The sequence below is a fragment of the Hyperolius riggenbachi genome, chromosome 4, assembly GCF_040937935.1.
Source record: "Hyperolius riggenbachi isolate aHypRig1 chromosome 4, aHypRig1.pri, whole genome shotgun sequence".
Taxonomy (NCBI): Eukaryota; Metazoa; Chordata; class Amphibia; order Anura; family Hyperoliidae; genus Hyperolius; species Hyperolius riggenbachi.
This window is the reverse complement of record NC_090649.1, coordinates 437,959,351-438,031,439: the sequence shown is the minus strand read 5'-3', so window position 1 is coordinate 438,031,439 and position 72,089 is coordinate 437,959,351. Positions and strand designations below refer to the sequence as shown.

Sequence of the window (72,089 nt, the reverse complement as noted above, 5' to 3'; positions counted from 1 at the left end):
GACCCACACTGAATTCACATGCCGCCCATAGCTATACAGCACTGTGATGCCTGCCAGCAAATAGTTGGCGGAGCTGCAGTATGTGCATAGATTTAGTCATAGTGAATGACTAATTAATAATAACATATTCATATTTTTTATATATGGTATATATTATTAACCTTTTCCTATGTCAGACTATGCCCTACTTCCACCACTGCTTTTTATTAGTGCCAGGCCCGGATCTACATCACAGGAGCCTGCAGGCACAGATGTCCTGGCACCCTAGACTTCACCCTCCATGAACCTACAAACCCCACCAAACTGCACTGCTCTGCGCTGGCCCAGTTGTCACTCCTCCCTTACTTCCCTTGCCCGTCATAGGTAGTTACAGATGCCCCTTAGTACTAATACTAAGTAGATAGAGGTGCCCCCGACTGAAGGATGATCTCGTCAGTTAAGTGCAGAGAGCTAGGTGAGTAACCTCTCATTTGGCATGGGGGGGGGGGGGGGGGTGCCATCAACCTGCCAACCAACTTTGCCTTATGGTAAATTTGGCCCTCATTAGTGCTATAGTGATAGTTTTGTGGTTAGTAATGGTAATCATTAACAAATTGTTCCTCCTCTGTGCTGTGTCTTTATTGTACTGTAACAGTCTACGGAAAGCAAGTTTTGACACTCCTTTTCATGTGACTGCAATATTATGCAAAATGTATTTTCCTATTATGATTATTATTATTGATTTATAAAGAGCAAACATATTCCGTGGTGCTGATTTTCCTATGTTATCTTCTATGCATGTTGTGTAATTCATAGCTCCCAACTTTGGATACTTCCGGCATGTCGTATTATGTGAACTGTGCAAGTCTTCATAGACTTGCATGATCCTTGCAGGAGGGAACCGGTGTGCTAGAGTAACACGGGGTGACGCAGTGCGCAAATGTGCAAGGGGCCTAACAATAAAATACCTTTTTAGCCTGTAGCAAGCAAAAAATTACTCAAGACAGGTTATCACTAACTTATTTCACTTTAATGTGGTGGCTGGATAGTGTACTGGTTCTGCCTTTGACATGGGAGATCAGGGTTTGAATCCTGACTAGGGTCAGTATTCATTCAATAAGAAGTCCTTGGGCAAGACTTCCTAACACAGCAGGGTGGCCTCTTGAGCGCGCCCTTAGTGGCTGCAGCTCTTGAGCGCTTTGAGTCCAACAGGAGAAAAGAGCTATACAAATATTAGGATTGATGTTATTATCATTTTTCTTAAAGGACACCCGAGCTGAAAATAAACAAATGAAATAAACAATTGTATCTATCCTCCTTCTCCTAAAAAAATGACTTTTTAAGATATTCCACAGTTTTATTTTATATTTAAATCTACTTTTTAAGTTTTTACTGTTTTTGTCAGAGCTAAAATCTAAGAACTATTTACCCTTTTTATCTCTTTCCTGCTCTCAGAAGCCATTCTCTGCTAGAAAAGTGTTTTATGGTTGTATTTTCTTATCAGTGAGGGTCACACTGTAGTCTGACTCAGTCCTGACTCAGACAGGAACTGCCACTTACATACCTGATGTTTAACTCTTTCAGGCAGAGAAAGAAAAAAGGGAACACAGCATAGTTATTTGTGTGCTAGGCACTGTACACACGTCTATCTCATTTCACATTCCACCTCTGGTATCCTTTAACTTCCTTTTAGTATTTTCTCATTTGCTAGATGCTAAAAAAATCTATTGAGTAGATAACAAAATGTCTCTTGTGGAAAAACATTAGTTGAATAAGGGTGTATACATGTGTGCAAGTGAGGAGAGCAATACATTCATTTGGGCAGCAACAGGGAAATAGTGATCTTCTACAGGAAATAAGCTTCAAATTTCCAGCATGGTACACTTTGTTCACGCCAAATATTCAATATGGTAATAATCCACAAGGCCGCGGTCTAACTGACTGTTCACTCACGATCACCACCTTTGTCTATATGCCAGCGCTGCATATTATGTTGGCGCTTTATAAATACAATAAATAAATAAAAATAAATAAAAAAAATGCTAATTGACCAATAATTGGGAATACAAAGATGTTAAAGTGGTATGTAACGTCTTTGCTCTAAAAGATTATTTACAACATAAAATCTACTACCACAAACATTTTTTTTGTAGCAGAACAACATTCAAACAGTTAAACACAACTCTTTCTTTTTCAATGGAAAGCTTGCGCCTCATCCAAAGAGGAGTTAACATTATCTTTTTGTTTACATTCTTTTGTCTGCTACAATTAGTATACATTCCTAGCAGTAAAATGACCTCTCACTGCAGTAGAAGCAGAGAGGTTTTGAGAAGTGATAACTAAATAGATTTCAATACATAAATATAGCTGCTATGCAATAAATTGCAATGGCAGCTTTCAGAGCAGACAAACTGTACTTTGGGGACTTGTAATTTGTAAACAAACAATATTATATATATTTAAATATGGTAACTATATGGGTAATAAAAAGAAGTAGGAAAACATATTTTTATAGAATGTTACTGTTGTATCCCACTTTAAAGTGCAATGAAATTCCACATTAACTGAAAAAAAAAATCAAATAAGAAATTACTTATTTAGCTTACCTAACCTGTTGTTTTTAGAGTTCACTGACAGATTTTGGAGAAATTATGAAAAAAAGGAAATTCAATTTCTGCTTGTTTCCATCTTTACGGTTTCTCTGTGATGCCAAAAATGACGTCACTTCTGCCTTTTCCTTTTTTTTTTTTAATTAAGTGTTAATTTTAATTAAGGCCTCTTTCACAGTGCAACGTTAAAGTCGCATGTTAAAACAACATTTTACGCAGAATAACTCACTGCAATGAAAAATCAATGCCCCATTCACAATGCACACGTTGCGTTGGTGATTAACGCTGCACGTTAAGTGAAAGTGCTGCATACAGTGCGTTATACATGTTATTAGCTGTGTTGGACTGTTGGCACATTCTTAGTAATGACTTGGAAACATACTTTTCATTGCCTGTATGCTCTACTGTATGCGACCGTGACGGGGCATTAAGTTGTGTTGCGACTTTTTGGGGGCATTGCGTTGTAATTTGCATTGCGACTTTAACGGAGCATCAAAACGCAACGTCCTACAGTGAATGAGGCCTAAGTGTTAATTTTCCCTCCCTACTGCCACTTCCTACACTCCCTCCCACAGTAATCATCAGTTAGACAACAGGCTTACTGTGTAAACTCTTGAAAGGGAGGGGGGTGCAATTACCTTCTGGTCATAGTGTTGTTGTCTTATCCAAAATAGGAAGCTTTCTGTTATGTGTATGCTAAGAAAAGCGTGTTACTGTAGCAATACTACTGGCATTGCACAGTTCCTGCAGTTAGGCAAAGTCACCCAGACCAGGTAAAAAAAACTGGCGGACATATAGGGACCTAGTTTAGAAACAAGGGGTTTAAATATATTTTTGGGGCACTAACTATTTTTGGGAAATTTTATATTTTTGGGTGTTACAACCACGTTTAAATATTGCACCCATCGCCTACTGGAGACAGTCAGTAGGGGGCAGTGCAACTCTCATTCTTAGCAAGGAAGGGAGAGGTCAGGCTGCCCTCCCCGCGGCTGCGGCTCCCCCCTCCATTACAGCGTCCCCCCCCCTCCCTCAGCTAAGCAAGGGGTCCCTCCAAATATACCAGGAAGAGGCAATCATGGCATTTGCCCTGATGTATATTTTGCTAACACTTATTTTGTAGGGAAAAAAAATCAATAGCGAAATCACACTTTTGGCTGGAAATTTGATTTCACGCAAAATTGCTTTTGCTGATTTTTTTACTGCTGCCTGGAGCAGGTGAATAATGAATGTGTGTTACTGGGTCAGAACACCGCTGAGCCGGAAACACACAGAAGAGAAATATAGATGATAGCAAAGCTCTGACTTGGGAAATAGAGCGACGTTCCAAGAAACATAACGATCCGGAGGAACCCTTACGAAGCACCAGTTCTTCTAAATAATATACATCAAGTGCGGCATTTCATTCCTTGTTCCATGACAACAACCTACCATTATATATAACACTGTAACATCTTATGCTCTGGCTTTTCACATCGTTTGGTCTACAATGAACTGGGGATTTGCAATCTAGTGGCCACTGTGCTCTCACTATATCAGTTTATCCATCACTGAGATCCTCCCCCCCCCCCCCCCCAAAAAAAAGACATTCTCAGATGTAGAGGCTCACAGGCAAATCCGGGTAATATAAAGCCGATGGCAAACACTGAAATTGTATATGGGGGAGGCACGGGGGCAGGCATGGCAACACAGCACAGTGGCAGGCATGGCGGAGCCGCACAGGGGCAGGCATGGCGGAGCAGCACTGGAGCAGGCATGGCGGCGCAGCACAGCGGCAGGCATGGCGGAGCAGCACTGGAGTAGGCATGGCGGCGCAGCACAGGGGCAGGCATGGTGGAGCAGCACTGGAGCAGGCATGGCGGCGCAGCACAGGGGCAGGCATGGCGGAGCAGCACAGGGGCAGGCATGGTGGAGCAGCACAGGGGCAGGCATGGCGGAGCAGCACAGGGGCAGGCATGGTAGAGCAGCACAGGGGCAGGCATGGCGGTGCAGCACAGGGGCAGGCATGGCGGAGCAGCACAGGGGCAGGCATGGTGGAGCAGCACAGGGGCAGGCATGGCGGAGCAGCACAGGGGCAGGCATGGCGGTGCAGCACAGGGGCAGGCATGGCGGAGCAGCACAGGGGCAGGCATGGCGGAGCAGCACAGGGGCAGGCATGGCGGAGCAGCACAGGGGCAAGCATGGCGGTGCAGCACAGGGGCAGGCATGGCGGAGCAGCACAGAGGCAGGCATGGCAGAGCAGCACAGGGGCAAGCATGGCGGTGCAGCACAGGGGCAGGCATGGCGGAGCAGCACAGGGGCAGGCATGGCGGAGCAGTACAGGGGCAGGCATGGCGGAGCAGCACAGGGGCAGGCATGGCGGCGCAGCACAGGGGCAGGCATGGCGGAGCAGCACAGGGGCAGGCATGGCAGAGCAGCACAGGGGCAGGCATGGTGGCGCGGCACAGGGGCAGGCATGGTGGAGCGGCACAGGGGCAGGCATGGCGGAGCAGCACAGGGGCAAGCATGGCGGTGCAGCACAGGGGCAGGCATGGCGAAGCTGCACAGGGGCAGGCATGGGCGTGCAGCACAGGGGCAGACATGGCGGCGTAGCACAGGGGCAGGCATGGCGGAGCAGCACAGGGGCAGGCATGGCGGAGCAGCACAGGGGCAAGCATGGCGGTGCAGCACAGGAGCAGGCATGGCGGTGCAGCACAGGGGCAGGCATGGCGGAGCAGCACAGGGACAGGCATGGCGGTGCAGCACAGGGGCAGGCATGGCGGAGCAGCACAGGGGCAGGCATGGCGGAGCAGCACAGGGGCAGGCATGGCGGAGCAGCACAGGGGCAGGCATGGTGGCGCAGCACAGGGGCAGGCATGGCGGAGCAGCACAGGGGCAGGCATGGCGGAGCAGCACAGGGGCAGGCATGGCGGAGCAGCACAGGGGCAGGCATGGTGGCGCAGCACAGGGGCAGGCATGGCAGAGCAGCACAGGGGCAGGCATGGTGGCGCGGCACAGGGGCAGGCATGGCGGAGCAGCACAGGGGCAGGCATGGCGGAGCAGCACAGGGGCAAGCATGGCGGTGCAGCACAGGGGCAGGCATGGCGGAGCAGCACAGGGGCAGGCATGGCGGAGCAGCACAGGGGCAGGCATGGTGGCGCGGCACAGGGGCAGGCATGGCGGAGCAGCACAGGGGCAGGCATGGCGGTGCAGCACAGGGGCAGGCATGGCGGAGCAGCACAGGGGCAGGCATGGCGGAGCAGCACAGGGACAGGCATGGCGGTGCAGCACAGGAGCAGGCATGGCGGAGCAGCACAGGGGCAGGCATGGCGGTGCAGCACAGGGGCAGGCATGGTGGTGCAGCACAGGGGCAGGCATGGCGGAGCAGCACAGGGGCAGGCATGGCGGTGCAGCACAGGGGCAGGCATGGCGGAGCAGCACAGGGGCAGGCATGGCGGTGCAGCACAGGGGCAGGCATGGCGGAGCAGCACAGGGGCAGGGCTCGCTACATGATAGCCGCTGAGCGACGGCATCCCCCCACCCACTCCGATCGCCTTCGGTGATCAGAGTATGCAGGAAATCCCGTTGAGAACGGGATTTCCTGCAGGGCTTCCCCGGTCGCCATGGCGACCGGGCGGGATGACGTCACCGACGTCATGGACGTCGTGACGTCAGAGGGAATCCTGATCCGCCCCTTAGCGCTGCCTGGCACTGATTAGCCAGGCTGCGCAGGGGTCTGGGGCGGCTCGGCGCGGTGGGTAGCGGCGAATCGGCGGCGATCGCGTACTACACGCAGCTAGCAAAGTGCTAGCTGCGTGTAGGAAAAAAAATTATGCAAATCGGCCCAGCGGTGCCTGAGAAATCCTCCTGCGCAGGTTACCCCGAACTGAGTTCGGGATAACCGGCAAGGAGGTTAATGGAAAGAGAGGAACATAAATTAAATTCACTCAAGTCAGTTGCAGTGCAAACTTCCCATACAGAAGTCCTGAGCTGCAGAGCATTATTTCTATATTGCATTAGAAATATTGCACCCTGCAGCCACCATTCATATCCGCTAAGCTCCACCCACTTCTCCAACCATTGGCTGAGCCTGCCATGAATGCGTTAGTAAGTGTTATTAGATTGGTGGGTTTAATGTTAACTTGAGCTTGCTTTGAAGCTAATGGGAATCTTTAAAAAAAGAAAAGAAAAAGAAACCATATACTTCCCTCTGGGTCCTAATGAGCCTTCCCTCTCCTCTCCTGATGCCCTTGTTGCAGCGCTGACTCCCGTTTAAATCCCCTGCCGTGGGGGACTTCTGAAGTTTTCGGGAGCCAAAGAGAGGGCGCTCGCGCATGCGCAGTATGGAGCGGCCCGTCTTCGGGAGCACTCAGCTCCCGAAGCATCCCATCAGAGGCGGAGTGAGCAGTATTTGACTAATTTAGTCAAATACTGCTATGGGGGAGCCAGCGCTGGAACGGGCACCGGCAGAGTAGAGGGAAGGCTCTATAGTAACCACAGCCTTCCCTCTCCCTAGGCAAGTATCTGGCTTTTTTTTTTTAAAGGTTCCCATTGACTTTCAAGAAGTACTGAACCCACAGAGCAACTGTAATAAAAATAACATAATGAATACATTTTATTTCCAATTTTCATTTACAATCTATTTAGTCAGTGTTTGCCCAGTGTAAAACCTTTCCTCTCCTTGATTTTTATTCTGAAATTTATTACAGGTTGCGACATCTTTAGTCCTGTCAGGTGCAGTTTTGTGGAATGTTTGTTTTGTGAGAGTTCCAAAGCCAGTGCAATGAATGCCTGGTCTTCCCGAAGAGGGGGGGGGGGGGATATCCATTTATTCTGAACCAGTGTGGAGAGGTGAACCACAGGAGGATAGAGCACTAGCAGGGCTGGGCCGAGGCAGAGGCGAGAGAGGCTCCAGCCTCAGGGCGCAGTGTAGGATGGGGCACACAACTCACTCAGCTATCATTCCCCTTTTGTGGTTGAAGCAAAGAGAAATAAGAAAAGGGGATACATGGCAGTGACTGCAAGCCAGATAACTAGAGATTAAGGTGTTGGGTGGTTGGGGGCCCTGGGGCGCCTCTTAGTCTAATAGAAATCAGTGTGTGATGGCTGGGGTGGCAGGGATGGAGGGGCGCACTTTGGTGTCTCAGTCTTGGGTGCTGAAGGATCTTGTCCCGGCTCTGAGCACTAACTATCTGAGCCTGATCAGGCTTAAAGACAAAGGTTACTCACGGCCAAAGGTAACGGAAGTACTTGGATCTCCGAAAAACTTCCTGTGACGAGCGGCTCGGTATTAGGTGTGCACTCGCATGTGTGCAGTATGAAGACACTGTCTGGGAGTACTCGGAGACCGGACTACTTCCAGAGAGGAACGGGAAGGCAAGGCATCCAAAGATGTAGCCTCTCTTAGGTGAGTGTCTAACTTCTTTGGTTTGGGAGCTTAGCTTTGTCCTTTAAGTGCTACAAATCGAAGTGTTCGAATTTTTAGTATCTAGTATTATGTAAACTTAGCCATTAGCAGCTACTAGAATGAGGTTGTCCATCTTATTTTTGGGCATTGTTTGTTATGTATAAAATTATATAACAGATCTTGCGAGAAATCATGTAGGGATACAGTTTATTGTCTTCTAAGCCTCCTGTCACTTTTCATGGATATTCACAACTGCTAATTAACTACTTTAGAAATAAAATATGCATTAAGGCCGTTGCTGACTGACGACAATGCTTTCAAACTGATTACTACAGTGAGCTATCAAAAGGAAAAAAAAAACACATTGTTAAAGGTTTTGTCATAGCCACATTAACACATGAAAACTGGAGAGCAATGTGTAAAATACTAAAAGCCACTCGATTCCCCAACGCCTCAGTAAGGTGTAAAGACTATCCATTTTTGCCTGAATACATTTCAGTGTGTGTATTACCAAGATCCTTATATCTGTAAGATGAGCTTCAACCATTTTACCATCTTAAATATCTCCATTTGTTGCTGTCTTTGGGTAAGCAGAGGATATCTGATCGACCATCCAGTTTAATCTGGTACCGCAATAGCTCCCAACTGCCCCTATTTTGGAGGGATAGTCCCTCTTTGGGAACCAAATCCCACTGTCCCTCTTTCTTCCTCATTTGTCCCTCTTTCAAGACTGATTTATAAATCTATATTAATATGTAACTGATCAAACTTTTTTCTCATCAATTAAATTGAGATATTTCTTATTTTCAAATGTTAAAAAACTAATGATGATCGAAATAACCAGTGTGGTTTAACTGATAAAACAACATCTTCTGATGTTTTTGTGATATGCAAGGTGAGGGGTGTGGTGTGGGTGTGGTTAGAGGTGTGGCAGAGGCGTGTCTTAAAGTGTCCCTCTTTCTTATCTCAAAAAGTTGGGAGATATGGGTACTGCTCATCTATTTTCTGGTTTCTTTCTGCTCTCTCATCTTCCCTCAATGTAGAACATTTGTTACAACCCAACAAGCAGTGTCCAACATTGGCCTAAGGTATCCTGATCAGTACCAGAATGCTCTGCAAGGAATTATGGGATGGAAATCCTAGCAGACAACAGATTCTTTATTGCCGAGGACTACTAGGTTGTGACCCTCAGGATCAACTCAATTATTAGTCAGTGGCAACAGAGGAACATCACTTTGAAAGGTAATGGACACATTGGGATAGTGGGTTAAAGGAAACCTGAACTGACCCCAACTTTTCTAACTGTCACACTGAGACAGGGCCGGGCCGAGGCATAGGCTGGAGAGGCTCAAGCCTCAGGGCGCAGTGTAGGAGGGGGCGCACAATTTATTCAGCTTTCACTCCTAATTGTGTTTAAAGCAGAAAGAAATTAGAAAAGGGGATACATAGCAGTGACTGCAGGCCAGAGAACTAGATATTAAGGTGTTGGGGAGGTTGTGGGCCCTGTGGCACCTCTTAGTCTAATAGTAATCAGTGTGTGATGGCTTGGGTGGCAGGGATGGAGGGGCGCACTTTGGTGTCTCAGCCTTGGGTGCTGGAGGACCTTGTACCAGCTCTGCACTGAGAGGAGTGTGTTATTTGGTTCTGATACTTACCTTGTTTGGTTTGCGTTGCGCAGCCCTGCTCCTGGTTCAAGCCTCTGACTGGAGTCAGTCGAACAGAAGCCAAAGGACTAGCACAATCCCTGGATATTTAAAGAGAACCCGAGGTGGGTTTTAAGAATGCTATTAGGACACAGAGGCTGGTTCTGCATACTATCACCAGCCTCTGTGTCTGTACTGTGCCCACCGCCCTCCCCCCCAGCGCTCTGCTGTCCCCCAGAATAAAAACCGGCATGTACCTTGTCGCTAGCAGGCTGTTTACCTTTGTGCTGCCTGTCACCACCACTTCCCTGCCTCCTCTATATCGCGGCTCCCCGCCTGCGTCCCTGCCTCAATAAACTGATTGGAAGGAAGGGATGCAGGCGGGGAGCGGTGCTATAGAGGAGGCGGGGGAGCAGGGGTGACAGGCAGCACAAAGGTAAACAGCATGCTGGTGATAGTATGCAGAACCAGCCTCTGTGTCCTAATAGCATTCTTAAAACCCACCCGGGTTCTCTTTAAAGAAAACCTAAACTGAAAATTAAAAGTCAAAATAAGCATACACAAGTCATACTTACCTCCTGTGTAGTCTACTCCTCAATCTCTTTTTCCTCTCCTGCGTCCTGTTTGTCCACTGTGATCAATGGAATTCTCTGTCCTCCATTTTGAAAATGGCCATTACACCATAACAGCTTTCTGGTCAGCACACAGTTAAACTGTAACATCGCCCACTTGAGCCATAGGGAAACATGGACACATCAGTTCTCCTCTCAGCTGTAACTGACAGCAACTGATATATAACCAACAGCAACTGATATATTTCAGTTCTGATAAAATGTTGTCAGAACTGGAAGGGATCGCTGTCAGCAGAAAATGGTGAGTTTCTGAGAGAAACTGATAGCAAGGTAACTATGTAATGTTCATTTGAAGTTACCTCATGTGTTTATTTTAAATAATTTTACTCAGTACAGGTTCTCTTTAAGGTCTTGTTTGGCTTCCATTGATGGAAGTGTTCTGGGTGTGCGAGATTCAGAAATACCGCTGAAGTCACGAACGCTGGCAGGGCCAATTCTCTCATGAAGCAAAGTGAAATATTTGCATCAGGCGCAGAGATTACAGGAGCAGCATGTTTGTATTCAGTTCACACTCACTGCAGGCAGGCAGAGTAGAAGGAGCAGCAAGAGGAGAGAGAGGTGAAAAGGTCATCATTGGGAAAAGCAGCTTGTTGTGCTGTGTGAAGAGTCTGACAGACAGTGAGTGAGGAGGGGGGAGGCAGGAGAGCAGCAGTGTTTCATTTGACTTGCACAGCAGAAGGGAGGAGGTGGCACTGCTGTCCTGACTGAGGAGGAATGGGGGACGGCCAACTGGCTGAGGGTGAGCAGTTTGTTTGTCGCAGGCTCGCAGCCAGCCAGTGTGTTATTGTGTTGAGCTGCAGCAAGTCTATCACAGGTTGTTGCATATGCTCCCTTGCTGACTGAGAACATTAAATGAAGCAAAATAAATTGTTGGGTGCTGTGTGATCATTCCAAATCGGGGGAGGGGTCCTCACAAGTTTACCTAAGGCAGCAAAAAGTCTAGAACCGTCCCTGACCGCTGGGCAGAGTGGCACAAAGGAGGGGAGCCTGAGCAAATGGCGGCACCTAGTAGCATATCATTCCAATCTGAAAAGGCATTTAGGAACACCTATTTCCTCTGTAAAACAGCCCACCCTGCAACTACGTATTGATGTAAGACATACCTATGCGATTTGAGTCCTATTGGAGAAAAGCGCTTTACAAATGCTATTGTATTTGTATCAGGACCACACAACACACACCTGTTAATGTATAGATTAGCAATGTTGGGGTCAGTCCAGGAAAATGGTACTTTAACCTCTCTGCCGGTAAGCCCGAGCTACACTCGGACTAGATGCCAGGACCTCAATTTTTACTCACCTACCGGGGGATCCAGACGTCAGTAGCTGTTCTCCTTCCTGTCCTCCGAGGCTCTGAATCAATCTGGTGATCTCACTACCTCAGTTACAGCGCCACCCAGAGGACAGAAGGAAAATTGCAGCGCTGTAGCTCAGGGAGGTAGGGACGCATAATATAACGATAGTAGAAGATCGGTAAATTTACTAATATTTTACTAATTAATTGATATAATGAAATATCTGTAATATTTCCTGATATTTCACTATGACGTAACCTCTCCCTACTCACACACGGACCCCCCCCCCCCCCCCCCGGTGGGCAACTATTAACCCCCCAGACAACTAATAACCACCTTCCCTGATGGCGCCTAACCTTAAACCCCCTACAGCAAAAATGGTTGCCTGAGCCGCCTGCTGTGCAAACTGCAGCTACTAATCGCTATTGGTAGCTGCAATTCACATAGCAGGCGACCCTGCACGTCCGCTATTTAGCGGGCGCCCATTTTTGTCGCACTCCATTTAGCTGCTTCGGAGGTGACACCTGCATGGAAAAAAACAAACACTTGCCAAGGTAGTGGGAAGTCTCTGGATCATGCAGAGGCTTCCAGTGTCCTCCAGGCCCCACTCCCTGCGAGTATGAGCACGGCCATTCTGCACCTGCGCAGGTACGGCTGCACCTGCGCCATAAGCTGGAGTCGCTTGTGCATGAGCCGCTCCGTACTACTGCGCAGGTGCGGCTGTACTCACATGGGCACAGCAGGGCTGTGCTCGAGCATAAAGAAGAGTGATGTCCAGATCTTCCAGGGGGTTCCGGCAGGGGCATAGCAATAGCCATAGCAGCCATAGCCGATGCTATAGGGCCCTGGAGAATAGGGGGCCCAGGAGATAGTTAATGTATTCACCATTAACTTTCTTGTGTTTCTTCACCCTGTGGCTTTGTCTCAGTGCCCATAAACTTTGTGCAGTGTTAATTGCATGAAAATGTAAATTGCCAAATTAACTCATATCCATAGGGTAGGGGCTGGTGGTATTGCTTAAGAGTGCCTAAATATGATGGCCCATGAAAGTTTTGCTATGGGGCCCCGTGATCTCTAGCTACACCACTGGGTTCCGGTCAGCGACGGTAGGGGCAAGCAGTACACAGGAAGCGGCCGGGTGGGTCCTGGGGTTCACTTTAACTTTTATTCAACTATAACAGTCTCCCAATATCTAATTTATTGAATTTGAGTCCTTGGAGAGACAAAAAGTTGACATTTTTTTTGTGCTTGCATGCTTTGTCATGACCAAATGCATTCAGCTTCTACTATTGTACGCTACCATTCTTCTGGTTCACTTTGGAAGAACCTTAAAACATTAGCACGGCATACCTCAATAGAATTTGAGAAATTTCATAAGTGGGCACCTATTTTCTTTGTTGACAATATGTGAATCAGGACAAGGTCACAAATTCAATCACAAAACACGTGAATTTCTTCAAAATGTAACAAGAAGAGACAGGAAGTAACAAAGATGGATTCTTTTTACCTCCATTAATAACAGAAGGTCCACAGAGATCAAGCTCTCCCCTCACAACACATTCCGCCTACTCTGATAAAAGATTGTACAGCTAGACTTTTATAGCTTTTACAGTGTCTTCTCAGGTAGAGATGTGATGCGTAATTCAGTAAGGCAGAATTTTTTTTTTTAACATAGTTTATTAAAGAAAAAGAGAAAAGTTCCATGAACAACAATTAACTCCAACTTAATAACAATACTCTCTCCCCCAATTTTACAAAATGTTTCCTTAATACAAAAGAAAATCAACTCAAAACCCCAAAAAAACATTTCCCTCCCTCCTTCTTCTCCCAATTCAAACACCATAATTCTCACCAAATCCAAGCCGTAACATAACATACAAAAGGACTCCCAACCTACTAAATACATGAAATAGATTCTTCCTCCTCAACAAGCGGATCCTCCCCTACATCGCCAACATGTCGCTATATTACACCGTATCCTGAAACTCAATCTACTTTTCCCGTTTAATATTATAGACCTCCAACTTATCTTGTTGTAAAGCAATCTGGTTCTCCATGTTCTTAACCATATTCACTCTTCCAATACATTCGAGAGTAGGAGAATTCTGGCATCTCCATTTAACTGGGATCAAACTTTTAGCAGCAATTAATAATTGAGGAGCAAGCAATCTCTTAAATCTACTAACACCTTCACGGGATCCCAGTCACCACCAGTGCTGCTCGGATACCCCTTTTCAAAATCCGAATTGAATTCGGATCCGGATACCCTGATATCCGGATCCGAATCCAAACTTTTTGGTATCCGAGTAAAATCGCATATCCGAACCCAATATCCTGGTTATCCGGTCGGATTTGGATATCCATATAGAAAAACGGAAGTGGCCTGAAAATGGCTTAAATTGCTTCCAAAACTCTCTCTCTCTCTCTCTCTCTCTCTATGCCACCAAATGGGATTTTTGCCTTTGAAGGCCTCTGCTTGGATATCCTAAATAACTATCCGCCCGGATTTCGGATTTCATATGGGAAATCCGAGTTTGCTCGGATAGTGCTATTCAGATTTACAAACATCTGGAATCCAATTCAAAGTTCGGATAGTGGAAAAAGTTCTGATTATCTAGTTAGTTCGGATACCCGAATATTGGATGAGCAGCACTGGTCACCACATTAGATTTTTTAAATTGCTATAAAGTGGCAGTGCACAGATGTTCTTATGCTCAGGATCACGTGGTTAATGCTCTCTTAGGAGGTAGCACAATTTTATACCAAATAATTCTCAGTTATTATTGTAGTAGCAGTGGAATATTGAACCTTGTTAGCTATCAGTAAACAAAAGAAGTTTTAAAACAGGATGATTATATATGATCAGCGCAGAGTCCAAAAACAGAAGACGAGTCTTCAACAAAGAATAAGAGCAGGCAAATCTCCACCACAATAAATATTGGGGTCACGGCACAGCTCTGTAATCATGGATACCCAGAAAAAGGAAAGAGGCTTACCAGCTGGTGACAACCCACATTATAAGGTTGTATCAAGGATTTGGTAGGACATCAGGAAGCAACAGTCTGTCCAGGATCCACCAATTCAGCAATGATTCATCTCACGAATGGATATCAGTAAACTTCATAAAAAACAAACGGCAACTCTAAGTGTAAACCTAGCAATAAGAGAACAGAGGCGCCAGCAGGATAAAATTAAATAAAAGTTTTAAAATAAATTGCTTGGAGGAAGCGGTGGACTTACCTCCATAAACCAGACACTAAGGACTGTCTAGGTGTAAACAAAACACATTTATTGATATTACCCCAATAGTGCAACACGTTTCGTAGGCACAGGCCCACTTCTTCAGGCAATAAGATGGGGAAAAAAGACACTGCAGGTAAAAGACAAAGGCATTGCTATAAATATTGCTAAAATATACTTCGCCAATAAGACATAATACAACCTTTATATAAAAGTAGTGAAAGAGCTTAGTACAGAGTATGTGGAATAGGTAAAAATAACGTGAAAAAATAGGGACTAACAATGATGCTACATATATTGGAAAGTACTGTAGTAGTATGGAATGGTGAGAAGCTAGAAATAAAAGGAATGGGGCAGTAAGCATGGCAGTGGGGATGATGGAAATGCTGGGTATGTCTCCCTAACTATCCACATACCCAGCGTTGCACTATTGGGGTAATATCAATAAATATGTTTTGTTTACACCTAGACAGTCCTGGTTTATGGAGGTAAGTCCACCACTTCCTCCAAGCAATTTATTTTAAAACTTTTATTTAATTTTATCCTACTGGCTTCTCTGTTCTATTATTGCTACACTGAGTCCACCCCAGCTGGAGGGGTGACTTACCCCCTTTTGTTTCGAACTACAGAGAGTGACTTCTTAATCCTGAGTGGGGACAGGTTCATACTCCTCACCTGCGTACACAGTGGTTGCCTGAGCGGTAACCCATGTTTGTGAGTATACCTATCTCACTTTTTACATACCTTCAACCATATCTGATATACTACACTATATTGGGCTCTCGACTACTTCCCTTTCATTTCTAAGTGGAAACCGTTTAATATAGAGTTTTCATAGTCCTGTTCACTGGCCCCTCAATGCACTAAAGTTGTCCTGTACTCCTAACATCCCCAAAGCAAAATGTTCCCACCTCTATGCTGGACTGTGGGGATGGTGTTCTTTGGAACATACTTATATTTCTCTACCTCCAAACACGGTGGTTTGAGTTGATGCCAAAAAACTCCAACTGGCAGTGGAAAAGTTAACATGGGCCTTTATATGTGCCTTCTTAAGCAGGGGGACCTAGCGGTGGCAAACTTAAAGAGACTCTGAAGCCACAAAAAAACAAACAAAAAGGAGAGGGGAGGCAGAGCTTTATTGCAGTAGCTCTGCCTCTTCTCGCGTCAATCCACCGTGGGTCTCCGCCTCTCCCCGTCCCTCTAAGTGAAAGAAGACTGAGAGGGACGGGGAGAGGTGGCGATCAGTGTGGATTGATGCAAGGATAGGCAGAGCTACTGCAGAAAGCTCTGCCTCTACCAAGAAAATGCTGCCCGGTTTTTGCCCTGGGGATTTGTGGGTGATAAGACCCTCGTTCGGATAGCGGCATTTTAGCCCAGATGATCATCCTTAAACTTTAATAATAGGTAAAAACTTGTTTTTTGTGGCTTCAGACTCTTTTTAAGTTTTGAGTTTGCATGGGCCTTCATGAGCAAGGGGACCTGACGGGCGCTGCAGGATTTCAATACATTACAGTTGTGTTACCAATGGTGTTCTTAATGACTTTGTCCCAACTGCCTTCCGATCATTAACAAGTTCCTCCCGTATAGCGGTGGCCTGATCCTTTAACTTTCTCATAGTGATCCTTAACCCATGAGTTAAGATGTTGCATGGAGCCCAGACTAAGGGCGATTGATGGTCATGTTATATTTCTTCCATGTCTAAATAATTGCACTAACAGTTGTCAACTCCTCAGCAGGTTTTTTGCTAATGATCTTTTAGCTCACACCAGCATTGAGAACACCATAAAAAAAGTAACTAAAAAGTGTGTGTCTTCAAATGTACGTACACTAAGTTGTGTGTGTTTTGTTTTTGTTTTTTTCAAATTAAAGAGAACCAGAGATGAAGCACCCTCTTGTATTTTACCTTATAAATCAGTGGGAACATGACAGTAAACACCTAATCTGCCCTTTGTTTCATTGTTCTCTGTGTAATCTGACTGTTATCACCTCTGATAAGAACCCCCCGACTGAGAAGTCAGGCTGCTCTGTCTAGCTTTGCTACAGAAAGATTATAGCTAAGTCTGTCTTCTGTGGTGTTATTTCAAGCCCAAGCCTGCCCCCTTGTGGCTTTGCTATAATGACTCAGCAATAATCATTCCCAGCAAAGCCAGATTTAATTGCTCAGTCTGGGATTCTTGTGACTGCTGATAACAGACACTTTTAGCAGTGAGGACGAAACAGACAGCATGGTAAGTGTTTTCTCTAATGTTCTTACTGATATACATGGTAAAATACACAAGGGTGCTTCCTCTCTGGTTCCCTTTAACAATGGTTATACAAAGTTATAATGACAGACAACTTTATAAAATGTAGTGGTTCAACTCCTGTTTGAATATGGCATACATCCTATAAGATAAGCCCAAGAGCATGCAACAATAGGCAGTTTATGACTTTACTATGCTGACTGGTGTTCAATGCCTAAACTAATAAAAATGTAGTATACTATGTCCCACAGCAAGGCAATGATTTGCTCTAAATTGTAGTTTATAGCTATAATGTGCAGAGAAACCACACTGGTGCACAATGCCTGTGCTCATTTTCTTCAACTGCAAATGTTAAATAGTGAGCCCCACAGCCCAAAGGAATGAAATGATGAATTTAATTTATTATGCTGCTCATGGTCTAATATGCTGCACTTGTAAAATTAAGTACAAAAAATAAAAACACCCAAATTAAGAAGCAGTAACAGTGGTTTATAAAATAGCTATATGCTGGTCCAGGGGCATAACGAGAGGGGAGCAACCCTTGAGCTGTGGTGGGACCCATCTACTTAGCTTCCCTTCCCCGGATACAGGGGACTATACTTCAGATCAGGTGTTTTTGTGGCTACACTTGCTGGGTGTGAAGATCATGATGGCTACACTTGTTTTATAACCTTTGTGAAATGGGCCCCAAGGTCATAAAATGCCCCATGAATTGTAGTTACAGGAGGCACTGTGCTGGTCCCTGGTCAAAATTGGACTCAGGAACTTTGAAGCATTGATATTTCATAAACTGGACTCAAAGGAACCAAAAAGCCTTGTGAAAAAAGTGTTAATAATTACTGCAAAATAAAATGGAAAACAGACGTGCTGTAAATAGAATGCTTGCCCTGTTACATGTCCCTTCATGTGCACATTAACCTTCATTTTCGGATTCAGGAAACACTGCAAGTAAATATACACACAAATTATAAAAACTTTGAATATGAGAATCTAATACTACAAAAGAAGAGCGCGAATAACGTTCACACTCGTCTATTATGGGTTGTTGAATGCACTTACACTTGAGTTCTTACAGTTCAAGGTCTTTTAGTAGCTTATAAAACAGAATTAACTTTATTTATTATCTATTTCAGAGGCTCAGGCAGCACCTATACAATACCACCGCTCTACAATTAATGGAAATTCCAACTGTGGTCTCTTATTCTCTTGTAATTGTCTTCACCCACTGAAAGCATTGATCCAAAGGCCACAACCCCTCAAATTCCAAAATAAATGGAATGTGTACTGGCAAATGAAAGATATGAAAGATATGACGCACTAGCAGGATCTAGAGAGGTATATCTCTATTTCATCTTCAAAGCCGCAGTTTTTTTCTGCATTAGAGTCATTATTTTATACAAGAGCATTTTTATCCTAAAAAGGTCCAACTAATTGTTCCATCTCCCTAGATCGCTAAATATTTTCTCTGAAAGGTACTTTATTTCCAAGATTGCCTTGAGTGTCCATTGAATTTACATTTTAAAAGCAATTGCTGATAGTTAGATTGTTCCACTGTCTGAAAGGGATCAAATTAAATTTAAAAAAAATTGCTGTTTCTAGTGGAGTGCTTCACTGTTGTTTAATATGAACAGTTGATTAATAGGAACAGTTGATTATAGCTTCACTGAGCAACTATCCTTTAATCTCTTCCACTTCTTCCTGTCAGCAAAACTGAGGCCCAGCATAATAATATTAATAATAAAAAAAGATAAGTGATGTCCAAACTCGGGTTAAAGTGATTTTCAGGTCATTGTCTTTTATGCTTGTTTGATTTGCAGAATTCTATACATTGTCCATTCACATTCTTTACAGTTTTCTGTAGTTGTGTCCTTCACTACTCCTGAATAGCCATGGGTGAAACGTGACCTAGAGGGTGACATCTGGAATGTGCATTCCACATAAGTAAGAAAACGTATTATCCAGCACTAAATATAAAATTGCTTTAGTAAAACAGAAGGTATTTTCAATTATTCAACTTTAAAGGGAAAACGAGGTGAGAGTTAAATGGAGGCTGACATGTATTTCCTTTTAAATAATGCACTTTGCCTGGATGTCCTACTGATCCTCTGCCTCTAAAGGCTCTAAAGATGACGATTGTATCCCCAATCCACCTTCCTGCCAACGGGAACACGTGGCGTCAAGCAACGGCACAGGATGGACGCAAACAAGCAAGGCCGTTTCTTGGGCAGTGCGGGCAGGGCGAATGCCCTGAATGCAGACCGGCAAGTAGAAGAAGGGGGGCGCAGGCAGAAGGACATAACTACTAGGGAGCTGGTGACACACGGTGCAGTCAAATGGAAGAAGAAAGAAGATTACCAGCGCGATCACCTTCCATGACTCCTCCTGGGCTGCCTGCGTCCGACGTCAAGTCATCATCACGTCACCACCGTGTGATGACACCGGATGTCCTGTAGCGGTACTGCAGGCTGTCAGCCATGGAGGAGTCGCCTTTCCGGGCTCTCTTCGCCTGTGTGTTTTCCTGGTCCCTGCTTCCTCCTGCATGAGCGGCTGGTCACTAGTAAGTAGGCAGATCTACTTGTGACGTGTGACTATCCCTAAAGAGTAAGGGTTCGCAAGTCCACAAGTTCGCAATTTTTACAGCCTCGCCCTGGGTGCAATTTAGCCTAGAAACTGCCCTGCAAACAAGAGTTCAAAGAATCGCGGCATTTTGCACGTGAGTCATTGGGTATCCTATTGTTTTCCTAATTGTGCACGTGTTCCCGCTTTGCGAGATCGCGTAAAACGATCACTCGTTGCTCAAAAAGACCCGCAAGTTTTGTCAGAACAATCATTCAAAAAATCATGACGTGGGTAGGAGCCTTTATGGTTCTGGCCATAAACCCTGAACAAGCATGCAGATCAGCAGTTTCTGACAAAAATCTGACAAAGTTAGACAAATGCTTGTTTCAAGTATGTGATTCAGACACTACTGACCAGAAAGATCAGCAGAACTGTCAGGCATTGGCAAAAGGTATTATTTAAAAGGGAATAAACATGACAGCCTCCATATCCCTCTCACTTTGGGTTCCCTCTATGTGAGCAAGAAAGATCTCCCGTAATACATCACTCCTGATCAGTGATTGGCTTTCATAAGTGCAAGGCACGCATTAATATGCCTGTATAGGTACCGGTAGGACTTGGCAAACAGGAGTCTTACAGAGTACTTAGTCCATTATGAGCCAAAATTATGAAAAAATAGCTGGGGATTGGCGGTGGAAAGAAATGCAGTCCCATAAATTTGCTTAAAGCAAACCCGAAGCTAAAAGAAAATTATGAGATAATCAATTGTATGTAGTACAGATAAGAAATTGAATCTTAGTACCAAAGTCTTATATTGTTTTCCGGTACAGGAGGAGTTAAGAGACTTCACTTGTTATCTTTGCAAAAGAACTTCTCTGAGCTCTCTGATCCAACTTGGGTCGAATACAGTTCTGTTTTCTGAAGCAATTATACATCAAAGAAACAGTGAGAGACAGCTTGAAATAAGGTTTTACTGCAGGGAAGTTCAAAGGGTCATTAGCTCTGCTCTCTTTTATAGATTAAAATACAGAATATGTTTTATTTCTTACTAATGGACCTAAGCCCATTTAAAAACGGACTCTAGGTCTGTTTTTCTGCCGCCACCGCCAGTCAGTGAGCATGCGCGTGCCCGCTCCCGCCGCACGCTCCCGCAAACGATGGCCCACCCACCCACTTCGCTCCATGGTCACATCCAGCTGTCCGTGTCCATTACTGCGCACATGCGCAGTAGCAAATAACAGGGGCACAGGGACAAACGCTGGACGCAGCGACACAGGGGTTTTATAGTATAGGATTTGTACTACACATACAGATCATTGTATCATATGTTTTTTTAAGTGTTTCCCAGGGTTTAAAAACTCCTTACAAAGAACATAGACACACATATGACCGGCTGTAGAAGTTGCCTTCCTTAATTATTGATAGCAATAGATCTTTTTCAATGCTGCATTGGCTCTTTCCAGTGAGATGAGCAGGGGCGTTGCTAGGATCCTAAGAGATCTGGGCACTTTTGGGCACTCCAGATGAAAAATGGGTGTGGCCATGCACCAGAATGCGGGTGTGGTCATGGGTGGAGCAAAATGTACATGAACTTAACAGCGGTCTAAAGAGGAACTGTCGCAAAAATCTTAAAAGTTAAAACATACAAATAAGAAGTACATTTCTCCCAGAGTAAATTGAGCTATAAATGACTTCTCTCCTATGTTGCTGTCACTCACAGTAGGTAGTAGAATTCTGACATTACTCACAGGTTTTGGGCTAGTCCATCTCTCCATAGGGGATTCTCAGCATGGCTTTTTTTCTTTATAAAGACATTCCCTGAAAAAGATTTATACAAGAATGCTGGCCAGCCTCCTTGCTCGCTGTACACTATTTTGGCAGTTGGACGAAGCAACTGCCATTCACTAAGTGCTTTTAAAAATAAGTAAAACCCTTAGAACCCCCCTTTGAGAAGATGGGTTAGTCCAAAACCTGTCGGTAATGACAGATTTCTACTTCTTATTGTAAGCATATTGTGTGACAGGAACATAGGGGAAAAGTAATTTATGGCTCATTTTACTCTGGGAGAAATGTACTTTTTATTTGTATGTGTTTTAGATTTTAAGATTTTTGCGACAGTTCCTCACAGTAGGCCTGCCCAGCAAAATGTTGGATGAAGCCCCCCTCTCCATTAATAAAAAAAAATGTAGCACATCACATAAATAGGCAGTGTCACTTGATCCTAACTAGGCAGAGTTACAGTACCTAGTTGCAGGTGACGTCGGCGCTACCTCCCCTCTCAGCTGATCGGCGCTGATTGGTGTGAATGAGGATGTAAGTGCCCGGAGTGATTGAGTGAAGTGAAACTGTGGTAGGGAGCCGCTTATCCACATGGGCCGCCACACCATAGCGTTGCCCCAAGACGCTACCCCACACCCTTGCCAACTGCTGTGGGCTCTTGCGCAGGCAGACGCTGTCAACAGACCTGCATGAGTGTCCATCCAGCTGAGACAGCTGCACATTGTGCTACACTTTTTGGACACATAAGTGGTCTGTGACCCGGGCAACACGGACATTTGCAGTGACTACAGCCAACCATCTTCAATAGAGGAGTGGGTGAGACAGGGTGATCCTGTTGCCACCTCTAGCTTAACAGCTTGGATAGCTGGAACTGTTGTGGTGATTTGGCTTAGGTCCATGAAACACCTTAGAAACCTGCTACTGCTTCTTGTGCCAAGCGGCCTATGCTGTTTATGTCAAGCACTTGCAAAAAGGTCCCTGTTGCTGTTTTTCTCCATCATTTGCTGCATGATTACATGAAACTAACGATTTTATAACCATACTAACCAAGAGGATCTAACCTTTAATACATTGCACTTGTTGTTATCCTATGAGTGTTTGTGCGGTGCACCAGTGAGTGGGCTGTTAGCTGCATGTGTGGCGGGGTGGCCATACCATGCGCTTTTAATGTACTTTTTAATATTTGTGTTATTCAACATTAATAATAGAAATACAATTTTTTATTTTTTTTTAATTTGTTGGTAAAAGGCTTTTTTGTATGACACATATGCCAGCCTAACTGAACCACTTCGAATTGTTTCAAACATCTGTGCTGGCTAGCCTGGCTTTCTGCTGGGTGGACTCCCCTGCTGCCAGGTTGTATGTCAGTCCTCCCATAGTATGCCCTGACCTTCTAGTGGAACCCCTCCCATGCTCCCACGGACCTCCCATTGAGGCACCACAATTTCCAGCATGTCCCCATAGAAGAACCACAGCTCCCTGCATGCTCCTATAAAGGCATCAGAGCACCCAGCATGGCTCCACAGCACCCACTATGCCCACACAGAGGCACAACAGCACCCAGCTTACTCCCATTGATGCACCACAGCTCCGATTATGCCCACCATTGAGGCACCACAGCTCCCAGCATACCCCCATTGAGGTTCCTTTGCTCTATGGTGGTATGCTGGGAGCTGTGGTGCCTCTATGGTGATATCCTGCAAGCTGTGGTGCCTCTACAGGGGTATTCTGGGAGCTGTGGTACATTAATGGTGGAGCATGTTGGGTGCTGTGGTGCCACTATGGAGGCAAGCTTGGTGCTTTAGTCCCTGTCTGGGGTGAAACAGTGTGTAGCAAGCACCCACGGAGGGAAGAAGGCGATGTGCTGGAACTTGCAGTGCCTCTGCACACTCAGACACTTCCACCGTCTGCTTCAATCAGTCAAGTCCGCACCATCAGATAGTACTTTAGCTCTTTTATTGGTAAAGAATCAGCATAACAAGCATTACAGCTGTAATACTTGTTATGCTGATTCTTTACCAATAAAAGAGCTAAAGTACTATCTGATGGTGCGGACTTGACTGATTGAAGCAGTCCCTGTCTGGGGGCATGCTGGGTGCCATGCTGGGCTCCTCTATGGGGCATGCTGGGTGCTGTGGTGCCATGCTGGGTGCTATGGTTCCTTTATGGGGCATGCTGAATGCTGAGTTGCCATGCTAGATGCTGTGTAGTGCCATGTTGGGCGCTGTTGTGCCCCTATGGAGCATGCCGGGTGCTGCATGGTGTCATGCTGGGTATTGTGGTGCCTCTATGGGGCATGCTGTGTGTTGTGGTGATATGCTGAAATTTGAGGGGCTTGGAGCCCCTATAGGGAGGATGCATTGTTGTGAGTGTCCTCACTGTTCCTCTCACCGACTCCCCTCCACCCCATCAGAGTAGCGCAGCGGGAGGAACTACTTATCTGCTCTATATGCTTTCCAAGTTTGGAGACATCCTCTTTAGTGGTTGATTCTCCCTCAGCATCTGAGAATCTAGCGTCTGATTCATTCTCAGACACTAGGGGGAGAAGCCTGGAAAAGGAGACCAAGTCAGTACTGCCGTCTGCTGCCTGACTCTGCTGTCTGGGAGACATCCAGGGCCCCTCAGAATAGATCCACGGCACGTGCCACTGATCCAGCCCCGTTTCCAGGGGCAGGCCAAGAGCGTGACTGCCCTGAGCTTTGTTTGGAGGGTGGGCACAGTTTTGGAGGGGGAAGCCAAAGCCACACTGACACTCAGCCGCGGTGAGGGAGGCCTTTCTTCTCCCTTCCTGCCTCTCCCTGGGGCTCCCCTCCATGCTCCCCCCTCTTAGAGTACAGCGGGAAGCGCCACAATTCACCTCCTTCCCATCTCCAAACAACAATCATGTCAGCTGGGCTTCTCTGTCTGCAGCGCCGCTTCTCCTACTCTCTCCACTTCCTGCTAATCATACCACCAGAGAGTTTAACCAGGATACTCCTTCTGCTGCTGACACTGGTCATATTGCTTCTGCAGATTTATGAAACTACTGCAATTAGAGTTTGCCTGATGGCATTTTAAAGCGAATTGTGTCCATAAATCACTCCATGACATAAAGCGATCCATAGACCCCGGCACTGTGTGATGTCTGTCACTGCTCATCAGCTAATTGGGCTGTTTTATGGGTAGTTATTGCTTTCCTGCGTTTTGGCACAGTTACAACAATGAAACATTTAGGGGGATATAGTAACAGATGAAACATTCCAGTTTCATCACATTGTCTCAAGTGTTATTTTAGTGCTTTATTTTACATGACATTTTATTTGTTATATGTGTGTTTCAGTACCACGTGAGTCAATCAGTTATTGAACCAGGTGGTGCAGTGAGCCTTATATTTGCAGCAGTAGAATAGTCAGTCGCTAGCTTATAATTATTGCCTTTTAATATAGGTAATGATGCCACCCACAGAGCTGGTATAGAATTGAGCCCAGTATAGAATTGAGTCCAGTATTTGCAACCTCTATATTCCATTTGAAACTTCTTCTTCCCTATGCAGCAAACCCTCGACTATGTCAAGCCACCCCTTGGCCATCTGCTGCCCAAGGCCTGGGCCTTTGTGGCCTTTCAAGTAATTTGGCCCTGGCACAAAGTGCGTGCGGAGCTTCCTCTAGTGTTTCTGGGCTGGCAGCTTCCCGAACTGGCCACTAGAGCTCCAGACTCACTGTCATGTGATCAAGTACCCTTAGGCGCCGTTTACACTTAATCAGTTGGTACACGTTTTTTTTTTTTCTTCTCCATAGCAGTGCATTGTGAAAAAGATTTCAGTTAAAACGCGTATAGTGTGAATTGTGCCATAGGAAAACATGGACATTACTTTGAAAATCACTTGTCCTTTGAGTTATAACTGAGAGCAACTGATTAAGTGTAAACAGGGCCTGACGGGAAATGACAGAACGACAAGAAAAGTCGAACCTTGAATCTTCTTAATTAACCATAAATTCTTACCTTTAATTAATGTTCAAATGCCAATATCCTTGGAAAGGTCCCACACCAATATCCTTGGATACCTTGAATGAAGATCTCCGTGCACCATCACCACACACGCCACTCCACCCGCCAGCAGCACTTGCTATACTAAGTATACTAAGTATACAAGCCTCCCAAAGCACCTTTAACAGTCCTCTTGGGGATGCCCCGTGGTCCTTTATCAGACCAATGGGAATCCTCCAGATGTGTTAAGAGACCATTGGGGAGCCCTGGAGGGACTTTTAAAAGAAATGTCCGCCAAAATTATGATATGCAAACTCTACTTACCTGAGGCTTCCTCCAGCCCCTTGCAGCCGACATGTCCCGTGCCGCAGCTCCGGTCTCACCCGCCGGTGCAGAGGCTGACCTCGTGAGGCGCCGCTGTCAATCAAGTCCACGTTGTCCGGAGTGTACTGCACAGGCGCGGTAGCTCCGGACAATGTGGAGAGCGGAGCTGTGGCGTGGGACATGTCGGCTGCAAGGGGCTGGAGGAAGTAGGTAATTAGAGCTTGCATATCATCATTTTGGCTGACATTGCTTTGTGGGGCCTGTTATACTAAAGTATAGTTATCCCCGACTAGCTGACTGCCACAGACTCCCGCTGTCCTACCCACCTGCCCCCATGTATCGCACTCATCCCCTGCCGGCACCTAGGGCACCCACAGCACCCTGCAATGCGTGTGCTGTGGTATAAAATACACATTTTTGTGCATGGTTATCTTGTATTAACCAACTTAAAGGATACCTTAGTCCTTAGTAAATCCACAAACAGACGCCATGTGTGTGTGTGGGGAGGTGTGCATAGGCTTTCTGCACCTCCCACGGCCTGGCATCTGCCTCCGTTCCCACACTATCGCCTCTGTTTTCTGGGTCATTGTCGGCACCCTCTGACCCGGACATACTACACTGCACATGCACAGTATGTACGTAAAGCACCTAGGGTGCCTGGCGAGTGCAGACACAAGGTGCCCAAGCAGGCATACTGCACATGCACAGCATAGTATGTCTGGGTTAGAGGGCGCCGACCACACCAACCAGGACCCATACAACGGGAGAGATATCGGGGAAACGGAGGCAGATGCTGGGACACGGGAGGTGTGGTAAGCCTATGCACATCTCCTCACTCACATACAGGACGTCAATTTGTGGATTTATTAAGAACTAAGGTATCCTTTAATTACTATTTCATAACGTTGAGACCTTGCAGTGTGATTCATTTTTTTGGGGGGAGGGGTCTGTTTCCAGCATGAGATAGGGGATGTTTGAGTTTTCTGTTTTACTTTTGGATATTGTTAACTAAAAGTAAACACTAATGGGACTTCGAATAGACGATGCCTAATTCAACGAACTCCACAAATTGCCTTTCATAACATTAACAATGGGCTGTCAGTCTCATACTTGTTTTTCATGCTAAAGCAGAGAATTTCGATTGACGTTTTTCAATGGGAAGGAATGATAAACACTTCACTTCCCTGACAAGGCTTTTATGAAGTTTCTGGAGGAGATGTAAAGAGCTATTGATAAAGGGAAATAATTGAAGAGTCATAAATAGGATACAAAGTCCTCTCTGCTTAGTGTTTTGAATCTCCTCCAAAGGCAGGCATGATTAGATGTATCATTCCCAGAAAGTGGCATATTATTTGTTCACATCCTATTTCACATGAAATCAGCGTCATTACCTTCTGCATCATCATCATCATCGTTTAGAGAAAGAGAAAGCTTGTGATCGCTTGGAAAGATGTAACAAAAAAAATCTGTAAAAGTATCCAGGGTTTGTTAAAGGGAACCTGAAGAGAGAGGGATAAGGAGGCTGCCATCAGGGGTGGGTTTCTGTAAAGGCCACAGAGGCGCGGGCCTTGGGCCGCTGCAGCCCAAGTAAGGATGGTCGGAAATGCTGGTCACAGTAATTCCGATAGTTTTCTAATTTCCGAGTAGTGTTTTGTTAGTCTTTTTGCTTTTTTCTGATTGGAAATATGGATTTCCGATCGGAAATGCGGACATTTCAATTCCCCGAAATCCAAATGAGCATCCATACATAGGGGCACCTAGACATGCAAGAGGGGTTGCTACATAAGTAAGAGGCGGCTAAAAATGGGGAGCAACACATCAAAAGAGGAAACTGATGCCCATGAAACATTTCGTGTTCATGAAAGACATGAGCTGCTGTACATGGAAGAAGGGTCTGCACATGGAATAGGATGGGTACTGCTGCACATGGATGATATACATGGAAGAAGGCGCTGCACATGGAATAGGAGTGGTGCTGCTGTACATGGATGATACACATGGAAGAAGGGGCTGCACATGGAATAGGAGTGGCGCTGCTGTACATGGATGATACACATGGAAGAGGGGGCTGCACATGGAATAGGAGTGGCGCTGCTGTACATGGATGATACACATGGAAGAACGGGCTGCAGATGGAATAGGAGTGGCCCTACTGTACATGGATGATACACATAGAAGAAGGGGCTGCAGATGGAATAGGAGTGGCGCTGCTGTACATGGATGATACACATGGAAGAAGGGGCTGCACATGGAATAGGAGTGGCGCTGCTGTACATGGATGATACACATGGAAGAGGGGGCTGCACATGGAATAGGAGTGGCGCTGCTGTACATGGATGATACACATGGAAGAAGGGGCTGCACATGGAATAGGAGTGGCGCTACTGTACATGGATGATATACATGGAAGAAGGGGCTGCACATGGAATAGGAGTGGCGCTGCTGTACATGGATGATATACATGGAAGAAGGTGCTGCACATGGAATAGGAGTGGCGCTGCTGTACATGGATGATACACATGGAAGAAGGGGCTGCACATGGAATAGGAGTGGCGCTGCTGTACATGGATGATACACATGGAAGAAGGGGCTGCACATGAAATAGGAGTGGCGCTGCTGTACATGGATGATACACATGGAAGAAGGGACTGCACATGGAATAGAAGTGGCGCTGCTGTACATGGATGATACACATGGAAGAGGGAGCTGCTGTACATGGATGATACACATTGAAGAGGGGGCTGCACATGGAATAGGAGTGGCGCTGCTGTACATGGATGATACACATGGAAGAGGGGCTGCACATGGAATAGGAGTGGCGCTGGTGTACATGGATGATACACATGGAAGAGGGGGCTGCACATGGAATAGGAGTGGCGCTGCTGTACATGGATGATACACATGGAAGAGGGGGCTGCACATGGAATAGGAGTGGCGCTGCTGTACATGGATGATACACATGGAAGAGAGGGCTGCACATGGAATAGGAGTGGCGCTGCTGTACATGGATGATACACATGGAAGAGGGGGCTGCACATGGAATAGGAGTGGTGCTGCTGTACATGGATGATACACATGGGAGAAGGGGCTGCACATGGAATAGGAGTGGCGCTGCTGTACATGGATGATACACATGGAAGAGGGGGCTGCACATGGAATAGGAGTGGCGCTGCTGTACATGGATGATACACATGGAAGAGGGGGCTGCACATGGAATAGGAGTGAAACAAAATGTTTTACACCCCTGGTACTTTCTTGTGAGTAATAGCCGGCGGTGTGAAACTTGTTGCATCTTCCTGAATCCATGTCTTTGCATGTCTAGATAGAAACCAGTATTTGCATACCTGAATGTTTAACCCTTTTTGGGAGAAAAAGGAAAAAAAATTGGACACAGTCTAGTCTAGCACAAAAGTGCAGTAATACTGCCATGTATAGACAGGGCACAGCAATATTACCATTACTACTATGAGTGTGTACCATGGGTTGCGTTGGTAGCGCGAACCATGGTACTCAAGTAGCGCACGCGTTTGTACTTGTTAGTAATGGTATTCATTAGTAACAGTATTTGTTAGTAATGCTCGTTACCGTAGCAACACTCACACTCCTTGAGTATTAGTATATGCTGTCTGTGCATAGCAATATTACCACACTTTTGTGCATCAGGCCCCTTTAACCTGTAGCCGACCGCTTCATGCCAATTGGCGTGAACGGCCTTCTATGGGGCTAGCAGGAGATCGCGCACGCCGATGCGCGTGCATCTCCGCTTGGAAGACTCCGCTCTACTCCGCCTTCAGTCTCCCAACGGCGATCACCACTCGGAGACTGTTAGACGGCAAAACTGCCATCTAATAGGGCTGTACAGTGCTGCTATCTAAGGCAGCGCTGTTCTGGGGACAGCCGTGTGACACGGCTGTCCCCCTGGTGGGCACAGGAGCAATCTGCTGTGATAGGCTCACGCTGGGATGGAGAGAGGGGGGAAAACAAAATAAATATAAAAATAAGAAACTGTACTAAAAAATAATAAAATTAATATTTTAAAAAAATTAATAAACAACCCTGGGGGCAATCTGACCCCACCAACAGAAAGCTCTGTTGGTGGGGAGAAAAGGGGGGGGGGGTGATCACTTGTGTGCTGAGTTTTGCGGCCCTGCGGGGAGCCCTTAAAGCTGCAGTGGCCTAATAAGGAAAAATGGCCTGGTCTTTAGGGGGGTTTAACACCGCGGTCCTCAAGTGGTCAAATAACTTTTTTTCTTTAAATTATTCATAGTATATATAATGATATGAAAAGATTTTGCCAAAAAGCATTCTACACTACACTTCTTATGTTGGGAATCTTTCCTTTCACTAATGCTAATCCAATCACTCTACATAAATTCTTCTGTTTTAGCCTACACCAGGGTAAGAACTGACATTTGAACAGTGGCATAGCTAAGGAGCTCTGGGCTCCAGTGCAAGTTTTACATGGGCCCCACAAGCACTCTATAAATAACAATTTATACGGTGCAACTAAACCTGCCAAGTAGTGATGGGTCGTTCGCGAACGAGCCGGCTCTGAGAGCCGGCTCTTTGAAGTGAATCAGAGGAGCCGATGCTCACTCTGAGAAGAGCCGATGCCTCAGCCGCCCCTTTTAGCTCTGCTTTGCTCCGTAATAAAGGGCGCTGAGGCATTCTGGGAGATGTAGTCCTCCTCTTGCAGCTTGTAGGAGTGTTTGGGGCGGAGCAGAGCAGTAGCAGGAGGGATTGCCTCAGTCAGAGAAGTAGTCTGGAGTTGGCATGGAGACGGGGGCGGGGCTTTTAATCCGATTCTGAGTGGTGTCTAGTGATATTTAATTAAGAGCCAATTCAGAGGCGTAAGAGCCGGCTCTTTAATGGGAGCCGATTCAGAAGAGCCGATTCTCTGAGAAGAGCCGGAATTCCCATCACTACTGCCAAGGACATCCACAGAGTCAGAGGTACAAGAAGGGAATAGGGAACAGGTTGTTAAAGAAGAACTCCAGTGAAAATAATGTAATGTATAAATGATTTAGTCAGTCTTTGCCCATTGTAAAATCTTTTAAATCCCTAATTTACATTCTGACATTTATTACATGGTGACATTTTTACTGTTGGCAGGTGATGTAGCTGCTGCATGCTTTTTTGGCAGTTGGAAACAGCTGTAAACAGCTATTTCCCACAATGCAACAAGGTTCACAGACAGGAAACTGCCAGGAGTGCCACGGTCCTCAGAGTTTCTTGTGGGAGGGGTTTCACCACAATATCAGTCATACAGCGCCCCCTGATGGTCTGTTTGTGAAAAGTAATAGATTTTTCATGTAAAAGGGGGTATCAGCTACTGATTGGGATAAAGTTCAATTCTTGGTTGGAGTTTCTCTTTAATGATTGCTGCTATTCAAAGCATCTATAGAAGTGATTATTACCAGCACAGAACCAAAAACAAGCATATACTGCAGTTGAGGGAGGACCTCTTGCGGTCGCAACCTCTGAACCCCCTATTGCTTCACCACTGCATATGAACACATTGTCACGGCTGGCCAATCAGAGACCTACTAATAAAACACCTGATCAAGTACATTACCTGCTTCTGTATGAATGTGCCTGAAGGAGAATTTCTGTGAATAAGCTGGTCATCTCTACTTATTACTAATGATTGTAAGTTGAGAATATTTTCAGAGTTCTGATGATATTTAGTGGTGTATATAGGTCCTATATTCTCTGTAGAATGAGGATAGCCACTGCACAATATCTTTTGAACACCCATTACAAATGATAGTGAATGTTAAAGGGTGATAGGGATATGGAGGCCGCAATAGCAGCATAGTGGGCGATATACAGGCTGGGAACGCGAACAATCACTCGCGTTCCCATGCCTGTCGGCCGGTGACGGCCAAACCGGAAGTGCTCGCCGGCGGGTCCTGGGACATCGGAGCGGAGCTGCGAGGGCACCGATCGGCTGCTGGGGGCTGAGGGAAGCCCCAGGTGAGTAAATCTCATTTTTTTTAGTAGACTTAAGGTTCGCTTTAACATGCATTTTATTGATGAGTTTAAAAATATCACCCAGGAGAAAACTGCATATCGGCCTATATGTTTAAAGGGACTCCGAGCTGAACTTAAAAAGGAAAATAGTACTCACCCGGGGCTTTCTCCAGCCCAGTGCTGGTCGGGAGGTCTCACGACGGCGTCCTGGCTCCTCTCCGGAACGGCTGCCCGGCGGCAGCCCGGCGTCACTCGGCCGAGTGTCGGGCTCCTTCTTCCGCGTATGACGCGGCTGTCGTCACCACGCTGGCCGCCTCGCGTCATCACGGCGGCTGGCGTGAAAGTACTGCACATGCGCGATTAAATCGCGCATGCGCCGAACTGCCATGCCGGCCGCTGAGATAAAGCGAGGCGGCCGGTGTGGTGACGTCAGCCGCGTCATACGCGGAAAGAGCCCGACACTTGGCCGAGTGCCGCCGGGCTGCCGCCCCCGGGCAGCCGTTCCGGTGCGGGGCCTAGGAGAGGAGCCAGGACGCCGTCGTGGGACCTCCTGACCAGCACTGGGCTGGAGAAAGCCCCGAGTGAGTACTATTTTCCTTTTTAAGTTGAGCTCGGAGTCGTCTGAAAGTAAATAAATTTTCCACGTTTTCCTATGTATAACACATAATTCAACATACAAACCAATTCTACTTACAAACTCTCAAAAATAACCTAAGTAGGGTAAGTAGGGGACCGCCTGCAATTGTTAACTGCATTCATTGGAGCTTTTATAAATAAACTCCATTGTTTTACTGACAGAATAGTTTTAAAGAATGTTTGGCGGTGAACTCCCTCTTTTATCCACAGAAAAAAAAAATAAAAATACAAGATGAACAATGTAGTTTACGTGTTGTGGGCGATTCGTTTTTGTGCAAAGCTCATCTCTACAAACTTTTCCTGATCGTTTTTGTAATTCACTCCCTGACGCTAGTCAGGAATTGAACTCTTTGACCCGTAAAAGAATAAATACAATGTATTTATTCTTAAAAATGCGACCGCAATCGCTGCACAAAGTGATTTTGTGAGCGTTTTGCATTTCTCCTATACTTTCCCCTGAGGCGGAATCAACTCAAAAATGGTCCACGTACCGCTTTGCTGCCCGCACAGCGCACAACCTGCACTGATATGAACCTTCTCATAGGCATTCATTGCACAAGCGTTCGGGGGCGTATTTAAAAAGCGCACGCGGGAGAAAAAATTTAGAAATCGCATGCAGTGTGAACGAGCCCTGAACACTTTGGTAGAAACGCTATGTAAATACTGATTAGGACCTTCCATTGGCCTCCATCAGCTTCAGTTCTTAAAGTAACCCTGAGATGGAGGATTAGGAATAAAATGTACATACCTGGGCCGTACTTACATACCTGGGACCGTTTATTACCGTACGTATTGCTGTACAGTACAGTCAAACCATGGCCAGGAGCACATGCACAGCTGCAAGTCTTAATAAACTGAGCATTTGCAGAATGTCCCCAGCCAAGCAGTCCTATTGAGGAGACGGGAAGCGCAAAACCAGGACTTTACTTGAGTTGAAAGCGGATCAACGGAGGGAACCGGGAGGACAAAAAGGGACCTCAGATACTACTGATATCTCTCCAGTGCTCCTTTTGAATGTACACCAGCAGGACAGCCAGGCAATAGGCCTTGTTAACCCATTAATAGTTTCAAAAATCTCGTTTGAGATAAGTGCATTGCTTTTTGACCTCAGTTGGCAGAACTTCTTGTGCTGTAAATTCCTGGACTGCTTTGATCTCTCTCTCTAGCAGAAAATATAGAAAATGAAAGAAGTCCTCTGTTATTGTCTCACACTGCCCCCTAGTGACAAGGGGCCAAAATTACAGAAGTACTAATTAGGAGCAAGAAAATGTAACAAATAAAGAAATAATAAAAAAAATATGTGCTAAAATAAATTGGCCTGGAGCACTTGCACGCCTCTAAATAAATTGGCTGCTAAAGGTGTATAGAGAAAATTTATTATGGCAGCTTCCCTATCACTCTTACTGCAGAGTCACTTAAAAGCTATTAAGGTGGCCTACTATAATTACTGTAATAATTTATTTTGCATATGCTGAAGGTTTAAAGGAGCATCAACATACTCTGTGTAGCCACACTGTAATGAACACTTTCACTTAAACGAAATCTGTAATGATAATTAAAAAAAAAAGAGTTTCATTTACATGGGGCTTCTGTCAGCCTTCTGCAGGTGCCCTGTGCCCGCACCGGTACTCACTGATCCTACAGTTTCCCGTTGCGGCTCAGTTTTGCTTCCTTCAGTCACCAGCCATTGCACCGACCTGCGTGTGCATCCTACGAGAAAATCTCTTCTGCGCCTGCACAGGACGCTCCAAGCGGCGGGGGGGCAAACAGGCGCAGTGGACGTCAACAGTGGACGTCAACAGGCTGTACAGGCACAGTGGACGTCAACTAGCAAGTCAGCGAAAGTGAAACTGAGCTGCGGCGGGGGACCGGAGGATCGTTAGGCACCGGATCGGGCAACAGGGCGGCTGTAGGAGGCTGGCAGAAGCCCCAGGTAAGTGAAACACTTTTTTTTAATCATTACATGTTTCCTTTAAGTCTAAATGAATTTAAGAAAATGTTTTAATACTCGTGATTTGATAGAAAAAGACTTGTAATGTTCCTGAACTGCAGCACTCAAGGTTGCATTGAGAACTTAATAGCTAATGTGAATTAGTCATAAATGAAGTCCCTTAGCAGGAGTTCAAACCAATGACTGGTCGACCTTTCCAAATGTTTAGCTCCCGAGGCGTACACAGGGCTGAGAGCGTCATAGCATCTCTCATCTTCAGATCGCTCACACACAATACAAGCTGAAGGCCTTTTATTTGTGTTCGTGACTTTTTATTATAATTATTATTTTTTTTTATTATTCTCATACAAATAACAGTTTTGAAACGGTAAATTAACCTCTTCAGTTTGAAAATCCTAGTACATGAGAGCGCTGCCATTCATGCTTTATTACACTAAGCTTCCGATGTTTTACTCCAGGCTTTTTATGCGATGTAAATGCACTGAAGTACGGGGCGCCGTAACTCTTGTCTGTAGACTGTAGACTGGAGAGCAGATAATTCACTATGTAATAAAAACCTGCAGTACAGTATACTGTAACATGATATAGATTATATATATATATATAAATATATATATAACACCTACGGTATACCACTTCCTGGTTAGCAGTCATGTTTTTTGTTTGTAAACACTGCCTAAAACTGGCGATTAAAAGCCAGGATCGTGGCGGGAGCGGCAGAAACAGCCAAGAGGGACCCAGGAGATCACAGTGACTCGATTGGTATGTTTTTTTATTATACAAATCGGAGGCACTTAGATCAGTAAATGGGAACTGTGTATCCATTCACTAATCCATGTAATATTGGATGGAGACGTGAACGCATGCGGGACAATGTGCAGCGGTGATCGCGGCAAGATATGTATATCTGTGCCCCTGGAGCTAAGATGAAATCTCTGGGGGCATAGATATACTGTTCAAAATAAAATATAAAAACACATTTCTAATAAATGCATTAAAAAATAAAATGCATTTACTCTGCCTCCAAATGTCTAGGCCTAGCCCCAGTTTAGCTGCACCCATATACCACTGATCAGGCCTTTTAAGAATTATGTTTTACAGGCCTTTAAAATGTTGCAGGACACCCACTGGGAAGACATACAGAATATCTGCATTTCCAGCACACCATAAAATCTAATTACTTGGCAGTGGCATTTCAATGTGTGTTCAGGCTAACAGACCTAATTTGCCATCTGTTACAATCTACTAAACATGGATGTTCTGTTATTTTCTTTACTCATTTTACTGTATATAAAGGTAAGCAGCTTTATGGTATATTTTTTATACTATTACCTTATTTAAAGAATGTCACAAAACAATGGCGTACACTTACTTAACAGGCCATTATGCTGATAGCAATTAACAGAAAGTTAAGTATGAAAATCCATGTAGTAGTTCACCTTGGTCTGGATTACTGCAAAAACAATCAACAGCTGTTGTATAAAAACAACAACAACAAAAAGGTTTTTATTATATCACTAAAAGTGTCATAATCCTGTGTGCTTGCCCCACACCTGCCTTCCAATAAAAGGAACCCCTAGCCAAGGCAAGGGATTGCCATTGGCTCTCACCATCAGACCAGTTTGGACCCTCCATTACTTATTTGAATTTGCAGAGAGTCATCAAAGCCACTTAGGCCCGGTTCACATTAGCGGGTTTTTGTGGATCGGAACCGGACCATATACAGTACAAACGGAACGGATGCGAACGTATCCAATGTTAATCTATGGGACTGTACACATCCGTTCGTCCGGATACGTTACCTACGTTCCGGTCCCCGGATTGAAAAAATGCTGCAGGCCCTAATTTTCTGGACCGTTGACCCCTACGGACCTGAAACGAAAGGTTTTGCAGGGCAATAGGAACCAATAGAAAACGGAACTTAACAACACACTGGCTATTAAAATGGACCTTTCTAGACGCTTCCTGTGTACTCTCTATGGTACAGCGGCCAACTTGGCTTGTTTGGCACATGGGCCTAGCAGTGCTGCAGGAGTGGGAACCATCTTAGTTCATTGATTTCTGGAAAGAGATGGAAGACATCAGGCCATACAGCATCTAGGACCTGATTGTCCAAGTGCAGGAGCAACCTTTCAAGAAATAGAGGGTGCACCCACCATCTGCTGCGAAGAGCAAGCCTCTGTAGTAGGTGAAAATTAAAAACGAGTCTATTCCAAGCCAGTAGCTGTAGAAATACACTGGATCCATTGTCCAATCAGCAAGCTCTCTCCTCAACAATAACCACATTGTATTTACAGATCATCCAGAGCTCTGGTGTATACGTATATAGCTATCTTTAATGCTAATTTTAGAACTTCCCCTTTAAAACGGAAACTGACACAAAACGTATGCAAAACGGATACAAACAGAACTGAAACGGACTGGAAACGGATTTAAACCGGTCTGCAACGGATCCGTTTGAACGGACAACAGATCCGTTTGAACTGACAGTTTTGGCACGAAACACTAATGTGAACCAGGCCTTAGATTTTCTGATCCCCCATCCCACCCCTGGACCTTCTATACTACTCCAGACTGCAAGCCAGGGCATCCCAGATTGCAAATGATCCCTCTCACCCCAGCAACTGCCACCTAAACCTACTCCCATCAGGTCCCCACTTGAGGTGTATCCCCACCAGGACCTCGAGGCACAGGAACTCCTTCTATACCCAAGCTGTCCTGGCTCTAAACTAGGGATGCTCGGAAAATTCCGCAGAATTATAAATTCCGTGATTCCGGCCGGAATTAGGTTATTTCCGATTCCGGTACTCAATCGGAATTCCTATACCTCTCAAACGGAATTCCGCGGAAATTTTATAATTCCGACGGAATTTTCCGGAATAGCACAAAAATCTCTCCCTCCATCCCTCCAGTAGGGAATTGCAGATTTTCAAAACAGCTTATATACCATAGCTGGGATTTGAACCCAGGACCTAGTGTGTAGTAGGTATCTGTCTTAACCTCTAGACCATGACCCACACTACATGCTAAAGCTGGCGGTAGCATAAACCATACTTCCATTATGATCAATTCGATAGAAAAAGTAGCATGATTAAGGATTTGTACTTTTTGAAAAGCATGCACCATAGCTGGGATTTGAACCCAGGACCTAGTGTGTAGTAGGTATCTGTCTTACCCTCTAGACCATGACCCACACTGCATGGTAGTAGGTACCTGTCTTACCCACTAGTAAGGCTGAGGCTGGAGAGGCTGCAGCCTCAGGGCGCAGTGTAGGAGGGGGTGCACAATTCATTCAGCTGTCATTCCCAATTGTGTTTGAAGCAGAAAGAAATAAGAAAAGGTGATACATGGCAGCGACTGCAAGCCAGATAAGTAGAGATTAAGGTGTTGGGGGTGGGGGGGGGGCCCTGGGGCACCTCTTAGTGTAATAGCAATCAGTGTGTGAGGGATGGGGGGGCGCACTTTGCCGTCTCAGCCTTGGGTGCTGAAGGACCTTGTCCCACCTCTGACCACACTACATGCTAAAGCCTGGCCCTGAGTGTGGTTGATGGTAGAGGGTAAGACAGATACCTATTACACACTAGGTCCTGGGTTCAAATCCCAGCTATGGTATATAAGCATGCTTTTCAAAAAGTACAAATCCTTAATCATGCTACTTTTTCTATCGAATTGATCATAATGGAAGTATGGTTTATGCTACCGCCAGCTTTAGCATGTAGTGTGGGTCATGGTCTAGAGGTTAAGACAGATACCTACTACACACTAGGTCCTGGGTTCAAATCCCAGCTATGGTATATAAGCATGCTTTTCAAAAAGTACAAATCCTTAATCATGCTACTTTTTCTATCGAATTGATCATAATGGAAGTATGGTTTATGCTACCGCCAGCTTTAGCATGTAGTGTGGGTCATGGTCTTGAGGTTAAGACAGATACCTACTACACACTAGGTCCTGGGTTCAAATCCTAGCTATGGTATATAAGCATGCTTTTCAAAAAGTACAAATCCTTAATCATGCTACTTTTTCTATCGAATTGATCATAATGGAAGTATGGTTTATGCTACCGCCAGCTTTAGCATGTAGTGTGGGTCATGGTCCTGAGGTTAAGACAGATACCTACTACACACTAGGTCCTGGGTTCAAATCCCAGCTATGGTATATAAGCATGCTTTTCAAAAAGTACAAATCCTTAATCATGCTACTTTTTCTATCGAATTGATCATAATGGAAGTATGGTTTATGCTACCGCCAGCTTTAGCATGTAGTGTGGGTCATGGTCTAGAGGTTAAGACAGATACCTACTACACACTAGGTCCTGGGTTCAAATCCCAGCTATGGTATATAAGCATGCTTTTCAAAAAGTACAAATCCTTAATCATGCTACTTTTTCTATCGAATTGATCATAATGGAAGTATGGTTTATGCTACCGCCAGCTTTAGCATGTAGTGTGGGTCATGGTCTTGAGGTTAAGACAGATACCTACTACACACTAGGTCCTGGGTTCAAATCCCAGCTATGGTATATAAGCATGCTTTTCAAAAAGTACAAATCCTTAATCATGCTACTTTTTCTATCGAATTGATCATAATGGAAGTATGGTTTATGCTACCGCCAGCTTTAGCATGTAGTGTGGGTCATGGTCTTGAGGTTAAGACAGATACCTACTACACACTAGGTCCTGGGTTCAAATCCCAGCTATGGTATATAAGCATGCTTTTCAAAAAGTACAAATCCTTAATCATGCTACTTTTTCTATCGAATCGATCATAATGGAAGTATGGTTTATGCTACCGCCAGCTTTAGCATGTAGTGTGGGTCATGGTCTTGAGGTTAAGACAGATACCTACTACACACTAGGTCCTGGGTTCAAATCCCAGCTATGGTATATAAGCATGCTTTTCAAAAAGTACAAATCCTTAATCATGCTACTTTTTCTATCGAATTGATCATAATGGAAGTATGGTTTATGCTACCGCCAGCTTTAGCATGTAGTGTGGGTCATGGTCTAGAGGTTAAGACAGATACCTACTACACACTAGGTCCTGGGTTCAAATCCCAGCTATGGTATATAAGCTGTTTTGAAAATCTGCAATTCCCTGATGGATGGATGGATGGATTCCGTATAAGTAGGAATTCCGCGGAACTGCCCCGGTATACCGTCGGAATGGAACGGTAATGGAATTTCTATATGACGGAATGCGGAATTGTGCCGGAAACGGAAATGGGCTATTCCGACCATGCCTGTTCTAAACGCTGTGTAATGTCAAACAGTTAATTGAAATATGTACATATGCCCCCATGTTCTGTGTACCCATGTATGCATTGTGTATGTACCCATGTATGTGTTCTGACCATGCAAGTCTACTGTACTGTGTGCCAAAAATAATTCCCTGTACGATACCATGTACTGGGCAAATAAAATCTGTTCTGCTTCTGATTATAATTTGGTAACTACAGTGTGGTGATAGCAAACTACAGAGTTGATTCACAAAGCAGTGTTATGCCGTAAGTCATAGATATACACTTGTTATCTTACGTGAGTAACAGTTTACCTGTGTGGAATCGTATTCACGAAAAGGGACTCCAAGCACCTTTCATGGGTATGCCTAGAGACTCCGACCAGTACTGCAAAGTACTTAAAGAGGAACTGTCGCGAAAATCTCAAAATTTAAAACACATACAAATAAGAAGTACATTTCTCCCAGAGTAAAATGAGCCATAAATTACTTTTCTCCTATGTTCCTGTCACTTACAATAAGAAGTAGAAATCTGTCATTACTGACAGATTTTGGACTAGCCCATCTTCTCATTGGGGGGTTCTCAGGGTTTTCTTTATTTTTAAAAGCACTTAGTGAATGGCAGTTGCTCAGTCTAACTGCCAAAATAGTGTGCAGCAAGCAGGGAGGCTGGCCAGCATCTTTGTATTAATCATTTTCAGGGAAAGTCTATATAAAAAGGTTAAAGACCATGCTGAGATTCCCCTATGGAGAGATGGACTAGTCCAAAACCTGTAGGTAATGTCAGATTTCTACTACCTACTGTAAGTGACAGCAGCATAGGAGAGAAGTAATTTATGGCTCATTTTACTCTGGGAGAAATGTACTTCTTATTTGATTGTGTTTTAAATTTTAAGATTTTTGCGACAGTTCCTCTTCAAAGATGCATGCCTTTCTGTAGCTTGTGATTTCCTCTTATATTTGATGCCTGAATCGTCGTTCTACACCAAATAGTTTTCCTTCGATTTCAATTTACAAATCGTGGTTGCCATCTTGGCTATGTTATAACTTCCGGGTCACCCCTGTCTTCTCTGTTAGAGAAGTGCATCACTGAATAAAGCAGGAAGAGGAAGTGACACACATGGCCCTTGCAAGAGGCTCCTCCAGAGGGGTCATAGCACGAGTTTGTTGGAAGTCATCTGGCTTAAAGGCATGCCCATGAGAGGTGCTCAGAGTCCCTTTAAAAGAGCACTATCCCAAAAATTTTTTAAATTTAACATACATGTGTACACATACTTACTTATTAGAAGTACATTTCCCCCTGATTAAAATGTACTATAAATTACTTTTCTGCTATGTTTTTGTTGCTTACAGTAGGCAGTAAAAACCTGATAGATCTGATTTTTTGGGTTAGCTCATCTCCTCATGGGGGTTTCTAAGGGTTTTCTTTATTTTCAAAAGCGCTTACTGAATGCCAGTTCTTCAGTCCACCTGCCAAAATAGTGTACAACTGAGTAGGCAAGCTAGCAGACATCTTTGTAAACCTCCTTTCCAGGGAGTGATTTTGTAAAGAATTAAGATGATACTGAGAATCCCCCATAAGGAGGTGGTACTAATCCAAAAAACTAACAGCTTTGTTAAGATTCTAACAGCCTACTGTAAGTGACAAAACATAGGAGAAAAGTCATTTATAGTGCATTTAATCTTTTCTAGTTATGTGTTCACACAAATCTTACATTTTACAGTTTCTCACAATACTGGTCCTTTAAGCCTCATACGCACATATGAGTGATGGTGCCCACTGGGATCTGGACTTGATACCTCCAGCAACAGTTTAGAGCCGAGGTCTGTTGAGAAGTGTCGCTAGCCTGTATGTTAGCTAGATTGCAGTTCCCCATTCAAATGTGTAGCATTATACTGTATATCTGAAAGCCCACTTCTGACTTCATCTTGCCAAAGTCCAGAGGAAAGCTTCTTTCCTCCCATAACTGGGATATGTTGAACACCTGTAATTTTATAATTCAGCCTTACTTCTTTCTGAGCAAAGCCAGCTACTAATCAGCACCCCCTCGTATTTTTGCACCGCCTGCACGAAGTCGTTATCTTGGCACGTGGCGCCGCACGCCGAGACTGGGGGCGCCATAGCAGCAATGTTATGCTGCGTCGGGCATGTAGTGGTAGTTAGGGGCTCCGGCGGTTGCCAGACCCCGAAGTACATCTCCCTCAGTTGTCACAACTCGGAGGGGGAATAGTATTTAACGCCACTTGTGAGTTTCGCAGCAGCGGGGGAGCTGTCATTCGTCTGGCCCCACGCCGAACTGCCCAGTGCTGTGACAAAAAGTACTCCCGTCTGCAGTGGTGTTTGAATGTTGAACTGTTGAAGTTAATCAGCAGGTTTAGGGATTAACCAGCAGTTTTAGGGTTAAAACTGGTGAAGTAGCTTTATGATATAACATATTTTAACTATTTTTTGTGCTGAAACACCTACACTGGGATCTCCCATTTTTTTGGTTTACAAACACACTGGTGCCCCAGCAGAATGTGGAAAAAGAGGACCAATGCTATGTAAAGAGTGGGCAATGACTCTCATCTTGGAGTTAAGACTCTTACTCCCTTTCTCTTTTGATATTGCTCCCTCCTCCCCTTTTCCCAGGAAATTGCCCCATGCCAAACTCTTTACTGGTTCCTGATAGTGACTATGAATGGTGCAATTTTTAGTGAACGGTCATATTTTTGACCATGTTATTCCTATCATATAGTATGAAACCAAAACGGAATGGTCATTATTGATTGTTTCCTTAAAGGGAACCAGAGAGGAATACAATCTAAAAATAGAAAAAGGCTGTTATACATACCTGGGGCTTCTTCCAGCCCCATAAGCCTGGATCGCTCCCACGCCGCCATCCTCCTCTTCCTGGAGCCGCCGGTACCGGGCCCGTCACTTCCGGCGGACGCGGCCAATTGTCCGCATCACAGGGGCTCCCTCCATACCCTTACGCATGCGGCTGCGCAGAAGGCAGCCGCATGCGTACTTGTATAGAGGGAGCGCCGTGTGATGCGGAGAATCAGCCACGTCCGCTGGCCGACTGGCCGACTCGCGGCAATGACGGGACCCGGTACCGGCGGATCCAGGCAGCAGAGGACGGCAGCGTGGGAGCGATCCGTGCGTATGGGGCTGGAGGAAACCCCAGGTATGTATAAAAGCTTTTTTTTTAATCATATCTGGTTCTCTTTACAGTCACAAAATCAAATTCCACTTACCCACTGCACTGTGTTAATTATGCAGCCTGCAGCCTTACCCTGCATTGCAAGCATTCAAATCTATTCAGAAATGTTTCTGCTGTAATCAGTATTATCTCAGTAAGATCTCAGTCAGACTGGCTGAGGGCAGTTCAGTGAGCTGCTGAAATCTGATCTATGCTGTGCTCACATGTGTTTACAAAGCAAGCTAAATATGACAGTGCAGGAGGAAAAAAAGTAAGGGAGGAAATTACAGTCAGATGGAATTAAGATGGTAAATGCCTGAAACAGAATTCTTGCTATTTACTATATAAAATTCACTGAAATCAAAATGTGGACAATACATCTGGTATACAAGTAGGGCAAGTAGTTATCTACTTATATATGTGTTTTTTTTCCTGGGATAGTGTGGCTAACCCTGCTGCTTTAAAGAACTGCTCAAGCAGCATGTTGATTTTTTTCAAACATACGATGACAACTACGGTATTTTTTATAGCTGGAATAATTTGGATTCTTAAAGAAACACTGAAGCGAAAAAAAATATATGATATAATGAATTGGTTGTGTACTATGAATAATTACTAGAAGATTAGCAGCAAAGAAAATATTCCCAGATTTTTATTTTCAGGTATATAGTGTGTTTTCTAACATTCCATCATTCTCTAATATGTGCAGATTACACAACACTCTGCATTCAAAATGATTCTTTCAGAGCAGTCTGTGAATTAATGACCTCTCCTCTAGCAGATACAAATAAAACTGTTCACTTACAGTTGAGATAATAAAAGTCAAAAGACAGCCCTCACCACGACTTTGAAAGTAGTAGAGATTAATGGCTTTTTTGCATAGAGATAACAACTGGAGTTTCTTACCTCTTCCTGTACTGGAAACAATTACACTGATGTATCTGATCTTAATGTTTTATTTCTTAGCTGTGCTACACATACAAATCATAATATCATAATTTTTTTTCACTTCAGTGTCTCTTTAAATGCTGCGGATGGATAAAATGTGAATGATCTTATTGAAAATATGATCATTTGCTGAACATTGCAATGGTACTGAGCAGGCACCTTAGGCTCTGATAGTTCATAATATTTCAAAGTAGGAACAGGGTTTGGTAGAGGAAGAAGTTTCTTAAATCAAACTTGTGAAAGTCCTGGTCCTCTCCATGGGGTGGATTCACAAAACTTTTCGGATATATTTTCTCACCTTGCTTATTAACTTACAATCTCTCCTTACCTGCCCATGATTTATCTCTCTTCATCTGGCTTAACTCATCATCTATCTACCTTTATCCGTTTATCTCATGAATTTGCTCTACTAATAGATGAGGTGAATAACAAATAAGGTGAAGTAATTCAAAAGGAAACCTTTCGCACCGGGGTGGTGCGGTGCAGTATATTTACCGTACCCCACCGCCGGGCAATGAAAGTCTATGGAGACTTTCATACTGCCATGTTACGGCACAATACGGCGGAAGTGACGTTTTCTCCACATTCCAGTCGCAGGTCCAGGACTACGTTACCGTGCGTCTTCTGCGTTGCGTTGCAGTGATCTGCGTCGGCCCGGAAGTCGTGCGAGTCTATGGCAATGCAGGGATTTTTTAAAAATTACCGATGCAATGTCGCGGTACGCATGCTTGGAAGCGTATTTTTACTACACGCTTCTGTGCACTTTCACATACCCTGAAAGCGACCGCAAGCACGTGTCACTTCCTGCTTGACCAAATGCCAGATGGAGAATACTGTATAGTAACGCAGTATTCCTCGAAGGCCTGTTTTTGCAGTTTTTTTTGGTTTGCAGTGTGAAACCGGCCTTAACCTTTTAGCAGCCATATAAAGTAAAACTTTATTTGGCAGCAGGGCTGAATTTTTCCTTCCGATGGGAAAGTGTGCATTCCCCAGCAAAGCAGGCTAGCAGGGTATGCAGAGTGGGTGGCAGGGAGCCTTTACAGTTACCTGTCCGGACGCCTGGATCGACTTCTTTTTCCTTCCCTTATGGCGCTGCACTCCCGACATCCTCTTCTGATCACGTTAAAACATGTGATTGGGGCTCAGAAGATAGTGTCAGTGGTGCAGTGCCACCTGGTGGTGGAAGAGGGGTGATGTAAGAGAGTCTTTCATCACCCCTCTTCCAACACCAGATATGTCTGCATTTTATCTGATAAAGGGGACCCTCCGTGGCCCCGAAACAATTGTCATGTTGTGCATGCAATAAGGAATAAATATTCCTTGAATACTGATCTTGGTGTTCCAGCCGACCTTGGATTTTCTATATTGAACTAATGTTGCTTTGGCATCTAGGCTGTGAACCCAACTTTACACGGTAAGGTGTGCATCTCCCAAACGTGACATTGCTCTTCCAACACCAGGTGGCGCTGCACCGCTGACACTACTGTATCTTCTGAGCCCCGACCACATGTAATAACGTGTGATCGGAAGTCAGAAGTGGATGCCAAGAGTGTAGTGCCATGGGTGGATGAAGAAAATCAGCTGGTCCGGAAGAGGTAACTATAAAAACGCTCCCTGCGCCACTCTGCATGACCTCAGTAGGTAGAACAATGAGTTCTGCCAGATGAGGTTAAAATGATTGCGCATCTTCAAATGAAACATTCCGTTTTAAAATGCTAGCAGGTTAAGATTCAGCCCCTACATAACAAGTAGCTTGACATTTCCTGGTTCATGGAGTCACAGAGTTGACACATTAGAGCAGGTACATTACATTGGTTTAAAGTTTATGTATAACTACAAGGAACATTTGAAATGTGGTATTTATATGACTGTCATTAGCCCGGGCAGCTGATTGAGACACTCTCACCATGGCATTGCAGATGACCCGCTGTACCACAAAGAACTAATAAAACAGATATGCTTCACTGATAAAATGTCACAGTGATAACAGACTGGGGATTTGGATTCTTGGAAATACCCATTTACAGAATCTGTTTAAAACGATCCTGTAGTACATTTGTGTACACCGAGCTGGTGGTCAGGATACAAACATGCCCCAAGGTTAGATAAACTTCCTAGTATAGATGTCCTATTTCCCCCACCCCTTGCCATAATATAGATGTCCTATTTCCCAGACCCCTCTAACTCGTGCCATGCTTTCTTCCAGATCCCCTTGCCCAGAACTTCAGCCAAGGAGTATACTCTACAGAGACAAAGTGACACTGCAAAGTTTGACAGACTTCTGCAGGATGGACGACTTCTGAGTGCATTTCAGGCTTTTGCCTGGACAGCCTGTGCCCAGAAACCGTGTAACTGTCGTTTTTTCCAGGGTAGCTAAAAAACAAACAGGAGTGAACCGGGAGACCCTTATGGTGTAGTATGTTAAGTTAACAATTAGGGTACTCACAAAACCAGGTTGCAGAACTTGGTGTCACCGACCACCAAGAGAGGGTTGACTTGCTTTGGCGTGGTTAGGCCACACTCCCAAAAAAATGGGTTGTAGATGGGAAAATATAAAAACAAACAACTGTCCAAGCTGAAAACCGAACCCCATGTGGGATTTGGAGGTGAAATACTGGGAGGGAGACACACCAAAAGTGTATAAAATGATTCAAAACAATTTAAAAGGCAAGGAAAACTTTCCACCAGATGAACACTAACATAAGATACAAAAATAATGTATTTAAAAAACACCAGACAACGCGTTTTGCGACCCTCCACCCACTTCTTCAGGTAAAGAAAACAGTGTTTCGGAGCGCCTATTCACTTTTACCTTGAGATGCTGTTTCATCGACCTGCAAATAGTTATAGTAGCTATTGCTGCTTTGGTGTTTAGACTGTATAGTGTGAACTGTCCTCATCAATTAAACACACAGCCCTCACTATAAGGCAGCTATAAGCCTTACTTACCATGTTGTTGTGTCAGAGGCACTACACAGGATCTTCAAAGCTTATTTCCATAATGACTCTTGCATTCATTTTGCACAAGAGCCCCAAAGCATTTATCTATATAATGAATAGTCATCTGAAGTGACATGGCCACTATTAATGATGACACTGTCTCACGTCATATGTATTTCACTCCAATGACTATCCTACTCAGTGGATATGTATAGCTGGTCACCACCGGTGCCATTACAAGTGCCACCCTATGTGACCTTCTTTCAGTGGAACACAAAGGATGCCGACATTTCATTACAAGTCAGAAGAATAAACGGCTGTAGATTCATCCAAGCTGAACGTAATCGTCCCTCTGCATTCTCACATATCTGCAGCAATGCACTGACTGCACCGTTTGTGCTTTGTGAGGTCAACCACATTTCTAGGAGACTCATTGTAATTCACCAACAATCCACATTCACAGTATACACTGAAAATAAAGCATAGATATTTCCCACCTGTTTATTAATTTATTATTTAGTATTTATATAGCAACGACATCTTCCGGAGGGCTGTACAGAGTATATTATCTTGTCACTTAACTGTCTCTCAGAAGGGCTCACAATCTAATCTAGGCCTGGGCAAAGAACGACTCGCTGTGAAGGTGGCTCCCCTTCTCCATCCCGCCATTCTTTAACTACTTGCCGACAGCTCCATGCCAATTGGCGTGAGCAGTGCGGCAGCCCCAGGACCGCTCCACGCCGATTAGTGTGAACGGGCGTCTATGGGGCAAGCAGGAGATTGCGGGCTGGCTGCGTGCGCATCTCCTGCTTGGAAGGCTGAGCAGCCGCTTCGCCTTCAGTCTCTGGAGACTGCTAGATGGCGAAACCTATTAGGATAGGACAGCTCAGCGCACCTCTGATTGGTGGCCATTCGGAGGCGGCCTGGTGATGCGCTGATCCACCTTTGCGCAATTTTGAATTTTTACTTAGTAGTGCACCCAGGCTATGCATATGCGTAATTTAGGATTAGTTAGTGTTAGGTCCCCTCCCATGGAGGATTGACTTCTTCGCAGTGGGAGAGACAAGTACCTAATAAGTTGCATGCAAGCTATTACGGAAACCAACATCCTCCAGTGGTAGACAGGTGCATTTTATTTGAATGCTGGGTGTGTATTTTATCCCACTAGTGGGGCTTGCACTCTCAAGCAGGTAGTCATAAGGCTGCAATCTGTTTATAAGTAGCGCTGTTCCTTTCCTCGCCATGTTAAAGTGTCTCAGTAATAAAGCTTTTTCTCTAAGGACACTGTATTTAACCTGAAGAAGTGCTCTCAGACCCGCAAAACTTGTTGTTTTAAGTGTTTCATTAAAGAACCTATTTACATTACATCAGTGGTTTATTTATTCAGGTAAGCCTTTTTTTCTTCTTATTCCTTATATATCTCTTACTCCCCAAGTACTTGGGGAAGGGGGGGGGGGGGGAGAGATATTGCGTTCTGAGTTCCTTGGAACGCCTACCAATTTTTTTCAAGAATGAGACCCATCCATCTGCAGAAGATCCAAACACTCAAGTGAGGACTGGTTCTCCTCCCCTGCTCGTTATTTTATTATTATTAGACATTATTTTATTTTGTACATATTTGGGCAGCATACATATAAAAATGCTACTATAATAAATGGTCACAAGACATTGCCTATATCAATATTCTACTAGCTTCTCCTATGTATAGTGGAATATCGGTAGTGTTACCAATATTCTGCTATCATTCTATGTTATCCTATTTCACACTAACCTTTCCTGCATGCATGCCTAGCACTAACCTCCTAACCACCTATCTACACCTAGCACTAACCTCCCCCCACCTACGCCTAACACTAACCTCCCCCCACCTACGCCTAACACTAACCTGCCCAATCTATGCCTAATACTTAACCTGCCCCATCTATGCCTAACACTAACCTCTCCCTATCTATGTCTTACTAATCTCCCCCTACCTACAGCTTCCACTAACTTCCGTTTACCTACACCTACCACTTACCTCCTACCTACCTACACATATCACTAACCTCCCCCTACCTACACCTGCCACCAACCTCCTCGCTACCTATGTCTAACACTAACCTCTCCCTACCTATACCTAACTTCCTCCTACCTACACCTAACACTAACCTCCCTTTAAATACAACTATTGCTAACCTCCCCTTACCTATACCTAACACTAACTCCCCTATCCATGCCTAAAACTAACCTCCCCCTACCTATGCCTAACACTAACCTTCCCCCTACCTACATCTAACACTAACCTCCCCTCTACCTACTCCTACTACTAACCTCCCCCCATCCACTCCTAACACTAATGTACCCCTACCTACACCTGGCCTAACACTGACCTCTCCCCACCTACGCCAAACACTAACCTCCCCCTACCTTCATCTACCACTAACCTCCATCTACCTACACCTAACACTAACCTCCCCTACCTACTCCTACCATTAACCTCCCCCCTACCTACGTATAACACTAATTCCCCCATCTATGCCTAACCCTAACTCCCCTAACTAAATCTAACACTACCACCTACACTTTCAGCTTGACTGTTAAGAACCTGAATTCCACTGCTGCACTCTCGGGTAGTGATGGGCGAACACCTGGATGTTCGGGTTCGGGAAAGTTCGCCGAACATGGCCGAGATGTTCGGCATGTTCGGGCCGAACCCCGAACTTTCCGAACATCCAGCTTTTGGGGGCCATATGGGGTCGCAGGCATAAGGGGGGAGCATGCCCCGATCGCGGGGGGGGTCGGAAATTCCCCCCACCCCCTCCGCTAGCGCTCCCCCCTCTGCCCGCTTCCCCATTCAAAAGTTTAAGCAAAGTACCTGTAGTGGATGGCCTGGCAGTGGGCGGCACTGTGGAGTGAGGAGGAGGAGTCCGGAGAGTGACGAGTTGAGGGAGGCCGGGCAGCGGGCGGTTCAGCGGAAGTACCCTTGTGGTACTTCCGCCCTTTCTCTGACCTCACGCCCGCTGCCCGGCCTCCCTCAACTCGTCACTCTCCGGACTCCTCCTCCTCACTCCACAGTGCCGCCCACTGCCAGGCCATTCACTACAGGTACTTTGCTTAAACTTTTGAATGGGGAAGCGGGCAGAGGGGGGAGCGCTAGCGGAGGGGGTGGGGGGAATTTCCGACCCCCCCCCCGCGATCGGGGCATGCTCCCCCCTTATGCCTGCGACCCCATAGGGGGGCAGTATTCGGCCGAACAGGGCCCTGTTCGGCCGAACAGGGGCCCTGTTCGGCCATGTTCGGCGGCCATTAGAAGTTCGGGGCGAACCCGAACTTAAAAGGCCGAACACCATCAGGTGTTCGGCCGAACGCGAACATCACCCGAACAGGGTGATGTTCTGCAGAACCCGAACAGTGGCGAACACTGTTCGCCCAACACTACTCTCGGGTCCATACTATGCCCAAATTATCGGTTGTAGACGGTAAATCAATAACTTAACACGGGCGCCTATGGTGGGAACCCCGGGCCTCGGATCATGGTCAAATGTACTTCTTCGATTTGGGCAACAGTATAGTTCATAGTTGTGAAGCAGAAAGAAAACCCTCTCCTAAACCAGTTATAAGCTGGACTGTGGATGATAAGCAACTGTCATCAGGTTAAAGTGGATGTTTTGCTTTCTACACGCAGGGATTCTCTTACTCGCACATTTCCTGAAAATCAGTAAAATCTGAAGAAGTCAGCTGGCCCAGGACACGGCCAGTAAAGCAGAGAAAATAGAGATGCACATCAGATATGTCACCCGAAGGACATCTGAAAAAGGTAAACATCCCTGAAACAACTGTCTGCATTGTGTGTGCCTATTTCCTTTTCACTCTCTTGAGTCTGTCCAAAGTCAAATCTCCAGCTCTGAGTTTTGTCAGCTTGATGCTAAAAGACAGCGTGAGCTAGAAACAAAATAAACCCAGCAGAGAAATCAGATTACGACAGAAGTCAGCTAAATACAGAACACTAGGAAGTGGGTAACTAAATAATCTGAATCCCTATCTTACTGAACTGGAATCCTGAGTTTATATCCACTATATGGAATCCAGCCAATATACTGGTAGGTCAATTATTTCCCACCTAAAGTGGCCCGATTTTCTCCAGCAGCAGCCAATGTAGTATAAAAACAAATTGAAATGTTTCATTATAAATAGCTTCAGAATCATATTTATTCGCCAAGTATGACAGTGTCATACTCGGAATTGCTTGTGATTCACATGGAAACAAATACATAGACGTTAACATACATCCAATAGTACAATAGCTATACAATACAAAGTTAAATAGACGTTAGCATACATCCAATAGTACAATAGATTTACAATACAAAGATACATAGACGTTAGCATACATCCAAAAGTACAATACAGTACAGAGATATGCAATTGGACATGTTGCAATTCCAGGAGGAAACTATTGAGGCAGGCATGTGGGGCATACATTTTAACCAATTAAAACAACTGAGGCAATTATGTGCCGGGGCTTGGGACAGTACAACCCAGAGGGAGTTGTGAAGTTCAGAGTGGGCAGCTGGGGGTTGTGCTGACTACTGGGCAGGAAGGAACTGGCATTTAACAGAAGAACTGCTTGGGGGGAAAAGGTGCTCCTGCACCTGGTGGTTCTGGATGGGATAGTTCTATAACGACGACCCAAAGGGAGGCAATTGAAGAAGCAACTGCCTCAAGTGGGAGCTTGGTTATTCAGGTTAATAGAAAGGAACTGATTCACTAAATCTTGGCCAAATTCCTTTGCGCAGAAGCCCACAGCAATTTTGCTGGTAGTTACAAAAGTAATATTTCATGCCTTGCGCACATAGCGCAATTTGCATTATGTACACAACATGTGCATTGCTAATATAATGGATGTAGCACCATTTTCATAATGCACGTTACACTACCAATGCGTGAATTGTGTACACAGGGTTGGTGCTACAAGTATGGCAAAGGGGGCAATTGCCCTGGGCCCCAGACTCCCTGGAAGTCCCAGGCCACCTTTGCCTGCCAAAGATGGTGTGTGTCCCGTGCCACGGCAGCCTCCGAATGCTTTGCCCGACTGCCGCTTGCACACTGTGTATGTTCTGGCCCTGGGCTGGGTGCCAGTGCGTGTGAGTGGTGAATGACGATAGTCGGGCAGCCAACACCTATACATACCTGATCCCTCCTCCTGGCGGTGGTGGCGATTGTGTCCTGGTCTCCATGGTTCCCTGGCTGGCTGCATGTGCTACATACACGCTGTCAGCCATGGCATTGCACTCCCCCATGTGACACAGGCATGGACATCACATCAGTGCATCCATGCCTGCAAAGAGAAGAAGCGCGCAGACCTTGCTGGCTGGACCAAACCAGGGGGCAAACGAATGTGCCTGCTGCCCGACTCTGCTCTGGTGAGTCAGGGCTGTCAGGCTCAACTGTTCACTTTCCTGGCTGTCTCACCGCTCTTGTAGGGGGTGGGTGGGAGTGTTCTTGAAGCCTGGCTGCCATCCTTGTAAACGGGGGAGGGAAGGAAGGAGGGGGGCAGGTTTTTTTTTGGGACTCCAAGCCTGCCCTGCATAACCCTGAAAGTGATGGGGGGTGCACTACAGGCCTGCATAAATCAAAATTAACGGGGTATGGGCGGGAGATTTTTTTTGTGGGGGGGGGACTTCATGCCTGCTATGTATACTGGGGGAACTACCTACACGCAGTAAGGAAGGAGGGGTCAGAAGGGTCTGAGCTACTTTTGCCCTGGGGCCCCATTGGAGGTAGGACTGGCCGTGTATACATAATGCTGGTTTCGCTATTTGCACAGTGCGTACCACGTTACTTGCATAAATACCTGTGCACAGCAATCTTTCCAAGGTCTAGTGCAGGCATGGGCAAACTCGGCCCTTCAGCTGTTACGGAACTACAAGTCCCACAATGCATTGCAGGAGTCTGACAGCCACAGTCATGACTCATAAAGGCAAATGCATCGTGGGACTTGTAGTTCTGTAACAGCTGGAGGGCCGAGTTTGCCCATGCCTGGTCTAGTGCATCAACCCCAAAGTGCCGAACAGTTGAGCTGGAGAGGAAGAAGAGCCTCAAGATGGTTATTCTTCACTAACTCAACTGCTTGGGACTCTTACTCCAGAGAAGAAAGATAATTTCCAGAGAAGAAAGATAATTTCCAGAGAAGAAAGATCAGTCTCTGGAAATGCGTTGTTTATTTTTGTACTCGCCTTTTTTTTAAAATATTTTATTGCATTTGGGTCAGTTGTCAGCAAATGTAGAAGCTGCTTAGCCCACAGTAGTCAAGCTTTTTGGTGGCACTTAGATAGCAGAGGCTCCCTCTTTATACTTCTAAGTCCATAGGAAATTAAGCAACAATGGACTGTGGAAGTGTAACATATCCCAGAAATAGTCAGAAACTTCTCATGCTAGCGCGGGTCATGGCAGTATCCTGTTCGAGTGGGAAGGATTTCAACACATTCTGTTCTCTGTTCTCTTTCTGATGGATCTGGTTTCTTTATCACCCTAGATTGTCCTGAAAACAGTAGAAGTTTGGCAATTTCCAGTGAATGCAATATGGTCAATAGAAAGCCCAGCCCTATGTAGTGTTATACTTGCTTAGAGTGGAGCTGTCAGCCATACTATCTCAGAAAAAATACACATATACAGGTATAAGTGGATAAATACTTGCTCTATTTACATATGTATTGCTGTAGTCAAAAAAATCAGCAGGACTGCCAAGCAACTGGTGTTGTTTAAAAGGAAACGTCCATATCCCTCTCAGTTTAGGTTCCCTTTAAAGAATACTTCCAGTGAAAATGCCTGGTGGAGGATTGGGGGAGGGGGGGGGGGGGTTGCAGAGTAAAATACTCACCTGTCCTGACATCATCCATCCAGGCAGGTGATCGATCCATCTCCCTGTCAGAGCAGCCCCCGGTGATTTTTTTTTTTCAAATCATTGCCAGGGCTCTATATCGTCCACCTGTGTGGCCACGGCGGCCGTTAGCTGAACACACATTGCCTAGCACGAGTGTATAGAGGAGCCTGACTCCCACTTCTCTCACAGGAGACGCTGCAAAAGCAGCTGACAGATCAATGCCTGTGAGCAAATTCTGCCTTGATAAAGGGGCCCTATGTGGCTCCGAACAAAACGTTGGCCATTTGCTATGTTTATGGAACCAATAAAGTATTACCGGTACTTCGGATGTGCCAGCTCCAGACTGTATTGCAGAGAAACTATGCTGATCCAACACACATATTCACAAAAAAGGGATAAATGCGGAATTAAACTTGCAACTAGAATGTTTTCCAGCAGGACTCTTTTAACCACTCCTCCGTTTTGGCACGATACTGCTCCTCCCCACCCATTAAGAACTACAGTATCTGTAACAGTGTGCTGTAGCATAGCTGCATACCTATCACCGCCATGACTGCTTGGCTGTGCAGCTGTTCAAACAGCAATCATTCTGCCCGCTTGCCAGCTAATAAACATTTTCTTTCCCTCCTAACAGGAACACCTGTCAAACACTCCACCCATGTATAGTTGTAGTTTAACTTCCAAGTGCAGCAGAGAATTAAAGAGAATCTGTATTGTTAAAATCGCACAAAAGTAAACATACCAGTGCGTTAGGGGACATCTCCTATTACCCTCTGTCACAATTTCGCCGCTCCTCGCCACATTAAAAGTAGTTAAAAACAGTTTTAAAAAGTTTGTTTATAAACAAACAAAATGACCACCAAAACAGGAAGTAGATTGATGTACAGTATGTCCACACATAGAAAATACATCCATACACAAGCAGGCTGTATACACCCTTCCTTTTGAATCTCAAGAGATCATTTGTGTGTTTCTTTCCCCCTGCAGCTATCTTCCACTGAAGTGTCAGGCTGTTTCTTCCTGCAGAGTGCAGACAGCTGTGTCTGTATGTAATTCCTCAGTATGTGAAAGCCCAGCCAGCTCAGAGGAGGATTTATCCAGCTTGTAAAAGATAATGGAACAGAGAGAAGCTGCACTAATCTAAATATCACACAGGCAGTGTGCAGAGAGGGGCCTGGATGGGGGAGTTCATAGCAGAACCACAACACTGAAGAACTTGGCAGCCTTCCAGACACAGGCCTGACAAGTCTGACAAGAGAGAGATAAGTTGATTTATTACAGAGATGGTGATAGTAGAACGTGCTGCAGTAAGCCAGAACACATTAGAATAGCTTTTGGAACTTGTAGGATGATAAAAAACAGGATGCAATTTTTGTTACGGAGTCTCTTTAATGAGATCTGCTGCTGTAGCTCACATTTCTGCGTGTTGTCCAGGTCTAACAGAGAGGATGGGGGCAGAGGGCAAAGAGTGGCAAGAGACGGCCTTGGGGTGGGGGCAAGTGGGGTGATCGCCCCAGGCCCCGCTCCTAAAGGGGGCCTCGCAGTCATGCCCACTGCGCTCGCACTGAGAGCCCCGTTCTTCTTGGTTGGCTTATCCCCAGTGCTGACCCGCTGATTTACATCATGCGCATAGCACTCCCGGCCATGGGCGCGCAAAATACAACTCTCACAGGGCACAGGAGCATCTTATTTTGGAATTTACTAAACAGGTAAAGAATCTACAATACCGTCAACAGAATCAGAGTCAGCCAGCAAAGTCAGGCCAACAGACACAACACATATCAACTTGTCCCCTGGTGGTGGTGCAGAAAAGACATGGGGAGATCCCCAGCTCCCCATACAGCATAGCACCCATCCCCAGCCAGTCTGGTACACACCCCTAGCTCCCCAGCCATCCTGTATCTATCCCACGCTCCCCAGCCATACTGTATCTATCCCACGCTCCCCAGACAGCCTCTACCTATCCTTAGCTCCCCAGCCAGCCTGGTACCCATCCGTAGTGCCCCAGCTAGCCTAGTACCCAGCCAGACTGGTACACACCCCTAGCTCCCCATCCAGCCTCTATTTATCCCATGCTCCCCAGCCATCCTGTATCTATCCCACGCTCCCCAGCCAGCCTCTACCTATTCTTAGCTCCCCAGCCAGCCTGGTACCCATCCGTAGCGCCCCAGCTAGCCTAGTACCCATCCCCAGCCAGACTGGTACACACCCCTAGCTCCCCATCCAGCCTCTATTTATCCCATGCTCCCCAGCCATCCTGTATCTATCCCACGCTCCCCAGCCAGCCTCTACCTATCCTTAGCTCCCCAGCCAGCCTGGTACCCATCCGTAGTGCCCCAGCTAGCCTAGTACCCATCCCCAGCCAGTCTGGTACACACCCCTAGCTCTCCAGCCATCCTGTATCTATCCCACGCTCCCCAGCCATACTGTATCTATCCCACGCTCCCCAGACAGCCTCTACCTATCCTTAGCTCCCCAGCCAGCCTGGTACCCATCCGTAGCGCCCCAGCTAGCCTAGTACCCATCCCCAGCCAGTCTGGTACACACCCCTAGCTCTCCAGCCATCCTGTATCTATCCCACGCTCCCCAGCCATACTGTATCTATCCCACGCTCCCCAGACAGCCTCTACCTATCCTTAGCTCCCCAGCCAGCCTGGTACCCATCCGTAGCGCCCCAGCTAGCCTAGTACCCATCCCCAGCCAGTCTGGTACACACCCCTAGCTCCCCAGCCAGCCTGTATTTATCCCATGCTCCCCAGCCAGCTTCTAACTATCTGTAGCTCCCCAGCTAGCCTGGTACCCAGCAAGGAAATGAGCAGCGCTACTTAAAAACAGACTAGTGCCTACCTGCAAAAGAGTGCAAGCCCCACTTGTGGGGTCGAATACACACCGAGCATGCACATGACCTGTCTACCACTAGAGGAGGATGTTGGTTTCCATTAACAGCTTGCATGCAACCTATTAAGTACTCGTCCCTCCCACTGCGAAAAAGTCAATCCTCCATGGGAGGGGCCTAACACTAACTAAATCCTAACCTAGCCTGGTACCCATCTGTAGCGCACCAGCTAGCCTAGTACCCATCCCTAGATCCCCAGCCAGCTTAGTACCCATCTCCAGTTTATTGGTTGGCTTAGTGGCCTTTAACAAATTTAATTGTTTTGAAACAATAATAAGGCGCACTGCATTAGAGATGGACAAGCCTGTGAGCGTGGTGGTATGGTAGATGGCCTACACTTATGGCTCTAGGCCCCGCATATGACACTTGCCCCAGGCCTCACATACTCTAAGGACGCTTCTGGGCACATGGCATGTGGAGGGGGTAAGGGGCACAGAAACAAGCAGGCATTAGCAGGCTAATAAGGATGCAGAAGAGGAGGTCATATGTGTGTGTGTGTTTGTGGTGTGCAGATATTTGTACATGCTTTTGTAATATGGCTGTATTATGGACCATTTACTTATGTCTGCCCCCCGGGGCTAAAATGTGTCCATCTTCTTCTGGTTCCCATTATCTGAACTCCTGAAATCAGCAAAAAATACAACAGGACGTGAAGTATGACCGCAACGTGATAAATCATAGCGTGTGATCGGGGATTATACATCTGGTGATCTCTTATGTTATTAATGGTTCACCGAATGCAGATGTGTTCATTTGGCTTCTGGTCATGTTAAACAACATCTGAAATATAGATTTCCACTAGCAGAATTGCCACGTACATGCATCAGTGAAGCACTATTTCTTTTGTAAATTAAGGTTATTAAAATGAGCTATCCATTTCCATTTGCAGACAGGTAGTCATTTTCCAAAATGGACTGCCAGTACTTCTTTTCAAGCCTGGACTCTGTACTGTGTTTGCAGTATAGCCGGCCCAGGTACTTTCCTTGTACTGCATGAGAAATCTGCACAGAGCAGGAACTGTTGTTATTCATTTTCACACCTGAAATACTTTAGAGATTTGTAGCGTATATAAGACTCAATGACCCATTTGCAATTACATTTTTCTCCTGCCTTCTTTCCTAGGGGATAATTTTTTCATCCTCTATTTAGAATACATTTTCGGCACTTTGCAATTGTTGCAATTGAAAAAGTACCAAAAAGTAGATGGAAAAGTACTTTCTTGCTTGCTGGTGATTTAAAATGCATTTTATTGATACGTTTGAAAATATCACTTAGGAGAAAACTCAAGAGAAAGACATGTTCACACCTTTGGAAAAAAAGGAGTGGGGAGGGGAGAGGTTTGAACTGAGAGCCCAATATAGTGTACTATGCAGAAGCGGATCTAGGGGGGGGGGGGGGGGGGGGCAAGCGGGTATCTTGCCCCAGGCACTGTTTGTTGAATTCTTAAAAAGGCGGCAAAATGAATGGCAGTTTAGGCGCAAAACCTGACCTTGCCCCAGGCGCAACTTGGTCTTGATCCGTCCCTGGTACTATGTACGTGGTTCACAAAGACTGTTATAAAGCTGATAAGAAATATACTCACAAACGCGGGTTACTACACAGGTAACCACTATCAAGGCAGGTGGGGAGAATTAGAAACTGACCCCACTCAGGTTTAAGAAGTCGCTCTCTGTAGATGAGCTATTCTCAACCGGGGTCCTCCAGGAGTTCCGTGTCATTTTGACACTTCCGCGGGACAATATAGTCCCGCTTCTCCATAGCATAGCAGCGGCAGCAGGATTCATTCATGCTGCTGCGAGTGATGCAGCGGATGGATCTACAAAGCAGCGCATCACCCGAAGCCAGCTGTATAGTTCCGGCACGCGCGGGAGTTCTAACAGGATCCCAGCTTCAAGGAGGAAAGGATGTCAGATACTAAGTATGTGTTTTTTTCCCCTGCACTGACACCAATGACTAAAGCAGCCACAGATAGAGATGGCCCGAACGGTTCCAGGTGAACTTTCGGTGGTTCGTGTTCGCCAGCGAAGGCGAACTTTTGCAGAAGTTCGGTTCGCCCCCATAGTGCGCCATTAGGGTCAACTTTGACCCTCTACATCACAGTCAGCAGGCACATTGTAGCCAATTAGGCTACACTCTCTCCTGGAGCCACTCCTCCCCTTATAAAAGGCAGGCAGCGCTGGCTTTTACACTCACTCGTGTGCCTGCAGTAATTAGTGAAGGGACAGCTGCTGGCAGACTCTCATAGGGAAAGATTAGTTAGGCTCTTGTAGGCTTGTTAGCTTGCTCCTGGCTGATTGCTAAAATAGCACCCCTCAACAGCTCTTTTGAGAGCTAATGTTCTCCTGATGTGTTTTTTTTGTGTGTTGCCCACTGACACTGCATTATACAGCCCTATCTATTGCAGCTGGTCCTTGGTAATTGCTATTACTGTGCCAGCCAGGCCCTGCCTAACTATCTATACTGGGACACCTACCTATGCCTACCTAACTACTGGGGCACCTACTTACCTATACGGGGACACCTACCTACTTACCTATACGGGGGAACCTACCTATGCCTACCTACCTACTTATACTAGTGCACCTACCTACATATACTGAGACTCCTACCTATGCCTAGCTAACTACTGGGGCACCTACCTATGCCTACCTACCTATACTGGGACTCCTACCTATGCCTAGCTAACTACTGGGGCACCTACCTATGCCTACCTACCTATACTGGGACTCCTACCTATGCCTAGCTAACTACTGGGGCACCTACCTATGCCTACCTACCTATACTGGGGCTCCTACCTATGCCTAGCTAACTACTGGGGCACCTACCTATGCCTACCTACCTATACTGGGACTCCTACCTATGCCTAGCTAACTACTGGGGCACCTACCTATACCTACCTACCTATACTGGGACTCCTACCTATGCCTAGCTAACTACTGGGGCACCTACCTATGCCTACCTACCTATACTGGGACTCCTACCTATGCCTAGCTAACTACTGGGGCACCTACCTATGCCTACCTACCTATACTGGGACTCCTACCTATGCCTAGCTAACTACTGGGGAACCTAGCTATGCCTACCTACCTTTACTGGGACTCCTACCTATGCCTAGCTAACTGCTGGGGCACCTACTTATGCCTATCTACCTATACTGTCTGGGACACCTACCTATGCCTACCTACCTATACTGGGACTCCTACCTATGCCTAGCTAACTACTGGGGCACCTACCTATGCCTACCTACCTATACTGGAACGCCTACCTATGCCTAATTAACTACTGGGGCACCTACCTATGCCTACCTACCTATAGTGGGACTCCTACCTATGCCTAACTACCTAAACTGGGACTCCTACCTATGCCTAGCTAACAACTGGGACTCCTACCTATACTGGGACTCCTACCTATGCCTAGAAACTACTGGGGCACCTACCTATGCCTACCTACCTATACTGGGACTCCTACCTATGCCTAGCTAACTACTAGGGCACCTACCTATGCCTATCTACCTATACTTAGACACCTACCTATGCCTAGCTAGCTACTGGGGCACCTACCTATGCCTATCTACCTATACTGGGACACCTAGCTATGCCTACCTACCTATACTGGGGCACCTACCTATGCCTACCTACCGATACTGAGACTCCTACCTATGCCTAGCTAACTACTAGGGCACCTACCTATGCCTATCTACCTATACTTAGACACCTACCTATGCCTAGCTAACTACTGGGGCATCTACCTATACCTATCTACCTATACTGGGACACCTAGCTATGCCTACCTACCTATACTGGGGCACCTACCTATGCCTAGCTAACTACTAGGGCACCTACCTATGCCTATATACCTATACTTAGACACCTACCTATGCCTAGCTAACTACTTGGGGAACCTACCTATGCCTATCTACCTATACTGGGACACCTACCTATGCCTACCTACCTATACTGGGACACCTACCTATGCCTACCTACCTATACTGGGACACCTACCTATGCCTACCTACCTATACTGGGGCACCTACCTATGCCTACCTACATACACGAAGATAATAAGGTTGGTGCTTCATTGTGGACAGAGCAAATTTGATCAGCTGGACAGTCACTATTGTTCTATCATTGAGCTACCACAGCCCGGCGACCATATGGGCTTGAACACCGCCACAGCCTGCACTCTCGCCATGGTGCACACCAGTCCAGCACGGCCGTCACTATGCAAACAGCTGTTTGCGGTGCGTTACACAGTGAGTTTGGTGTGTTAGTGTGAAGCAGTACTCTAATTACACTCCCTGATTGATGTATACACATGCAAGATGTTTGTAAGCACTTTAGTCCTGCAATTTAGCATTCAATGTGATTTCTGCCCTTAAAACGCTGCTTTGCGTCAAATCCAGATTTTTCCCCAGGACTTTCGGCATCTCTCCCACTCATCCATGCCCCCCTCCAGGTGTTAGACCCCTTGAGACATCTTTTCCATCACTTTTGTGGCCAGCATAAATGTTTCTAGTTTTCAAAGTTCGCATCCCCATTGAAGTCTATTGTGGTTCGCGAAAGTTGGCGTGAACTGAACCTTTTGCGGAAGTTCACGAACCCGGTTTGCGAACCTAAATTCGAAGGTTCTGGCCATCTCTAGCCACAGAGAGGGGAGAGAAAGCAGCACACAAACAGGAGACAAAACAGCCACAGAGAGGGGGGACAAAGCAGCCACAGAGAGGGGGGACAAAGCAGCACACAAACGGACAAAGCAGCCACAGAAACAGGGGACAAAGCAGCCACAGAAAGGGGGGACAGCAGCACACAAACGGACAAAGCAGCCACAGAAAGGGGGGACAGCAGCACACAAACAGACAAAGCAGGCACAGAAAGGGGGGACAGCAGCACAGAAACAGACAGAGAAGCCACACAAACGAGGGGACATAGTAGCCACAGAAACGGGGGACAAAGCAGTCCCACAAACAAGGGGACATAATAGCCAAACAAACTGGGGGGACAAAGCAGCCACACAGATGGGGCCACACTTGTTAATAAGGGCACATGGGAGCCATAATTGCCAACAAGTGGGAAAAAGGGGGCCATACTAAATAAAGAAGGCACAGGTGCAATACTATAGAAAGGAAATGGGTCCAATTTTAATATAGGGAAAATTATTGCAATGTATTGATTTATTTTTTCCCCTTTTTTCGCTTAAGTCCTCTTTTAGTGTACAGGAAGGTGCAGAGGGTTAATTAATGTGCATTGCATATAGCTGATCCCCCCTCCCCTGTGGCACCTCCAGGGCACACAGTTCTGATGTCCAGATATGGGCACCGCTTAGGCTAAGCATTGCTGATTATCCCACAATTCACAGGTTGTCAGAAAGCTAAATGTGAATAAAGCTATGTACATCTGGACAACATACCCGCGGCTTTGCTATGACATTGTTTCCATTCTGAAATGATGGCTCTGTGCTGCTCCTCTCTGCCTCTCACTTGATCTGTGAAGCACCCAGTTACATCATGGAGAACCAGGACTAGGATTTTATAATGGACTAAATGTCTACCCAGTATAAAAGCTACACAAAGTACAATTTTGCCTTCTGAAAACAGAAGGTATTTCTAAATCTCCAACTTCAGATAAGCAAGAAGCTACTCCCATGATCCATCACTTCAGGTCAGGGAGTGGATATGCAATAAATGCCTATATATTCCCGAAAAGCCAAACATACATCCGAACTCGCTGACAGCATGTCTGCAACCTATTCATTTTATACAGCCATATAATCCAACTTGCAGATGGCTGTTTTCAGGGCCGTTTCTTTTTGCTGCCTATGGCAAGCTTGTGAGGATGCCCCCCTTTCCCGATTTGGAATGATTGCACAACACCCAACAATTTGCACCACACCCTCAGTATAGGTAGGTAGGTGGCCAGATATAGGTGCCCTCTGTATAGGAAGCCACTTGGTATAGGTGCCCCCGGTATAGGTAGCCAGGTATAGGTGCCCCCAATATAGGTAGCCAAGCATATACTGTAGGTAGCCAGGAATAGGTACCCCCCGTATAGGTAGCCAGGCATAGGTGCCCCCAGAATAGGTTAGCCAGGTAGGTGCCCCCAGTAGGGTAGCCAGTCTGTACCACCTCCCTCCCCACAGCCGCCATCAGTCAGCAGCTGCCTCCTTCCATGACAGTCCCTGCCGGTCCCCAATGACCTCAGATCAGGGGTGAGTGACCCACTGTGCCACAGTGATGAAGAAACAGGAGAGTCGTTCTCCTGGTAACGGCACATATATAAGCACTTCATGTATAGGCGCAGCTATGGGAATCCAATCTCCCGTTTCTTCATCACTGCGGTGCATCGGGTCACTGCTGACGCCGATCTGAGGTTGCTCACAACAGTTTTACAGACTAAAGCTGGCCACTAACGGTCCAATTTCTAGCGAAAAATCATTCGAGCGATCAGAAATTCTGATCGGATGAAAAATCGTTCACTACACCATCAACTACCCAATCTTTGCTTCCTATCTATCACGACCACCAAGAAAATCCAAATTTTCGTTCGACGAAAATTCATTGAGGCGACATTTTTTCACTCGTTCATAATCGATTGTGTCCACCAATGGGGATTATTTACAACCAATCCGATCAGTATTTCTGATCGCTCTAACGATTTTTCGCTAGAAATTGGACCGTTAGTGGCCAGCTTTACACCAGTGTGAAGGGATGTGGAAAATATCCTGGTATCAAACCGAAAATAAAAAGAAATAAAGATAATTATCATGTTTGGCAAGACAGGAGGACGCGGTTAGGTCAGTTTCCTAACATTGTTAAGCACACTGGAGAGTGGCGGGAGAAGAGGCTCAGATCTCTGCTCCGCACATGACTCTCAACTATGCAAGGCGCCGATATGGGAAGAGAAAGTCCAGCTCCGGCTCCTAGTAATACAGTTTGTTAAAAATTCCATCCTCCCAGCGTTCCCATAAAGCGCTCCTAACGACAGCTGTAACAACATGACAGCGTATAAATCATCATGTCATGCCATGCTTAGCGGCTTCCTCTGCAGAAGCTGGTACGTGAAATCCTGCAGGGTGCACTTCCATAAAGCAAAATATTTACAGCTGCAAAGTTCACTTTATCTCCATTCTTCTTTCATTATCTCTATTTCCCCTCCATTTACATCGGCCTTTCTCTTTCTTAATGTGAGAGAGTTTTAAATTTAAAATAATATTTTTCTGTCTTTTTTTCCCAGGCTCAGAAATGAGTGTCTTAAACTGTTACCTCTGACCACAGAAATAGGACAGTTTTGGTTTTCCATGTGGTGAGGCAGAAATCCAGTAGTAGCCGGCTATTAATGAAAACAGAGCTGGTTCCAGGTACAATGGGGTATTAAGCAATACAGACAATACACCAATATATAAAATGCACACCAGCAATAATAAAAATACAAAATTGGTAATTACTGTGACAAAAATAACATGATTAATAAAATGTAACTGTATAAGTAAAATGTATAGCAAATTCCAAGACAGAAATGGGTGAGAGCCCTGCCCTTATGAGCTTACAAGCTAAAGGAATGGGGGTCAGTACAAGAGGTGGGGTAGTATGCAATAATCATACCTAGGCAGTGTGTTTTTAGGTTATCTAGTGAGGAGCACAACTAGGCCAGAGATCGGAGCGGGAGTGGCCTAAGTTACAGTGTATGGTTGTTGGAAAAAGTGAGTTTTGAGGGAGCACTTAAAGATTTCAAAGGTTAGAGAGTGGCGGATGTTTTGTGGAAGGGTGTTCCAGAGGAAGGGTGAAGCACATGCAAAATCTTGTATATGTGAATGCGAGGAGGTAATTCTAGAGAAGGACAAAATAAGTTTGTGTGCAGATCTGAGATTGTGGTTGGGTTTGTATCTTGAAACTAGTCAAGAGATGTACAGGGGAGAAATATTGTGGAGAGCTTTGTAGGTTAGGGTTAAGAGTTTAAAACGGATTCTCTGGTTAATTGGCTGCCAGTGAAGAGCTTGACAGAGAGGAGTAGCAAAGGTGGAGTGAGAAGAAAGATGAATGAGTCGAGCAGCAAAGTTCAATCAGGTTGGAGCGGTGCAAGGCTGTTAGTTGGTAGTCCACAGAGGAAGTGCATTAAAATAATCCAGACAAGATATTATAAGAGCATGTACTAACATTTTAGTAGTGTCCTGAGTCAGAAAAGTTCAGATTTGAGATATGTTTTTGAGTTGGAGATGGCAGGAGCTGGTTAGGGAGTGAATGTGAGGAAAAAGAGATATAGGGAGAGGAGACAAATATTACCCCTAAGCACTGTGCTTTGGGAACTGAAGTTATAGGGGGGTCATTAACATTTATTGTTATTATATCAGGCAGAGAGATAGACAGAGACAGTGGAAAAATGATTAGTTCTTCTTTACTCATAGGCCTGGGGCACACCAAAACCCGCTAGCAGATCAGCAAAATGCTAGCAGATTTTTAAACGCTTTTTTTTATTCTTATGAGGCGTTTTGCGGATTGCTGCTGCGGATTTCAGTGTACCATATTTCACATATTGTTACAGTAAAGCTTTTACAGCTTCTGTAACAAAAACGCCTGCAAAACCGCTCTGAACTGCCATTTTTCCGAACGGTTTGCATTTTTCCTATACTTTACATTGGAGGCAGAAACGCCTCCGCAATCCAAAAAATGCCTCACCCCGGGAGTATGCGTTTCAGCAAAACGCCTCCCGCCCTGGTGTGAACCACCCCCTTGAGATACATTACCCTAGCGTATCCGCAGCCGCAAGCAGCTGCAAAAACGCTCAAAAAGCCGCTCGGTGTGCCCCAGCCCAAACTGAGTTTTAAGAAGAAGAGGCCATGAAAGAGGACATAGCATAGCATTACTAGCATTGACCATGTCTACAGATTATGAACAGGTATGTCACAATTACTAGCATTGACCATGTCTACTAATCATGAACAGGTATGCATATCACGTCCACTGCTGCATGTTTATAACATACATGTGTGTCACTGGCACACTACTAAAAAAAAGAATAAAAATGGTACCCTCCACTGAATCAGGAAAAAAGGGCGCAGTAGCCCTTATGGAAAACAACTGCACCTATTATAAAAGCCACACTTTAGAGTCAAATAATGAAAACTTAAGTGCACAGCAGCACCCGCTATCGGGTGCCTTGCCGGAAATCACGGCTTTTATAATAGCCACGTTACATGGCAAAGGAGGTACATTTTGATGCCCGATCTCGGCTTTGCTGCAGGGGAGTTAAGGTTTTGGGGGGGGGGAGGTTAGGGGCTACTAGAGGAAGTGCCACCAGGTGTTAAGCTTGGAGGTGTAATCTCCACCGTCAGCATGCAACACATAAGCTGACGTGAAGGAGGTACACACACCAGCACAAGGAATCAGGATATCCCCAGTTTAGTGGAGGAGAGGACTGACTCCAATAGGAGATTGTGGTGCAGAGCCGGTGCAGATCCGAACAGCCACAAACAACACTTTCGTAATAACGTCTCAGCGCAAAGTAGCGCTGAGCGCATAAACCAGGACTGAGGAGATCAGGACAGGTAGACAGAATGAACGCCTGCTTAACTAGCCACTACTTAGTGACAGCAAGCGTCCACAACAAGACAGACTGGAATGAGGCAGCCAATGCGTAGCAGCGATGGCGTGCCTCACAAAGACAGGACAGGATAGTCCGGAAATAGCAGGATCAAGATAGATGAACGTAACACAGATAAATATACAATAAGTATGATTTCCTAGCGTATTACAATTACAGCTATCAATGAAACTATTTGTAACGTCTGACTAACATATGTATATATCGGCAATGAACCGATATATGACATAAGCAGGAACACTGACTTAGGACTGGAACGATACAGGGAACAGGACTCAGAAGGATTCGCTATCTCTTCGCAGAGATGAACGCAATCCACAAACGGTAACAGGACAGGATTCAGAAGGATTCGTTATCTCCTCGCGGAGATGAACGCAATCCACAAACAGGACCAGGAACAGGATAACTAGCTCAGCACGGGGGATCACGATACGCGCAACCACCAAAGCGTGCTGGAACGCTGACTAACGGAACACAGGATATAAACAGTTCGTGTACGTATATATCAGCGACACTGATGTATCAACGTAACACGAATACAAGGAAAATAACAAAATGCGCAAGTATGCATATATATTGGCGATGAACCAATATATGACACAAGACAAGCAGAGTAACAACTTCTAGAACAAGAGCAGAACTAGGAGGACTCGCTGACCCCTTCGCAGGAGTCAGCGCAGTCCACACGGACTAGGAACGAGGTGGGGCACGAGCAGAGTAACAGACAGAATCTGAGACTATGGTAGCCCATGAGGCATTGCAGGAAGCAGTTCTTTATACTGAGGTCATCCAATGGGAGCAGACCTGCAGATTCCCACACAAGTGAATGGTAATTAATCACAGGCTGATAGCAGGAAAAGGCAGACAATGATATGCAGCCTGCAGGAAAGGGATTGCCCCTCCATTGCAGCAGACAATGTTTGTTTACACAAAAACATATTAAACTGTCATTAACTTCAGAGCGACTGCAGATGGAATCGGCAACTAGTTTAAGTGCAAACCAAAATATGCAAGCAAATGCATGTAATGACATTAGAACTGCTTGGTTTGCAATACCACTGCAGTCAGCAGTAAACGCTGCAGAAGCGATCATAACACCAGGGAGGGTTAGCGTTAGACACCCCTGGAGGGAGGGGGGGGGTCCTTAGGGTTAGCCACCACCAGTGGGGTCATAGGGTTAGGCACCACCAGGGGGGGGGGGGGGGGGGTTGGGGTTCTGTATAAGAGTAGGGTTAGGTTTAGCCATAGTAAAATATCGGTAAACATTACCGACATTTCACTATTAGAATCGAGCAGTAGAATATCTCTAACTTCTAGCGGCAATCCCCTGCGCCCTATTTCCAGGCGCCTTTTTTTCTTGTATGTGTCCTCTACAGCATCCAAATGCCCCGAAGGTCACGTTACGTCTAAACATATCTTATGAATGTGACTATGTTGATAGAAGCAATCTGTAACTGGGTAATAAGTCATACAGCAAGTATCACGGAAAACATGGAAAATAAGCTTCTGGCAACTTACTCCATTTGACTATTTCAAAAGAATACTAATATGAATTCCTACGAGACAAGATAAATTCATCTGCATCAATTATGTACACAGGAGGTGATTATACTAATACAATCTCCAGAATGACCTAACAAGGCAGTGAAAAGAGCTGTGATAATGCGTAATGTGTGATAATTACCAGTAGCAACAATAGACAAGCTGCAGAAAGATCATTCTGACCAATAGTTGTGGAATAGCTTTAACCACAGTGTTTAGTGAGGGAAAAGCCCACCTTGCTCATCAAATGAACTTCAAGTTAAAACGTCTTTCTCTCCCCCATCCTATTTTTCTCTTATTCCTTTTCTGGGCCTCCCTCACACTCCCCATTTACCTCTTACCCTTAGTTTTCTCTTTACCCCCTTACTTCTTTTACCTCATCTCTCCCTCCCCCCTTCCTTTTTTCCCTTCTCCTCAGACATTCCCAATCCCCTTTCTTGTTCTTCCTTACTTTTCTTTTCACCTTCATTTCCTTTTGATATTTTTCATCCTCTCCTTTCTTTCTCTGCCTCTCTCCTTTATTTTAACCTTCTGTATCTTATGCTGGGAACACACATTACGTTTTTTCACCCGATTTCCTGAGTACGAATTTAATCTCAACCAAAGATCGACAGTAATTTTATGGTCCTCTTGCTACACACGTGTACGTTTTCTATTCCGTTTTTACTATGTTCTCGACTAATTACGCCCACTATTGATGACACTGCACTCTGTTACGGCCCCCTGAACGCTTCTGTATTATACACATTATTGAGCCGCTTCATCGATCGCGCCCAGGGATTGAGTCAGGCGTGAACGCGGGTGGACGTCGTCGTCCACCCTAGCATGTGTGAGGGAGAGAGCGCAGAGAAGAGGGAGGGATCATGGGCACAGCGGGAAAAGGGGGAAGTCTCCCCCCCCTCCCTCACCTTGGGGCTCCTCCTCTCTCTTCCCCCCCCCCCCCCCCCCGCCAGAACTAAAATTTGCGGGCGGCTGGCAGTGGGCAATTTACCTCCATCTCGTTTCAAGCGCCGGGTAAGTAGTGATGTCTGATTCATTTGAGCCAGTTCTTTCCTGTGAGTTGAGTGATCCAACACATCACACTGAACCGAATCAGTGTGCAGCTGCAGTTCCTGTCTCATCCACTGAACTGATTCGTTTCAGTGTGATGAGCTGGATCACTCAACTCACAGGAAAGACCCAGCTCAAATGAATCGGACATCACTACTTACCCAGCGCTTGGAACAAGGAAGAGGTAAGTCCCGCCCTCTGCCAGCCACCTGCAAATTTTAGTTCTGGAGGGGGAGAGGGAGGAAGGGGGAGCCCCAAGGTGAGGGAAGGGGGGGACCTCCCCCCTTCCCTGCCGCTTTGCCCACCGATCCCTCTTCTCTGCACTGCCTCCCCTCCTTGTGGGGACATCTGGCTACCTATTATGGGGGCACCTATCGACCTGGCTATACTGGGGACACCTATAGACCTGGCTACATATACTGGGGACACCAATACACCTAGCTACATATACTGGGGACTCCTATACACCTGGCCACCTTTTCTGGGGAGATATTTTCACCTGGCTACCTATTCTGGGGACATTATACACCTGGCTACCTATTCTAGGGACAACTATAGTCATGGCTACTTATACTGGGGACACCTATAGACCTGGCTACCTATGCTGGGAGTACCTATTTTGGGGAAACTGCTGTCAGATTATCTGTATTTTTGAGTAACTGCTGTTAACAGATTAAGTGTATTTTGCGGAACAGCTGCCAGATTATGTGTATGTTAAGGGAACGGCTGCTGCCAGATTATGCATATTTTGGGGAACTGCTGCCAGATTGTGTATGTTTGGGGGACAACAGCTGCCAGATTATATGTATTTTGGGTGTTACGTGTATTTTGGGTGATCTGCTACCAGGTTTCGCATATTTTGGGGATCTGCTTCCAGATTGTGTGTATGTTGGGGGAACTGCTGCTGCCAGATTGTCTATTTTTGGGTAACCATTGCCATATTATCTGTATTTTGGAGAAACTTCTGCCAGATTACGTGTCTTTTTGGTGAAATGCTGTCAGATCTATTTGGGGGGGGGGGGGGGGTACACTACGGCAGAGCTCAAACTTCCCTGGCAGACCTTTTACACTGCTATGGTCATGGATTTTTGGCCCCACCCATGACCACGCCCATGTTATGCTTGGCCACGCCCATTTTTGGCTCGCCGCGCTATGCGGGCGCAGGGCTTTTTCAGGTGAGTCCACTCACCTCTTTTCCCAGGACAAGACCCCTGATCGCGCCAACACACAATAAGATAGTAGTCATATAGTTACATATAGTTACATATATAGTTATTTTGGTTGAAAAAAGACATACGTCCATCGAGTTCAACCAGTACAAAGTACAACACCAGCCTGCTCTAAAGTTAGTTCGACCCTTTATTCTCAACATGTCCGATACTATTTCGATCGAGAACACACTCGATTCTGCCCATAAAATCGCACAAGTGTGCTGAAAAATGCTTCCAATTTTGGTTGCGATTCGTACTATCGATCGCATGGGAAATCGGGTGAAAAAACATAACGTGTGTTACCAGCATTAGTCTTTCTTTTCCCTCTCCAGCCCTGTTTTGTTAATTTGGAGGCACCACGCTAGCTACGACACAGTCATCCTGTTTTTATGAAGAAGTGGGCTGCGACCCACAAAACTCATTGCAGCCTTTGGAGTATTTATTAAACGTTTGTTTTGCTGATAATATCTTACTGACTCTTCACTGGGGAGGTAAGTGCTACTTCCCCTTGTTTTTATCTTTGTAAATATACATTTCTGTTTGAGGCTGGGTGCACACATAACATAACATGAAATGTCGTGTTTTATGTCATGTTTCATATTATATTGTGTCTGGTTTTTGGGCATTTTTGCTGCGTTTTTGGTGCGTTTGCGGTTTTACCCCATATGCGGTTTTTTAAGCGTTTTGCATGCATTTTAATGCGTTTGCGGTTCGCATATACAAAATGGGTATGCTTTTTGTATGCGTTTTTCATGTGTTTTTCTATTGCGTTTTATGCAAATCACTAGGAAGTCAACATGAAGTGGAAATACATCATAAAACAATTTTCCTCCAAAAACGTGTAGAAAAACGCATGGAAAACGCATACCATTACGTTTCTATTCATTATGTGCATTTTTGCTGCCTATTTGAAGACTATGCAACAAAACCTGCATTTTTAAAAATGCACCCATCAAAAATGCATATGCATTTTTTTTCTGCAGCTCATAGACTTCCATGAGCTTTTCTGCAACGCTTGCGTTTCTGCTAAGTGTGCACCTAGCCTAACCCTTCTGCCGCTTCTGTTTCTGTGGTTCACATAATCCCCAGTCCACCATGCATGGAGGGGGCTACACCCATTTCCTCCTTTTCCTGACTACAGAGAGCAACATATTAAACACGTATTGCTTGCCCTCCTGTCTGAAAAGTGGTTGCCTGTTCGATAACCCACATTTGTGAGTATAAAAATCTATTTACCCCCCCCCCCCCCCCCCGGCTTTGACATGACATATGGCATACCCCCCTTGGCTATGACATACTGCACTATAGAGGGGTCTCGGTTTCTCTCTTTGTTCCTCATACTTATAGCCGGCCTTTGACCTGAGCGCCCAGAGCGGTTGCTCAGGGCGCCGGCTTCCAAGGGGGCGCCGCCGCCTATAGCTGGTTGCCTATACTGAGTGCACCTACACCTCATTTCCTATACTGGGGGCACCTATAGCTGGCTGCCTTTACTGAGGGCACCAACACCTGGCTACCTATACTGGAGGCACCAACGCCTGGCTACCTATGGGGGGGGGGGTGGAGACCTTCAACTGACTTCCTATATTGGGGGCACCTATCTTTGGCAACCTTTATTGAGGGCACTTACACGTGAAATCCTATACTGGGGGCAGCTATACCTGGCTACCTACCTATACTGAGTCTGAGGGCATTTTTTTGGGGTGGGGCACTGCGGCTATAATCCCACTGATTATTTTTATTAAAATTCCTGAAAGGTTCTAGCCTTCATTTTTAAGTGTATTCAGGATAATGCACTCTTTCCATCCATTCATGGTTATTAATAGTATTTTTTCTATATATGTGACGTGTCACGGAGATCTGAGCATTTGGCGTGATGTGTCACAAGTCAAAAAGGTTGGAAACCACTGTCCTAGGAGATATCTCAGGAGAAAAGGTGAATTGAATATGGGCCTGTGTGTGTGTGCGTGCGTGCGTGCGTGCGTGAGGATGAAGGGGGGGCACAAAAATCAGGTTTCGCTCAGGGCGCTGTGAAACCTAAGGCTGGCCCTGCTGTCATACTGTTTTGTTAATTAGTGTTTTAATGTCCTTAGCAGTAATCCTGAGTCAGGCTCGGGGCGGAAAGCTGCAGCACAGAGCGGTAATCCCGTGCCTCAGTGAGTTATACGCAGGAGCTGCTGCAGATCTCTCTGCAGTATTTTTTTACTTGTTTTTATGGTCTAAAAGCTTGTAAAAAAAATGCACGGCTTTTAGACACTGAATCTGGAAATAATCATAACGCCAAGGAGGTTAATTGATAATTTTTTTGTGATTATTGAAGCTCACCTTCTGGTTACTGCAATGTAGTACCGTAATCTGAAGAAGTGAATGATGGTGCACAAAACACTTACAGTACAAGGAAAAATATTGGGATACC

The 72,089-nt window shown here is 45.6% G+C and overlaps 1 long non-coding RNA gene across 1 annotated transcript; it reads left to right on the top strand.

Moving 5' to 3' along the window:
- The first annotated feature begins 30,470 nt into the window (after positions 1 to 30,470).
- LOC137570936 (uncharacterized) lies at positions 30,471 to 63,559 on the top strand. The gene is made up of 3 exons (XR_011031243.1): positions 30,471 to 30,603; positions 50,187 to 50,318; positions 63,510 to 63,559. It is a non-coding gene; the product is annotated as an uncharacterized lncRNA (long non-coding RNA).
- Positions 63,560 to 72,089: the final 8,530 nt, after the last annotated feature.